This window comes from Phyllobates terribilis, unplaced genomic scaffold (genome assembly GCF_046119375.1).
Source record: "Phyllobates terribilis strain yellow unplaced genomic scaffold, ASM4611937v1 Scaffold_9__5_contigs__length_417890890, whole genome shotgun sequence".
Lineage (NCBI taxonomy): Eukaryota > Metazoa > Chordata > Amphibia > Anura > Dendrobatidae > Phyllobates > Phyllobates terribilis.
This window is the reverse complement of record NW_027362769.1, coordinates 52,657,263-52,729,351: the sequence shown is the minus strand read 5'-3', so window position 1 is coordinate 52,729,351 and position 72,089 is coordinate 52,657,263. Positions and strand designations below refer to the sequence as shown.

At 45.4% G+C, this 72,089-nt stretch overlaps 1 protein-coding gene across 2 annotated transcripts; it reads right to left on the bottom strand.

Annotated features, from left to right (window-relative positions):
* Positions 1-21,952: 21,952 nt before the first annotated feature.
* Positions 21,953-63,236, bottom strand: FAM117B (family with sequence similarity 117 member B). 2 transcript variants are annotated; one of them, XM_073646462.1, is made up of 9 exons: positions 62,426-63,236; positions 47,371-47,456; positions 45,001-45,093; positions 41,184-41,297; positions 37,483-37,629; positions 37,185-37,256; positions 32,771-32,981; positions 31,254-31,374; positions 21,953-24,353 (listed from the first exon to the last, which is right to left on the bottom strand). In XM_073646462.1, the coding sequence occupies exons 1-9, from the start codon at positions 62,982-62,984 to the stop codon at positions 24,035-24,037; spliced, it is 1,722 nt and encodes a 573-aa protein (XP_073502563.1). In that variant the 5' UTR covers positions 62,985-63,236; the 3' UTR covers positions 21,953-24,034. The 2 variants fall into 2 exon arrangements, with proteins under 2 accessions (XP_073502563.1, XP_073502565.1); XM_073646464.1 differs by lacking the exon at positions 37,185-37,256 and having other exon boundaries at positions 21,954-24,353.
* Positions 63,237-72,089: the final 8,853 nt, after the last annotated feature.

Genomic DNA, 72,089 nt, shown 5'->3' with positions numbered 1-72,089 from the left:
CAGATCCATTACTAGTGGGTAGGCGGAGCCCCACAGGATAGTTCACCTCAGATTAGAAAAAAGTGACGACCGGCCCCTCCAGCTTAGGCTCCTCCTACTCCCATGTCCTTCAGTCCGTACACAAGCTAAGGAAGAGCAGACAACACCAGCGGAACAACACAACCCCTTCCAAAAATTCAGAAATGCGAGAGAACAGGTTATGCATATAACAGAAAAAACACACAGTCCCAGGCACTACTCACTGGACCTGACAACTGCGATGAGCTGGCAATGCTGGAACAGAGCCCTAGCGCGCCGACCCCAGCCCAGATGACCGCCATCAGAGAGGAGTCGCGCCGCATCTGGAAAACAATAATACACTTCTGCCATGGGAGGGTGCTGTGTCTCCCTTCCTTCCTTCGCTGAAAAGGATTTTACAGGTAAGGTCTTACCAAAATCCGTCTTTCAGCAGCAGAAGGGAAGGAAGGGAGACACAGATCCATTACTAGTGGGACATCCCAAAGCAGTCCAGAACTCAAGGGTGGGAAACAGTGGCAGAATCGCCAACACCCCAACAACTTAGGCAAGCGCGCAACAAGCGCCGAAAACGAGATAAAGAGATAACCTAAACCGCCGCCTGCAGGACCCTGCGTCCCAAGGCCGCATCGGCGGAAGCACTCACGGCCACTTTATAAAATTTAGTAAAAGTGTGAACGGAGCGCCAGGTAGCCGCCCGGCAGAGCTGCGCTGCCGAGCCCCCTGACGAAAAGCCCACGACGAACCAACAGCTCTCGTGGAATGAGCTCGAACCTTAACCGGACAAGGCTCGCCCTTGAGCCGGTACGCCTCCAGGATAGCCGAACGTATCCACCGAGCTATAGTGTCCTTGGAAGTCCGCTGACCACGCCGACGACCAGCAGGAATCACAAAAAGAGAGTCCGACTTCCGAAACCCTGATGCGTGATTGTAAGATAGAACTTCAATGCCCGCACCAAATCCAACGAGTGCAAGGCCCGCTCCTTTGGACTCTTCGGTTTCGGACAGAGGGAGGGCAACACGATGTCCTGATTGACGTGGAAACGCGACACCACTTTAGGCAGAAAATCGCAACGGGTACGATGCACCAAGCGATCCGAGTGGAACTCCAGAAAAGGGGGCGAGCAAGACAGTGCCGCCAACTCAGAAACCCTTCTCAAAGAGGTGACCGCCACCAGGAAGGCCACCTTCCAAGAAAGCAAGTAAAGCGTAGCTGAATCCATAGGCTCAAACGGCCCATGCTGAAGAGCCTCAAAGACTAGATTGAGCCGCCAAGGAGCCACAAACGCCCTCCGAGGCGGAAACGGAAGTGCAACCCCGCGAAAAAACGAACGCACATCCCTGCGCGAGGCAATAGCCTTCCAAAAAAGCACGGATAGTGCAGATACCTGACCCCGCAAGGTACCAACCGCCAGACCCCTGGCCAAACCACATTGCAGAAAAGCCAAGAAGTTGGGAATGGAAAAAACCCTCGGGTTCCTTGACGATCCAGAACACCATGAATAGAAGGGCCTCCCAAGTTCTGTGATAAATTCTAGTCACAGCTGGACCTCTGGCCGCCCGCAAGGTGGCAATGACCTCGGCCGAAAACCCACGACGGGTCAAGATCTCGGTCTCAAGTGCCATGCCGTCAAACGAAGTGACTTCAGGTCCGGATGGTGAATGGGCCCTTGGGTTAACAGGTCCAGGCGAAGAGGCAGTGGAAAAGGAGGCACGGCCAGAAGAGACACCAGCGTTGAACACCACGCCCTCCGCGGCCAATCCGGCGCCACCAAAATCGCCGAAATTCGTTCGAGTTTGATCCGCCGGATCACAAGAGGAAGTAAGGATACCGGCGGAAACACGTAGATCAGCTCGAACTGGTCCCATGGGGCCACTAGAGCATCTACCGCCACAGCCTCCGGGTCCCTGTACCTGGACATGAACGTCGGAATCCTGGCGTTCAGCCTGGATACCATCAAGTCCACTTGGGGAGTCCCCCAACGGGAGCACAGCAGTGCAAAAACTTCCGGATGAAGACTCCATTCTCCGGGATCCACCTGCTCGCGACTGAGGAAGTCCGCCGTGATATTCAGCACTCCTGGGATGGGAATCGCGGAGATGGCTGGAACCCTGGACTCGGCCCATACCAGGATCCGAGAGACCTCCATCATGAGTCTGGAACTCCTCGTCCCGCCCTGATGGTTGATATACGCGACAGCTGTCGCATTGTCCGTCTGAATCCGGACCGGCAGACCGCTCAAAGGGACCGTCCAATGTCAGAGGCAGAGAAATATTGCTCTCAACTCCAGGATGTTGATCGGCAGAGACGACTCCCCTGACGACCATACCCCCTGAACCCAGAGATCGTTCCAAACCCCCCCCCAGCCAGTCAGGCTGGCATCGGTGGTAATGACCGACCACCGTGGGAGGAGGAAGGATTTCCCCAGGGATAAAGCCTCCGGACGTAACCACCATCCAGGAGACTCTCGCACCCTGCGGGAGATACTGACACAGCGATCCAGCGAAGCCGGCGATCGATCCCAACGAGTCAGAATAAGATCTTGGAGACCCCGGGAATGAAATTGTGCAAACGGTACCGCTTCCATTGCCGCCACCATCAGACCCAGAAGGCGCATACACTTCCGAAGGGACATCGCCATCGCCGACCTCATAGCCTGGACATGGTGACGAAGGTTCGCTTGTTTGTCCGGAGGCAGGGACACCACTGCCCGTACCGTGTCGAAATGCATCCCCAAGAACAGGATTGACTGCGACGGCTCCAATGACGACTTCTTCCAATTGACCAGCCACCCGAAGTCCTCCAGGTGCTGAAGGGAGAGATCGCGAGTAGAGATGAGCGTTGTTCTACTCGAACTGTTCGCCAATCTCAAATTCGAGCTGTTTTGGGCGGTGTTCGAGCCGGACGGCGAACACGAACAATTTGAGAAAAATTCGGCTGTTCGAGGTTATGTTTGATAACTGTTCGTGCACCAAAATCATAACTGGATTTTTTCTCAGTAATGATGAAAATTAATGTTAATACGCAGTTTGAGTGTACAGCGGGGTGGGGGGAGGGGCAGGGGATGGATCTCTGCAGGAACAATGAAGATCTCCATTTTTTTTTCTCTTTCCCGCATTTGCAGTGGGGAGGTGCAATCTGTCAGCCTATCAGCAGCGCACACACGGAGCGAAGTGCTTTTTTTCACACAAGCAAGGGCATGTGTCATTGGCAGTGTATGTCACATGTCCTTGCCCTATAAGACCAAGCCATTTTCCCCGTCGCCACCATTTTCTCACTGCTGCAGCTGCGTGTTAGACGGCACCGCTGTTGCTGTGTGCCCTATACCTTGTTAATTTCAAGCCAATTTTCGCACAAATATACAGATAGCTTGGGAGTAGGGAATAGTTGTGATTGCAGTCCTTTTAAGGACTAGGTTACAGCATTTCCTACGACTTTTATCAGGGAGGTCTGTGCTCTTAAATAGATAGGTTGTGGGAGTAAAGACTAATTGTAATTGGAGTCCTTTTCAGGACTAGGTTACATGAGTTCCTATCAGTTTTTGCCAGGCAGGTCTGTGCCAGTGCTGTGCAAGTTTTTTTCACAGCATTTGGCTGAATCTAGCAAAGCTAATCCTTTTTGGCCTATTGCAGAGTGTGTTAGTCAGTGGAGTAGCCTATCTGTGTTGCAAGATATAACACCTGTGTATAGAATACCAATTTTTTTACTGCACCTAGTGAAGTAAAATCTTTTGGGCATAGCATCATTCTATTAGTCCATCTATACTGACCTCCATCAGGTTGCAAACTGAATATAATTTTTTTCTGCATCTAGCTCTGAAAAAATATTTGGGCTTCTAGCAGTGTGTGGGACTTGGTCTATTAGTCCATCTATACTGACCTCCATCAGGTTGCAAATTAAAAATAATTTTTTTCTTCATTTAGCTCTGAAAAAATATTTGGGCTTCTAGCAGTGTGTGGGACTTGTTCTATTAGTCCTTCTATACTGACCTCCAGCAGGTTGCAAATTGAATATAATTTTTTTCTGCATCTAGCTCTGAAACAATAGTTGGGCTTCTAGCGGTGTGTGGGACTTGGTCTATTAGTCCATCTATACTGACCTCCATCAGGTTGCAAATTAAAAATAATTTTTTTCTGCATCTAGCTCTGAAAAAATATTTGGGCTTCTAGCAGTGTGTGGGACTTGGTCTATTAGTCCATCTATACTGACCTCCATCAGGTTGCAAATTAAAAATAATTTTTTTCTTCATTTAGCTCTGAAAAAATATTTGGGCTTCTAGCAGTGTGTGGGACTTGTTCTATTAGTCCTTCTATACTGACCTCCAGCAGGTTGCAAATTGAATATAATTTTTTTCTGCATCTAGCTCTGAAAAAATAGTTGGGCTTCTAGCGGTGTGTGGGACTTGGTCTATTAGTCCATCTATACTGACCTCCATCAGGTTGCAAATTAAAAATATTTTTTTTCTGCATCTAGCTCTGAAAAAATATTTGGGCTTCTAGCAGTGTGTGGGACTTGGTCTATTAGTCCATCTATACTGACCTCCATCAGGTTGCAAATTAAAAATAATTTTTTTCTGCATCTAGCTCTGAAAAAATATTTGGGCTTCTAGCGGTGTGTGGGACTTGGTCTATTAGTCCATCTATACTGACCTCCATCAGGTTGCAAATTAAAAATAATTTTTTTCTGCATCTAGCTCTGAAAAAATATTTGGGCTTCTAGCAGTGTGTGGGACTTGGTCTATTAGTCCATCTATACTGACCTCCATCAGGTTGCAAATTAAAAATAATTTTTTTCTGCATCTAGCTCTGAAAAAATATTTGGGCTTCTAGCAGTGTGTGGGACTTGGTCTATTAGTCCATCTATACTGACCTCCATCAGGTTGCAAATTAAAAATAATTTTTTTCTGCATCTAGCTCTGAAAAAATATTTGGGCTTCTAGCAGTGTGTGGGACTTGGTCTATTAGTCCATCTATACTGACCTCCATCAGGTTGCAAATTAAAAATAATTTTTATCTGCATCTACAGTACCTCTGAAAAAATATTTGGGCTTCTAGCTGTGTGTGGGACTATTTGTATTAGTCCATCTATACTGACCTCCATCAGGTTGCAAACTGAATATATTTTTTTCTGCATCTACCTCTGAAAAAATATTTGGCCTTCTAGTAGTGTGTGGGACTTGGTCTATTAGTCCATCTATACTGACCTCCATCAGGTTGCAAATTCAAAATAATTTTTTTCTGCATCTAACCCAGCCAATAGTTTTGGCCTAATACCACAGTTTGGCCACTCAGCTCTGCTCGGTTACCATCCATTGTTTTTTTGTGCAAACAACTCCAGAGTTGTGAATTAGTTAACCACCAAAATGAGTGGAAAAAGGCCTGCTGCTGGTGGCAAGGGGAATAGGCGTGTTGGGAAGGGGAAAAAAGGTTGTGTCCGTGGGGTAGGTGTTAAAGCAACAGTAACATCTGCAGAAGAAAGACCATCTTCCAGCCAAACTAAAATGTCTACTTCTTTTAGCGGACAATGTGATAAGATCCCTTTCTTACGGCCACGCCAATCGCTACAAATTCCAGATGAGGCACAAAAACAGCAGGTGCTTCAACGGATATCAAGTGCTCCTTTAAGTGGGCTCTCCTCCACATCAACTTCAACATCACAAATACTCCAGTCCTCAAAGGTGTCACCCAAATCGCACTTGCTTCCTCACAGCTCCCAAATCTCCAGCTGCCCGTCTGAGTATGAGGTAGAACAGATGGTTGAGTCTGCAGAGCTGTTTACTCATACTATAGCCTGGGAATCAGAGGTCGACTCCAGCGCTTGTGTGAATCCAGACGAGGAAATGATCTGCACTGATGCCCAGAATCTTTATGAGTCGGATCCAGGACCAGACGCAGAAGGTTCTGACCATAATGTAGACCCTCATTCCCAAACTGTAACTCCTGTTGGTGGAGACAATGAGGAAGACGATGATAAGACTCAAATACCTGATTGGAGCGACAACTTTAGTTTTTTGTCAGGGCAGGAACAGGTTGGCTCTGAGGACGACGGGTGTGATAACGCACAGGGTGATGATGATGAGGTCGGAGATCCCACTTACTGTCAACCCACAGTCAGCCAAGAGATGAGGTCAGCAGAGGAGGTGGAGGAAGATGCTAGTGACGACGAGGTCAGGTTGCGCCTTCCTGGACAGAGACGTAGTACTGGAAGCACGTCAACAACTGCATCCTCAAACACAACTCTGCCTCTCACCACAAGTCGTGGTGGCTCTTCAGGTCGCATGGGTGCTAAGCCTTGCATAGCCTGGGCATTTTTTCAGATCGATAAAGATGACCCAACTCGTGTTATCTGTAACATTTGTCAGCAAAAGCTAAGTAGAGGCCAAAAAATACATAGTTTGAGTACTTCATGCATGAACCGGCACATGGACATGAAGCATAAGTTGCAGTGGGAAGCTCAGTGTGCTACAATGCGGCCTAGCCGGCCGGGCCAATCACCGTCTGCCATATCTTGTGCATCCGCGGCCTCTTCATCCTCTGTGACTGGGGGGACAGCAGTCACACCTGTTTTGGGGCGCAGACCTGCCACCTCTTTACCCGCAACAGCCAGCGTGATTGGCAGGTCATCATTTTCTTTGGAGGTGGTAACACCAGCTGGTGTTGAGCGCTGTCCGACATCGATAGCACCACCTTTGGATCAAGGCAACCTAACATGTCCGCCTGCATCTTCCTCACAGACCGGCAGTTTGCCGGGGACACCCTTATCAACCCCGTCTAAGCACAATAGCCAGCCCTCGGTCCCTCAGATGTGGACAAGTAAAAGACCATTTCCTCCTAGCCATGAGAAAGCTAAGAGGTTGAATTTCACCATCTGCAAGCTCTTGGCTACAGAAATGCTGCCTTTCCGCCTGGTGGACACAGAGGATTTTCGAGACCTTATGTCCGTCGCAGTGCCCCAGTACCAGATGCCCAGTCGGCACTACTTCTCAAAGAAAGGTGTGCCTGCGCTCCACCAGCATGTCGCACACAACATCACCGCTTCTTTGAGAAACTGTGTGTGTGACAGGGTGCATTTCACCACAGACACTTGGACGAGTAGGCATGGACAGGGGCGTTACATGTCGCTGACTGGGCACTGGGTAACTATGGTGACAGCAGGACAAGGGGCTGCTGTCCAAGTCTTGCCGTCCCCACGAGTTGTGCGTCAATCCTCTTTATGTCAAAGTTCCTCCACTGCTTCTGCCTCCTCAACCTCCTCTCGGTCTTCCACCTGCACCCAAAGCCTGTCTGGTCATGCCACAAGCTTTCTAACTGCGCAGAAGGGATCCTGCACACCTCCTTACTATGCTGGCAGTAGGGCTCAACGTCATCAGGCGGTTTTTACATTGAAATGTCTGGGAAATGTGAGTCACACAGCTGAGGAGTTGTGGTCAGCTCTGGAGAACCAATTTCATGAATGGTTGTCTCCACTGGACCTGAAACCAGGGAAGGCCGTGTGCGACAATGCTGCAAACCTGGGTGCGGCCCTTCGCCGGGGCAATGTCACACACGTGCCTTGTATGGCTCACGTGTTGAACCTGGTTGTCCAGCAATTTTTAGCCCACTATCCCAGACTAGATGGCCTTCTGCAGAGGGCACGGTCGCTGTGTGCTCACTTCCGCCGTTCGCATCCCGCAGCTCAGCGACTTACATCTCTACAGAAGTCGTTGGGCCTGCCACTTCACCGGCTAAAATGCGATGTGCCTACCCGGTGGAATTCAACTCTGCACATGTTGCAGCGACTGTGGCAGCACCGACAAGCCCTGGTGCAATACGTTCTGACGTATAGCCTGGGCCAACGAGATTCAGAGGTGGGGCAAATCACGCTGGAGGAGTGGTCTCAGATCAGGGACCTATGCACCCTTCTGCACAGTTTTGAAATGGCGACGAAGATGTTTAGTGCTGACGATGCCATTATCAGCATGACTATTCCGGTGATTTACATGCTGGAGCACATGTTAAACAGAATTCGGAGTCAGGTGGTGGCACAAGAGGAGGTGGAGGAAGTAGAGGAGGAGGAGTTGTATGCGGAAGGGCTAACATCTGCAAGGTCCAGACGGTCGGCAGCACCAAGGCGGCAGGCATGTGAGGGTGGGGGAGATGATTTTACCAGGGCGCATGGTAGCAGCCAAACTAGTGAGGAAGGTGCAGGAGCCCAGGAAGAAGTGGAGGACGAACTGATGGAAGACTCATCAGATGAGGGAGACCTTGATCACATTTCTGTTGTGCGAGGTTGGGGGGAGAGGACAGAGGAAGGAAGCATGATTGCTACCTCGCCAACAACACAACAGGGACTTGGTGCTCCTGGATGCGCAACACACATGAGTGCCTTCTTGCTGCACTACCTGCAACATGACCCTCGAATTGTGAGAATTAGAAATAATCCTGACTACTGGGTTGCCACACTGTTAGATCCCCGGTACAAAAGTAAATTTGCAGAAATTATTCCTGCCATAGAAAGGGATGCACGCATGCAGGAGTATCAGCAGAGACTGTTGCAGAATCTTACATGTGCTTTTCCACAAAATACCAGTGGTGCACGTAGTGAATCTCACAGTTCCAACTTGCCAACCGTGGGACCGTCAAGTGTTCAGCACTCAAACCGTAACAGAACCACAGTATCTGCTGGTAACATCAATTTTGCGGAATCATTTCACCACTTTTTTAGCCCATCCTTTGCAAGGCCACAGGAGACAAGAAGTCTGACACATAGTCAACGCCTAGAGACGATGGTACAGGAGTATCTCCAAGTAAACATTGAAGCCACGACTGTGTCACTGGACCCTTGCTCTTTTTGGGCTTCCAATCTGGATAAATGGCCGGAGCTAGCCACTTACGCCTTGGAGATCTTGTCATGCCCCGCAGCCAGCGTTCTGTCTGAACGTGTGTTCAGCGCTGCTGGTGGTGTGCTGACAGATAAGCGCACGCGGCTCTCCACTGATAATGTAGACAGACTCACGTTCATAAAGATGAACAAATCATGGATCCGAAACGACTTTTCTACCCCTGTGTCATCCTGGGGAGAGTAAAAGCTTGATGATTGGTTAAAATCACCCTACCAACCGTTTTAAGCTTTCAAATTACTAATCATGTTTATCTGTATCTTGACTGGAAAATAATTTGGTCTTTGTAGCAGTGTGCAGCACTGATCCTATTAGGCCATCTATAATAAGCTTCACCAGATTTAAAATTAAAAATAATTTTTAGCTGCATCTAGCCCGGAAAATAATTTTGGGGCTCCGAGATGCGCAAGACACATAAGTGCCTTCTTGCTGCACTACCTGCAGCATGACCCTCATATTGTCAGAATTCGAAGTAATCATGACTACTGGGTTGCCACACTCTTAGATCCCCCAAACTTTTCGATCAACCTTTTCATTTTAATAAAGACCAAAAAAATGGTCATTTTTGAAATTATAAGCATTAGCAGGTTGTTAGAAACTGAAATCAAACAGTTTTCAACTCAAAACTTTATTCTAGGTGATGTTACATTTTCACATAGGACCCCTTGTTCGAAAGGAGCTTCTGAACTCTCTCGTCCATTGAATTTGTCAGGTTTTGGATGGTTTCTGCTTCAATTGTTTTGCATGAGGACAGAATACCCTCCCAGAGCTGTTGCTTAGATGTAAACTGCCTCCCGCCATCATAGACACTCCTTTTAATGATGCTCCAAAGGTTCTGAATGGGGTAGAGGTCAGGGGAGCATGGGGGTCACACCATAAGTTTGTCCCCTTTTATGCCCATATCAGCCAGAGATGCAGATGTTTTATGTGCAGCATGAGATGGTGCATTATCATGCAGAAAAATGATCTTGCTGTGAAATACACGGTTCTTCTTCTTGAACCATGGCAGGAAGTGCTGTTTGAGAAAATCCACATACATTATGGAGTTCATCTTTAGCGCCTTCAGGGATCCTAAAGGGGCCGACAATCTCTCTCCCCATGATTCCAGCCCAAAACATTACTCCACCTCCTCCTTGTTGGCGCTGTAGCCGTGTTTGCGTGGGGTGTCCATCAACCAGCCATCCTCCACTCCATTCATCTGGACCATCGAGCGCTGCACGGCACTCATCCGTGAACAAAACAGTTTTGAAATCAGTCTTCATGTAATGTTTGGCCCACTGGAGCCGTTTCTGCTTGTGTGAAGTGGATAGAGGAGGTCGACAGGATGGCATATGCACAGCTGCAAACCTCTGAAGGACCCTGCATCTTGTTGTTCGGGGGACGTTGGAGGCACAAGCAGCTTCAAAAACTTGTCTGCTGCTATGACAAGGCTTTTTTGCCGCTGCTGTTTCAACCTGACGTAATTGCCTGTAGGAAAGAGTCCTCAATTTGCCCTTATCAGCACGCACACGTGTGTACTGTGAATCAGCTACATACTTCTTGATTGCCAAGACATTTCATCCTGATCATCGCACAATGTTGATTGTAGTCATGCCTTGACCTAAACACTCCACAATTTGTTGCTTCTCAGCAGCCGACACATCCTTTTTCTTTCCCATTTTGGCAGAAAATGTAGGCTGCTTAATAATGTGAGAGAGCCTTCTTAAGTAGTCTTGCCTTTCATTGGACACACCTGCCAAACTAATTAGCACAGGTGTCTGCAATTGCTTACAGTGATATAAAGAGCCCTGACACACAGCACCATCAATGAGTTTAACTGACAAACAAACAAATTCTTCCCTTATCACTCCTAAACACTTTTTGCATAATAATTTGGAACGCGGTGTACATGTGCTTTTCCACAAAACACCAGTGGTTCACGTAGTGAATCTTACAGTTCTAACTTGCCAACCGTGGTCTGTATGGAATTGTTCAATAAAGGGCCCAAAATTAAGATAACATAGATGGGAGAGGTCTCTATGAATAGGAATTCCTAAGTATTTGATACCCTGTGAGGGCCAGGCAAAGGGAAAGTTGGACTGGATGGAATCCTATATGGATTTAGGGAGGGAGACATCGAGGGCCTCAGACTTCGCTGCATTGATTTTAAAATTTTACCATGTAACAAAGTGATCTATTTCAGCCATAACAGCAGGGATGGATATATGTGATTGAGTGATATATACTAGGACATCATCAGCAAATAGAGAGCACTTGTACTCGGTGCCTCCCACCTCAATCCACCTAATATTGGGGTTATGGCGAATTGATGAGAGCAGGTGCTCCGTCACTAGGATGTATAAGAGAGGGGACAGAGGACATCCCTGCCTTGTCCCATTGGTGATTGTGAAAGGTGATGAAAATGTTCTGACGCACCCCCTGGGCCTTGGGACACCCGGAGCCGGACCCTTTTTGGTGGATGCTGGTGGTTGTAGTCTTCGTGGCGGCGATCCGGTTCCGTGGCTCAGGGCGGTCAAACCAGTGGCGGAACTATTTATGTGGTTTTGATGTTTAAATGTCCGACTACGCCACCCGTGGATTGCGGTCAGAGTGAACCGCCGCTACAGGGCAGACCGCTAAGGCTGGTGTTGTGGGTGCAGCAGAGCGTAGCATAACTCCCCACGGGAGGAGTATAGCCTCAGGGCAGTGTATGCGGAGGATGGGGGTGATGGTGCAGGGCAGCAGCAGTAACGACACGGAGTCAGTGATGCAGTTCAGGGCCTTTACTCACAGTTCTTATTATCCAGACCACGTCTGCAGGTAACGGCTGCCCACGTCGTACTGTGCTCACCAGGTGAGGGGCTCAGACAACTCCCAGATAACTTTGGAGCGCTTCACAGGACCCCCTTTGTGTGTCCTTTGTCTGGCCTTTCTTACCAACACTTCTGTCCGGCTGCCTCGGGCCTCCTCTTGGTAAACTTGGCGCCAGTTTCCCTGACCCTATGTGGTGCCTTCCTAGCGGGTGGAGCAAGGGGCTGCGCCACATAAAATGTCAGAGCCTCCGGTTTCTAGCTGAGGGTCGTTTCCTGCCTCCACTAGTTCGGGGACCGGTCTCCCCCTTTGGCCTGACCCCTCCACGCAGGTGGATTCGGGCGTGCGGTGGCGACTCGCCCGTCCGCACCCCTGGGATCCCTTCATTCCTCGTTCCTGGAGCCTTCTCCGCTCCTCTTCCTTCCTTCTCCCTCTTGCAGGCCTGGGCCTCTGTTACTAGGCCCGCCTCCGGAGCAGAGCTCATGCAGAGCCCCTGCTCCCTGCCACTTCTGCTCAGACTTCTCTGCACTGAACTAAGATGGTGCCCACCTTTTATACTCCCTTCTCAATGCACCCAGGAACTGCTTCCTCCCTGCTCCTGCACTGCAGGGTTCCCCTTCCTCAGTGTTCCCTCCCCCCACTCCAGCCAGGGACAGGGACTGTCGTGCCCATCTCAGGGGCATATTGGTCGCCCTGCCCCACGGCAATGTGGTGTAATGCATGCAGGTGTCGGGTCCTGATCCACACTCCATCCTTATCTGAGAGTGAGATATCACACCTCTGGGTGAGGTGCAATACGTCTGTAGCAACCGAGCCCTCGGTGCTACAGTTCCATTTATCTTCAGCCTAGGTGACGTATTGTGATACAGGGCCGTGATTTTGGCTATAAAAGGGTCCCCTAGACCCCTACCCCAAGCTTTTTAAGAGAATCATATATGGCGTGCCAGGAGACTCTATGGAATGCTTTCTCAGCATCCAACGAGAGTATCTACTTACAAATTTTTAACTGCATCTAGCCCAGGAAATACTTTGTGCCTAGTAGCAGTGTCTGCTAGTCAGCGGATTATCCCGGCTGTTAAGCAAGCTACACCACCTGTAGTTTGGACACTTAATTTTTTCAAAGGAAATGCTTCGGGACCACGGGATACTTAGTGAAGAGCATCAGGAGGCACCCCAAGGCATAGGGGCTGGGACTGGCACTAGGATGCCTTGCGGTGGACAGCTGAGCTCGATCCTTATAAAAGCTTTTTAACTGCAGCAGCTTTAGTGGACGCTACTGGAGCTGGAATTACGCGGCTGCTGGCATGAGACTTGCCCTCCAATAGATCCTTGTAAATGGATTTAAAGTGTATTCATTCAAATTAGAGGGACAATTTAAATTAAAAAGCTTAGAGCTGCCTCCACCACAGGGGGGCTCTCTCGACCCACCAGTGGACAGGCACCAGTATTGGGAGAGGGGGGCTGGCCGTCAGGGTTCACCGCGGCTCTGGCACAAACCCGGCGACACGGAGGTGGCACGGGCAGGAGCGGACTGGCCGTCTCGGCTTCTCACTTTTTGGATTTTAGAAGGGCATGACATGCCTATATCTGTGTCTCCCCCTCCTTTTACTCCTCCACCTCTTTTCTTTTCGCATGACTATATGTACTTGTCACTTTTCCATGTGTTAGTTGTGTCTTCTGAGCAGTTTGTCAGCTTTTGGACACCTTTGAAGGTGTTTTCTATGTGTTTCTATGTGTTTTTGTTTGCCTGCCATTGGTTTTAACGGTGTTCGAAGGTGTTCGACGAACAGTTCGACGAACAGTTCGACGAACACACGGGTGTTCGACGAACCGAACCGAACTCGAACACTACGGGGGTGGCTCAACACTAATCGCGAGCTGTCACCGCCTCCTCCGCTGTGGGCGACACAATTAACAGGTCGTCCAGGTAGGGGAGAATCGTAACTCCTTGCCTTCGAAGGAGCGCCATGAGCGGCGCCAGAATCTTTGTAAAAACCCTGGGCGCCGAGGCCAACCCGAATGGCAGGGCCACAAACTGGTAATGGGCCTGACCTATGGCGAAATGCAGGAAGCGCTGGTGAGCCCTGCCGATAGGGACATGCAAATAGGCATCGCGGATGTCGATCGACACCAAGAAATCGTACTGCGACAGGGCCGCCACGACAGAGCGAAGAGACTCCATACGGAATTTCCGGGTCCGGACATGAAAATTCAATTCTTTGAGGTCCAGAATGGGGCGAAACTTGTCCTCCTTTTTGGGGACCACAAAAAGGTTGGAGTAAAACCCCCTTCCCCGGTCCTCCAGCGGAACCGGAACCACCACACCCTGCTGCAGAAGAAAGTCGACCTCCCGCAGCAGTGCGGCAGCCAGATTGGGCTCGGACGGGATACGTGACTGACGAAACCTGTCCAGGGGTCGAGAATGAAACTCTATGAAATAGCCTGCCGACATAACCCGCGTCACCCAGGCGTCCGATACGTGGGACGCCCAAATCGACCCGAATTGTAGCAGACGACCTCCCACCCGAGAGCCCTCGAGTGGGTTCCTGGCGTCAGTCCGCCTTAGCGGGCTTTTTGTCAACCTCCCGTTTGTCCTGACGGAAATGTTGTTTCTAGGGTGTACGGGATTTCTGGGTGGTCTTCTTTCCGGAAGACGAGGGACGACCCGTTCTCCAAGAGGGCTGACCGAACCGTCCCCTGGGCAGAAAGGACCGACGACCACTACCGGCACTTGACTTGCCAGACGTAGAAGCCGCTGCTTTCCGCTGCGGCAAAGCCGTATCCTTGGCCTTGGCCTTAGCAATCAGCTCCGTGAGGTCCGAACCAAAAGCTGACCGCCCTTGTACGCCAGACTCAGCAAACCTTGTTTGGATACTGCGTCTCCAGTCCACTGTTTAAGCCACAGTGCTCTCCTGTGACGGCCGAGGATTGAGCCTTGGACAGAACCGAAGTAGTATCCAGCACTGCGTCCTTGCCATATCGGGCCGCCTCTTCCAACAGCTGGAAGAGCCTTTCCACCTCAGACAGCGGAGTCCCATCTTGCCACGCCGTCCGCAGCTGATCCAACCACCGCAGAGAAGCCTCACCAGCCCACATGGCCCCCAAGGCCGCTCGGAATCCATGACCCGCGGCCTCGTAGATGGACTTCGCCGCTAACTCCGTCCTTCTGTCCAGCGGTTCCTGTAGACTCGCCTTCCCTTTAACAGGAAGCAAAGAAGATTTGCTCAGCTGAGACAATGGCACATCCACTTCAGGAGAGTGGACCCAATTAGATATAGTCTCCGTGGAGCAGGGATACAGGGCATCAAAAAACCGCATCCCCTGGAAGCGTTTATCCGGACACAGGCGCTCCTTCTCCACCGCCTCGTTAAGTTCATCGTGCGCCGGCAGCGTCGAACGAGCCCGACGCGATTCCTGATACAGCCGGGCCGACTTGCCAGGGCGCCTCGTCACCTCTTCAGACAGCTGTAATGCTTCACGCATAGCCACAATAAAAGCGTCCACGCGGCCTGAAAGCGAAGCAGAGCGACCCTGCCGATCCTCTTCATCAGAATCGGAGATCTCACCAGCAGAGTCTGTCGGTGATTCCGAAGCCTCCGACGCACTGCGCGGAGGAGACAGCGCCACTACAGGCCTGTGGCGCTTCTTGCCTCGTGACGTCGGTTGGGACTTAGCTGATACCCAATGACCCAGGAGGTCAGACAGACTGTCAATGGAGCATGTGAGCGCCTCCACTTTAATATCACTGAGACCCCCGACCAGTGTCGAACCTGACGCCGTCGAAGACCCCGGCGTATCAGATACGCTTGACCGATCCTGAAGCGGACCGGGAGAGAGGTCCGCGCCCCCTGGTCCCTGATCCGACATGCCCCCACACAGTTGCGAGCGCCGCGTATAAGGCGGTAATAACCCCTTACAATGGGTACAGTAACCGAGGATGTGTGATTCCGCTACCACAGCCTGTTCCTACACAAAAAATCACCAAGCACTGAAGGGTTAAAGCTCCTCAGAGGGAGAAGAGCTACCCCAGCTGCCTGCAGAGCAAAAGTTAACCTAACAGACTAGGGTAATGCACCCTCTGATCCCAGAAGCATGCACATCCAGAAAGGGTTAACTGCCCTGATGAGGCCAGACCCCGTTCAGAAGGGGTTAATGCTGCTGACCACGCAATACACCTTTGCCTTAAAAGGACAGAGGTGTGCGAGTCCCAGAGCCTCCTCAGCTGAGATGTAGCAGCGCCGGATATAGCACACCCTGTCTGCCTTAACAGGCCAGCAGTAAGGTGCTCTGCGCTGCAATAGTGAGAAAAAGGAATCTTCTGCCTTAAAAGGCAGAAGTGACTCACCAACTGGCCGCGGTGACTGCTCTTCCCGGTGTCTGGTGGTGTAGAGAGCGGGGAGCAGGGAGCAGGAGGCGCTGCACGAGGTAATGGACGCCGGCAGAAGGACCCGGAAGAAGAAGGGGCTGGGTCAGCTCCAGCGCACGCTTTCCAGGTGCTTCCTGCCTGAGGCTAAGATGACAGGCAGCAGAGAGGCGCGAAGCCACGCCCCCCACCGCATACTAATGGAGCCCGCGGCTCCTCCGTCCCTGCTCCCCTGCTAGCAGAGTTACACAAACGCCGTATGCAGCGGTGATATCCTTCCTGCAAGGACAAAACAGCAGTCACCACTTGTAACAGTAACAGGGGCTGCCGCCGCAGCCGCTGAAGCACTCAGACCTTGAGAGCACTTACCCAGCTGAGCAACACAGGGACCCCCAGGGATGTGTGGCGCCGTGGCCTTTTGCTCCCCCCCACGGCGGAGCGCGCAGGGACCCCACAGAAGGAGTGTGCGTCTCCGCCAGGGAGCGCCCTGTATCCCCCGGGGCCGGCAGGCTTCTGCGGGGTCCTCCTTAGGGGGTATGCAGATCTGCCAGGGGAGGGTCAGGGGTCACAGCAGCGCCGAGACCTCTAGACCACGGGGGGTCCAGGTCCGGAAATGATAAAATAATTTTTTTTTCTGAGGAGCTGCAAAGGCAGCGTCTATCCTCTGCAACCTCAAATTTTAGACTGAAGGACATGGGAGTAGGAGGAGCCTAAGCTGGAGGGGCCGGTCATCACTTTTTTCTAATCTGAGGTGAACTATCCTGTGGGGCTCCGCCTACCCACTAGTAATGGATCTGTGTCTCCCTTTCTTCCCTTCTGCTGCTGAAATCCCAGAAGGATCCAGTCACTATGAGGCAGCAGAATTACTCTGGTCACCGTCTGGCCTCTGTTCAGTGGTGCCTTTTTCAGAGGTGCACAAAAGGGCACTTTTATGCACGCCTAATAAAAAGACAGACACCGCTGGATAATAGGCCAGATGGCGTCCACGATGCCTCATTACAGGGAATCTTCCACAGGGTTTTATGTCTGAATCACGTATTTCACAGATTTGCACGGAAACTCCAGTGTAAGTGCTCAGCGCAGGATATATGTGCGCCGAGCCTTACTGCGATGTTTGGGAGGCAGAATGAACAAATCAACAGCAGGTAAAGAATCGTTTTTATTTATTTTTTTAAGCCGTTCCTCGTGCGGTATAAGTGATTAGACTAATTTATTCTTCGGGTTGGTGCGATTATAGCGATACCAGATTTATATCGGGTTTTTATATTTAACTGCTGTCACACACTAAAACACGCTTTTTATTGGCATCACAGTATTTTGAGAGCTATAATTTTCCTGCCGACAGTCATGTGAGGGCTTGTTTTTTGAGGGACGAGTTGATGTTTTATTGGTACCATTTTCGGGCACCTGACATTTTTTGATTGCTTTCTATTCCAATTTTTGGGGAGGTAGAATAAAAAATAACAAAACAAAACAAAAAAAAAAAACAGCAATTCAGGAATTATTTTTTTTTATGCCGGTGTGTGTGGTAAAATTGATGAGGAAGCTTTATTCTTCGGGTCAGTATGATTACAGCGATACCCCTCATATAGTTTTTTTTTTATGTTTTGACACTTTTACACAATTTTTTAGAAGAAAATAATTATTTTCGCATCACTTTATTCTGAGAGCTATAACTTTATTTTTTGACTGATGGAGCTGTATGAAAGCTTGTTGGTTGCGGGACAAATGACATTTTCAGTGATACCATTTTTATTTATATTTGTCTTTTTGATTGCGTTTTATTCCACTTTTTTTCCAGAGGTATGATAAAAAAAAAAAGTAGCAAAACTATGCTTTGCTTTTTTTTTTTTTTTTTACAGAGTTCACTGAAAGGGTTAGCTAGTCTTATAGATTGGATTGTTCCAGATGCAGTGATTCCAAATGTTTATTTTTTTTTTTCAGAAAAATGTGTATTTATTAGTGTAATATTTAAGATTTCTTTACAATTTTTTTCTTACTTTTTTATTTAATCCCTCTATGGGGCTTTCACTTTTTTTCACAGGCATAAATAGCATTGCAGTGCATTATACCTAAAGTGAAAGCTTCTTAGATCATGCTTTGAGCATGGTCTCAGAAGCTTTCAGTAGCTTGCTGACCCAGCAGTCGTCATGACGACCCCAGGTCACCGTGTCAACGATCGGGCCCAGCAATGATTTCGCTGGGGCACCGATCTGAAGGCAGAGGGGAACTCTCGTTCCTCTTTCTGCCTCCTGAATGCTGCGATCGCAGCATTTAAGGGGTTAATAGCCAGAGGCGGTGCCGGCACCATCCCTGGTTGTTAGTGCAGGACCTCAATCACTTGCAGCGCAGAGTGACTGATCGATCAGAGATTTGAGTGCAGGAACCGATGGCATGGGTCCCTGCACCTGATCCTGTGCCGCTCAGCTGTCGCTGAACTGTCATTGCGTGTTTACATGCAGGGACAGTTTAAAGTCAAGATGGACATAGTCGGTCATGGTGTGGGAACTGACACCCAGCCATGAAGGGCTATGTCAGTCATTGGAAGCAATGGGGTTAATGGGCCGGTGGCAGACAAAACCCAGCTGCCGACCAAGCACGGCGGTCCCAGGGAATATACCCGGGGGCCGGATAAAAGGTCATTGAGGGCCATAAACAGCCTGTGGGTCCCCACCCTTACCTTAAGGGGTTAAAGAAATTGTCTCCTAAAAGACATTTATTGCATATCCACAGGACATGACCCCTTCACAGTCCCCCAAACAAAGTATTATGCTCCCCCTTTCCCCACACACACACACACATACTTATGTCCCCACATTCCCATCACATTATTATAACCCCTAAAAAAAATATGATGTGCACACAGCTCCTCACACAGTAAGATGTCACCTCACAGTATTATGTCCCCACAGCCCCTCAAACAGTATGATGGCCCCCACCCAAGTACTGACTGATAAAAAAAAAAAAAAAAAAACTACTCACCTTACCCAGTTCCCTCTGATGCTCTGCTCTGTACACCAGATTGCACCTGCTGTAAAACTCTGCACAGCAGGCGCAATCTCGTGACATCATAGCACCCGGTCAGCAGACTCATTCACACAGACTTAATGATGGAAAAGGGAGCCTGGCAGAATTCTGTGGATGCAGATACAAGTACAATTAAGACGGAGTGTGTGTGAGTGTGAGTGTGTGAGTGTGAGTGTGAGTGTGAGTGTGAGTGTGAGTGTGAGTGTGAGTGTGTGTGTGTGTGTGTGTGTGTGTGTGTGTGTGTGTGTGTGTGTGTGTGTGTGTGTTATACTGCCCTTTGGTTGTCCTAGTCCGCAAGCCAGAGAAAAACTATCAAATGGACAGACACGGCCTGCAAGCCACACTTCGCCAGGTCTACCTTACATAGTAACATAGTTTGTAAAGCCGAATAAAGACTTGCATCCATCAAGTTCGACCTGTTAGTTCTGTAATTGCTAAAGTTGATCCAGAGGAGGGCAAAAACCCCAAATGATTTGGCCAATCTTCACCTGAGGAAAAATTCCCTCCCGACTCTGAAACCAGCAGTCAGAATAAATCCCTGTATCAACCTACTATTTTATTTTATTTTTAAGTATACGCTGAAATCTGCCTGGTATCTAGAAATGCATCCAGTCCCCGCTTGAACTGGTGTAGTGAATCCAACATTACCATCTCCTCACTCAGTGAATTCCATATTCTCACTGCTCTTACCGTAAAGAACCCCTTCCTATGCTGGTGCTGAAACCTTTTCTCTTCCAGTCTTAGTGAATGCCCTCTTGTTACTGTAATATCCCTCCTTTTGAACAAATCTCGGGCAAGATCTCTATACTGTCCCCTAACATATTTGTACACATTTATTATGTCCCCCCTCAACCTTCTCTTTTCCAGGCTGAATAGTCCTAGTTTTGCCAACCTCTCTGGGTATTGCAGTCCCTCCATCCCCTTTATTAATTTTGTTGCCCTCCTTTGTACCTTTTCAAGCTCATTTATATCCTTTCTATATATTGGGGCCCATAACTGAGCACACTATTCCAAGTGTGGTCTGACCAGTGCTTTGTACAGTGGAAGAACAATGTTCTCATCCTTTGCAGCTATACCTCTTCTGATACATCCCATTACCCTGTTTGCCCTTACAGCAGCGGCCTGACTTTGGGCACTCCAATTTAGTTTGCTATCAATCAAGATGCCCAAGTCCTTCTCCATCTCTGAATTCCCCAATGATTTCCCATTCAGTGAGTACTGGTGACTTCCATTTTTCCTTCCCATATGTATGACCTTACATTTCTCCTCGTTAAACCTCATTTGCCATTTAATGCTCCACCTACCCAGCTTATCCAAATCCCTCTGTAGGTCTGCACTGTCCTCTTTTGTATTAATTGTTTTACATAACTTTGTGTCATCTGCAAATATTGATATTTTACTATTTATCCCGTTGACTATGTCGTTAATAAAGATATTAAATAACATTGGGCCTAGTACAGACCCCTGTGGTACCCCACTAGTGACGCTTACCCAATCTGAGTATATTCCATTTATAACCACCCTCTGCCTTCTATCCTTTAGCCAGTAAATTAGCTACCCACTTGCAGACATTTTCCCCCAGCCCCATCATTCTCATTTTGTATACCAACCTATTATGTGGCACGCTATCGAACGCTTTTGAGAAGTTGAGATACACGACATCCACTGGTTCCCCCTGATCTACTCGAGAGCTAACCTCCTCGTAGAAGTCAATCAGGTTTGTTTGGCAGGAGCGATTCCTCATGAATCCATGTTGGCTCGGGACTAAAAGATTATTAGCATCAAGATGCTCCGTAATTGCCTCTTTAATGAAGCTTTCAAAAATTTTGCCCACAACGGACGTCAGACTCACCGGCCGATAGTTTCCAGCGTCACTTTTTGCATATTGGCACTACATTCGCCTGTCGCCAATCAAGTGGTACAGACCCAGTCTCAACAGAGTCCTTAAATATAAGATATAACGGTCTGTCTATCACATTACTTAGTTCCCTTAGTACCCGTGGGTGTATGCCATCAGGTCCTGGTGATTTGTTTATTTTAATGTTACTGAGGCGTTTCTGTACCCCAGCTTGGGTTAGATTTGTCATACTTAGTGGAGGATTAAGCTTGTCACTTCTCATTTCTCCTGTTAGTTCTATTTCCTTTGTGAAAGTTGTCGAAAAAAAATTATTTAATGGATTAGCTTTATCCTCATCTTTCTCTATGATTTTGCCTTCCTCACTTTTTATCGGTCCAATATTATCAGATTTAATCCTTTTACCATTTATATACGTAAAGAACAGTTTGGGATTTGATCTACTTTCCCTAGCAATACGTCTCTCTGTTTCCTCCTTCGCTATTTTTATTTGTTTTTTACAGGTTCTCGTTTTTTCCTTGTAACACATTAGTGCCTCCTTACTGTTTTCCTGTTTTAATCTCTTGAATGCCTCTTTTTTGCTATTTAACGCCCCTTTTACGTTCTTGTTCAACCATATTGGTTTCCTTTTATTTCTGGCCCTTTTATTCCCATACGGTATATACCTCTCGCACTGAGTATTCAGAATTCTTTTGAAGGTTTCCCATTTACTATTCGTATTCCTTTGATTAAGAACTTTGTCCCAGTCAATAAGTTGAAGGTTTTCTATCAGCTGATCAAACTTCGCCCTCCTAAAGTTTAATGTTTTTGTTGTTCCCTTATTGATAACCCTACTGAAGGGCATTTTGAAGTCGATAATATTATGATCGCTATTACCTAGGTGCCCCCCTATCTGTACCTCAGTTATTCTATCAGGCCTATTAGTCAATATTAAGTCCAACACGGCCTTCCCTCTCGTTGGTTCCTGCAAAGAACAAATACAGAACAAAGACATACGGTACACTTTCAAGTAGAGTTTTATTAACTTAACAACTCCAATAGTCACATTTCACCATGTTTGATACATAGTGACTTACACACAAACTGCTTATTCCACTCTTGGGCTACAGTGTAAAGATTTTTTTTTTTCTTTAAACTGATGCTTTAAAGGCTGGTGCAGTTCATTCACTCTTGAAACAAGAGTTATTGCTATAAAATAAATGTAAAAGGGATTTGTTTAAAACAAAAATCACAAGATATAATAATGCATACAAGTTTCCTGATACCCCTCTTATTCGAGGGAAGTTCGAACCAAAAGTCGTTGCCATATTTGTGTAAACAGCATTCGCCTGACATAGGCCTGACAAGCAGGCCGATCCTTATCCTGCAAGGTAGGCACAGGAGTAAAGTTTTAACAACTTTATGACAATCTTTGGGATTGATCAACAGATATCAGCCAAACAATTGCAAACACTGGCAGCAGATTCTACATGTACAGGTCATCTGAAAGCCTTGGCCTTGTACTGGATTCTAAGACTGTATACATCATGGTGGCCTCCGGCGTTCTTAACAGAAGGCAATGTTAACTTGTGTTGAATGTGACAAAAAAAAAAAAAAAACAACAAAACAGCAAGCAGATACTTGTCCTCTAAATCATAGCATGTCTTACTACTGATGGTTTCTCCCCCAAGGTTTGAAAACTGTCTATAGAGAACTTGTCAGCAGTTTTATGCTTCCCAAACTGGCAGCAAGAAATCCAGACCGGCTCTCTCATCACAAGGTCTTAGAAAAATACATAGCTTGAAAAACAAGCCCAGCAAGAGTAGAAGTCTCCACCAAATGTCTCATCTGGCTGAATCAATGTGCCCAGACTGTCCTTTTATTTCCAAGCTTTTCTGGATTTTATGCTGCCCATTTTCTTAAAGAGGGTACAGATAATGTAGCATAACCTTATCAAATGACAAGGTTTTCCACATTTGATAGCCGAGCTGCTTGGAAATGTGAACGTACCTAAAGAAAGGGAGTGAAAAGACTGGTAATACAGGGAAGCCCCCTATGTCATCCATAGCATATATAACACTGGTGGCAGGTCCCTCTACAGCAAAGAATGAGCTTAATACTAGTGAACATGTGCTCAGATAGCTGAAAAGGTCAATGTGAAGAGGTTCTCAGGCAGCGGTGTAAGAGGGAATGCCAGGATACATAGTACAAGCTTCGCTGAGGTGTCTGTATTACAACCAGTGCTTTTCTGGCATAGAAAATGACCTGTAAACTATTCATCATCATATCTGAATAAAAGGCGTCTTTATATGGTTAAAAAAAATAAAAATATCAGTGTATGAATCTAGGTTTCCAACCATAATACACCGATAATGCAGCAGCCACATACAATGCCATATACCACAAATATTAAGTATTGTCGTCTTTGTCTTTTATATACAAGTTACCATTCCTAACCAAGGACACGGAGCCCACTGAACTATTTTACCATGTTTGGTCCCCACAGCTGGAAAACAGCTGAAATTCATAGGAAATACTACAACCACTGAAAACACATTTCCTCACGTTCTTAACATTCAGAATTTTGCCCATGCATGATAGAAAAAAAATTGATTATTCAACTCCACCTTCATGTATTCACCATGATTACACTAGGATACATTCCTCTTCCCTTACCATGTGGGATAATTACAGCCAACCCGTCATTTCAGCCATACACGTCACAAAGTGCAGCTCTGCAACAACTGGATAGCTGAAGTCTGTCCATCCCTGGACCTTCAGCTGTGTCGGCATTATCACAAGGGTTAAATAAAGTCCAATAATTGATTTATAACAGCAAATTGGCCATATCGTGGGAATACAGGTACAGTATTCCTAATTAGTTACCCATTTGCAACTGCAGCAGCAATTACTTAGAGATACAGAAGAAAAAGTATAGTAATGAGCTAAAACTGAAAGCCCTCCAGATCAGACAAGGAGCAGATCAATTACCAATATCAATACCAACAATGGTAAGGCATGCTGTCCATCTTACAGCAGAATAATAATATGGCCAGCTTACGACAATACTGCATCTAGAGTCTCTATAATAAGTGCAGATCTCCAGGAGAGCGTTCACACCGGCTCCTAGTCCTCCTCTTCATCAATCTGGCCGGTAGGGTGCAGCAGAGACATGGGAGAGGCAAGAGTATTAGTACCACGAGAATTACGTTCTTGTTCTATATTTGAGGATATAGAGGCCATGCTAAAATTCTGAACTAATGCAGGAGGGATACCAGAAGGAACAGTCAGGCTGTGGCTGGAGCCTTTAAAAGCAATTTCCTGATGTGGCAGAAGAGGCTTGAGGATGCTGACAAGGCAGAAGGCAGATCCACTCTTTGGGATAAAGTTCACTTTGTTCTTGTCGGGGCAATAGAAAGGAGGGATTTCATGTAATGGCTTTGGCCTACAAGAAATATGTGCAGATGTTAAATTCAATCTGAATATAATGCATACAGCATGCACCCCGTTTTATTTTTTTCAACACGTTATAAATCTGGAAACATTTTTTTTTACCATTCCAAATTAAGCGAATTTATTGAACAGGACTAATCAATGGGAAAGGAGTTTCAGATATTACTTTGGCCCAGTTCCTACACAGACAACTGCTATTTAAAACTCATCCACTTAAAAGCCTAAAGCTGCTCATACAAAGTCAATAGTGTAATGAACACGAGCAGCTAGCTGGACGTGGAGATCCCCAGCTACTGTGCGGTCGCTTTTGTCAGACATTACTGTTTGATAAATATAAATGTGCATTTTTTGAAATTAAGTTATTATATGTAATGCCAGTGAATTCTTTGCAATATCCCAAAGCTTTACATGTTGAAGATACTATAAGTAAACATTCGGCAGCAGTGATTGTAGGTCGTCTAGTCCATTACAGGGATTGTCTGATCCCATTCCAAGGATACAGCTGAGAGGGAGCCTCCCCTCCTGGATGTGCACATGTCCTGATGAGGCATATGGACAGGGGCTGTGTCTTAATGGACCATAATGAAACAAAATATTATATACATACATACATACATACATACTGCTCAAAAAACACTTAAACAACACAATGTAACTCCAAGTCAATAACACTTCTGTGAAATCAACCTCTTCAGCTATGAAGCAACACAGATTGTAAATCAATTTCTCCTTCACAAAACAGGTAGAAATGATAGGCAATTAGCAAGACACCCTCTATACAGGAGCGGTTCTGCAGGTGGTCACCACAGAATTTCTCTGTTCTCATCCCTTTTGGCAGTTTTGGCTATTTTTGCATTTTGTCATTGTTCTCACCCTTAGAAGTACAGTAGCAGGAGGCGGTGTCTACAGCCCACAAAAGTTGCTCAGGTAGTGCAGCTCATCCAGGATGGCACATCAATGCGAGCAGTGGCAAGAAGGGTAGCTGTGTCTGTGAGCAGTGTCCGGAGCATGGAGCAGATACCAGGAGACAGGCCAGTACACCAGGAGACGTGGAGGGGGCCGCAGGAGGGCAACAACCAAGCAGCAGGACCGCTACCTCCACCTTTGTGCAAGGAGGATCAGGAGGAACAGTGCCAGAGCCCTGGAAAATGACCTCCAGGAGGCCACTAACATCCATGTGTCTGCTCAAACTGTCAGAAACAGACTCCATGAGGGTGGTATGAGGGCCCGACGTCCACAAGTGGGTGTTGTGATTACAGCCCAATACTGTGCAGGGCGATTGGCATTCGCCTGAGAACACAAAGATTGGCAGATTCAACATTGTCGCCCTGTGCTCTTCACGGATGAAAGCAGGTTCACACGGAGCACATGTGACAGACATGACAGTCTGAAGATGCTGTGGAGAGCGATCTGCTGCTTGCAACATCCTCCGGAATGGCCGGTTTGGCAGTGGGTCAGTATTGGTGTGGGGAGACATTTCTTTGGAGGGCCGCACAGCCCTCCATGTGCTAGGCAGAGGTACCCTTGACTGCCATTAGGTACTGGGATGAGATCCTCAGACCCATTGTAAGACCATATGCAGGTGCAGTGGGCCCTGGGTTCCTCCTGATACATGACAATGGTAGGCCTCATGTGGCTGGAGTGTGTCAGCAGTTCCGGCATGATGAAGGCATTGATGCTTTGTACTGGCCCGCCCGTTCCCCAGACCTGAATCCGATTGAGCACATCTGGGACTTCATGTCTTGCTCCATCCACCAATGTCACGTTGCACCACAGACTGTCCAGGAGTTGGCGGATGCTTTAGTCCAGGTCTGGGAGTTGATCCCTCAGGAGAACATCTGCCAGCTCATCAGGAGCATGCCCAGGCGTTGTAGGGAGGTCATACAGGCACGTGGAGGCCACACACAATACTGAGCATCATTTCCTTGTCTTGAGGCATTCCCACTGAAGTTGGATCAGCCTGTAATTTGATTTTACACTTTGATTTTGAGTATCATTCCAAATCCAGACCTCCATGGGATATTAATTTTGATTTACATTGAACATTTTTAAGTTGTATTGTTCCACTATGTAATGAATAAAGATTTGCAACTGGAATATTTCATTCAGTGATATCTAGGATGTGATATTTTACTCATACATACATACCAAATAATCCCATATGTACAGGTGCTTCTCACCAAATTAGAATATCAAAACATTTATTTCAGTTCTTCAATACAAAAAGTGAAACTCATTATATAGAGTCATTACAAACAGGGTGATCTATTTCAAGTGTTTATTTCTGTTATTGTTGATGATTATGGCTTACAGCCAATGAAAACACAAAAGTCATTATCTCAGTAAATTAGAATACTTTATAACAGATTGAAAATGATTTTAAAATACAAAATGTTCTCCTACTGAAATGTATGTTCAGTAAATGCAGTCAATACTTGATCGGGCTCCTTTTGCATCAATTACTGCATCAGTGTGGTGTGGCATGGAGGCGATCAGCCTGTGGCACTGCTGAGGTGTTATGGAAGCCCAGGTTGCTTTGATAGTCTTCAGCTTGTTGGGTCTGGTGTCTCTCATCTTCCTCTTGACAATACCCCATAGATTCTCTATGGAGTTAAGGTCAGGCGAGTTTGCTGGCCAATCAAGCACAGTGATACTGTTGTTTTTAAACCAGGTATTGGTACTTTTGGCAGTGTGGGCAGGTGCCAAGTCCTGCTGGAGAATGAAATTTCCATCTCCAAAAAGCTTGTCGACAGAGGGAAGCATAAAGTTCTCTAAAATTTCCTGGTAGACAGCTGCGCTGACTTTGGTTTTGATAAAACACAGTGAACCTACACCAGCAGATGACATGGCTCCCCAAACCATCACTGATTGAGGAAACTTCACACTGGACCTCAAGCAGCTTGGATTGTGGTCTCTCCACTCCAGACTTCCTCTTCCTCCAGACTCTGGGACCTGGATTTCCAAAAGAAATGCAAAATTTACTTCCATCTGAAAATAACACCTTGGACCACTGAGCGACAGTCCAGGTCTTTTTCTCCTTGGCCCAGGTAAGACGCTTCTGGCGTTGTCTATAGGCCAAGAGTGGCTTGACACAAGGAATGTGACACTTGTAGCCCATGTCCTGGATTCGTCTGTGTGTGGTGGCTCTTGAAGCAATGACTCCAGCAGCAGTCCACTTCTTGTGAATCTCCCCCCAAACTTTTAAATGGCGTTTTCTTAATCCTTTCAAGGCTGCAGTTATCCCGGTTGCTCATGCACCTTTTTCAACTACACTTTTTCCTTCCACTCAACTTTCCATTAATATGCTTAGATACAGCACTCTGAACAGCGAGCTTCTTTAGCAAAGACCTTTCGTGGCTTATCCTCCTTGTGGAGTGTGTCAATGATTGCCTTCTGGACATCTGTCAAGTCAGCAGTCTTCCCCATGATTGTGGAGCCTACTGAAACAGACTAAGGGACCTTTTTAAATGCTTAGGAAGCCTTTGCAGGTGTTTTTTGTTAATTATTCTACTTTACTGAGATAATGACTTTTGTGTTGTCATTGGCTGTAAGCCATAATCATCAACATTAACAGAAATAAACACTTGAAATAGATCACTCTGTAATGACTCAATATAATATGAGTTTCACTTTTTGTATTGAATAACTGAAATAAATAAACTTTTTGATATTCTAATTCAGTGAGATGCACCAGTATGTATAATATATATATTTATATATTATATATATGCTTTTTACCTACTTTGTTACATTACAACCTGTGTTTAAATATTTTTTGGAAATTGACTTGCGTGTGATGCATCAGTACTAAATAGTGTAAGTTGGTGAAGTGAGAAAAATCTAGGCATAAATTAAATTTATGAGATCAAATAACAAACAATTGGCATGTGCATATGTATTCACCCCTTTTGCACTGAAGCCCCTAAAAGTTTCTGGTGCAAGCAATTACCTTCATAAGTCACATGCTTAGTGAAAGGAAGTCCACCACTGTGCAATCTAAGTGTCACATGCTCTGTCAGTATATACACATTTCTGAAAGACCACAGAGGCTGCAACACCATTAAGCAAGAGGTTCCACTAACCAAACACCATGAAGACCAAAGCGATCTCCAAACAAGTCAGGGACAAAGTTGTTGAGAAGTACAAGTCAGGGTTGGGTTATAAAATAAAATCCAATCTCTGATGATCCCCCGAAAATCCATTATCATGAAATTGAAAGAACATGGTAACACAACAAACCTGCCAAGAGAGGGCCGCCCACCAAAACTCTCAGCCCGGGCAAGGAGGACATTAATCAGAGAGGCAGCACAGAGACCAAAGGTAACCCTGAAGGAGCTGCAGAGTTGCTATGCAGAGACTGGTGGTGGAGACATCATGCTGTGGGGATGTTTTTTTGTCAGCAAGAACAGGGAAAATGGTCTGAGTCAAGGGAAAGATGGATGGTGCGATATACAGTGATATTCTTGAACAAAACCTGTTTCAGTCTGTAAGTGATCTGAGATTGGGATGGAGGTTCAACAAGACAATAACTCAGAGCATACTGCTAATGCCATACTCGCGTGCTTTAAGAGGAAACGTAAATGTTCTGGAGTGGCCTAGTCAAAGCCCAGACCTTAATCCAGTTGACAATCTGTGGTCAGACTTGAAGATTGCTGTTCACCAGAGGAAACCATCTAACTTGAAGGAAGTGGAACAGTTTTGCCTTGAGAAATGGGCAAAAATCCCAATTGGCAATATGTGGAAGGCTCAAGAGACTTATCTAAAGCGACTTGCAACTGTAATTGCTGCAGAAGAAGGGTCTACAAAGTACTAATTTAGGGGAGTGAATAGTTATGCACACTGAAGTTCAGTGGCAGACATATTCCCTATATGAACTGATGCAAACCCCTCAAGCCAACGCAAAATTAATAATTATATATACACATATATATACATACACACACACAGTGCAGACCAAAAGTTTGGACACACCTTCTCATTTAAAGATTTTTCTGTATTTTCATGACTATGAAAATTGTACATTTACACTGAAGGCATCAAAACTATGAATTAACACATGTGGAATTATATACTTAACAAAAAAGTGTGAAACAACTGAAAATATGTCTTATATTCTAGGTTCTTCAAAGTAGCCACCTTTTGCTTTGATGACTGCTTTGCACACTCTTGGCATTCTCTTGATGAGCTTCAAGAGGTAGTCCTCAAGAGAATGCCAAGAGTGTGCAAAGCAGTCATCAAAGCAAAAGGTGGCTACTTTGAAGAACCTAGAACATAAGACATATTTTCAGTTGTTTCACACTTTTTCATAGTCCTGAAAATACAGAAACATCTTTAAATGAGAAGGTGTGTCCAAACTTTTGGTCTGTAGCGTGTGATATATATATATATATATATATATATATATATATATATATATATATTTTCTCATTTTTCGGACTATAAGACGCACTTTTTTTCCTCCAAAATTTTGGAGGAAAGTGGGGGGTGCGTCTTATAGTCCGAATACTATCTCCCTGTATATACTGTGGCTCTGCGTGGTATGAGGTCTGGGGGAGCAGCAGCGGTTGATCAGCAGGGCACAGGAGGGAATCTTGATTTTCCTTAATAGCCGGCACACTGTACCGCAGCGCGGCTCCTGCTGCGCTCTGCGGTCTGTGTGCCCGCTATTAAAGCTTATGAATATTCACTACAACCCACTCCCATGGGTTGTAGTTAATATCCATGGTCTTTAATAGCGGGCACAAAGACCGCAGAGAGGCAGCAGGAGCCGTGCTGCGGTACAGTGTGCGCGCTCTCACACTGTGTGAGGAAGCATGACAGGGACGCCATGCACGCCCTGCCATGCATGGCTCACGCAGTGAGAGTGTCAGCAGCAGAGCGGGACAGCGCTGGAGGAGAGAGGAGGCGAGTATGATTGTTTATTTTTTTTGTGGGCAGCAGGATTGGGGCTCAAGGGGTGCCAAGCATACCAGGATGGGGGCTCAAGGGGTGCCATGCATCCCAGGATGGGAGCTCAAGGGGTGCCATGCATCCCAGGATGGGAGCTCAAGGGGTGCCATGCATCCCAGGATGGGAGATCAAGGGGTGCCATGCATCCCAGGATGGGTGATCAAGGGGTGCCATGCATCCCAGGATGGGTGATCAAGGGGTGCCATGCATCCCAGGATGGGTGATCAAGGGGTGCCATGCATCCCAGGATGGGTGATCAAGGGGTGCCATGCATCCCAGGATGGGTGATCAAGGGGTGCCATACATGCCAGGATGGGGATCAGGGGGGTGCCATACATACCAGGATGGGTGATCAAGGGGTGCCATGCATACCTGGATGGAGGCTCAAGGGGTGCCATGCATACCTGGATGGGGGCTCAAGGGGTGCCATGCATACCAGAATGGGCGATAAAGGGGTGCCATGAATACCAGGATGGGGGATCAAGGGGTGCCATGCATTCCAGGATGGGGATGAGGGCCGCGTATACCAAGATGGGATGGGGGCCACGTATACCAGGAAGGCGGGGCCATACATACCAGGATGGAGGATATTAACAGAATTGGGGGACATTACCCCAATACCAGTGTCAGCAGCAGACTCCCTCCCCTATAAAAGGGCATCATGACCACATTTTTTTGCTTAAATATTTTTTTTCCTATTTTCCTCCTCTAAAACCTAGGTGCGTCTTATGGTCCGGTGCGTCTTATAGTCCAAAAAATACGGTATATATATATTCTGGAGTGCAGGGCTGAGCCCAATCACGGAGGCATCTCCATTCTCCCACTTTATACTTACTATGCGATAATCCCCCTTCTTTCCCTATATGTCCTGCAAGCCAAATACAGCATATGGAAAGATGTAGGAATGGGACAGCACATTTAGAATAGAGATTATTACACTTACGCGCTTTCCTCAAATACTTTAACTCTTTCGCAACCTTCAGGTGGTTCCCGCTTGAACATATAGCTATTGTTCGGTTTTGGAGATGTAGCATACTTGGGAAACGGAGAGTGATTTCCATTTTCTGTGGGAATAAATCATTGCCATTAGCAACTGGATCACCTCGAAAAGAGAACAACCTGAACATACCAAACGCACCGTTAGAAGTCAAGATTATAGCAGAATTATAACTACCCCCTTTTCTGCAAGCTGTCTACAAGACTCCAAGTAGCATGCAGGGAATACTGCAGACTGACAGTGCGGGCGAGTGTCACCTGTTTACCATTATCCTTCTAGTATTCTGCACTCAGGTTCGATGGGCACGGCTCCTACGGATTTATGTTACTCCACCAAACAACTGATATAAAACGTAAATTAATATATACATTTATTGGTAGACTAAGCATAAAAAAATTGCAAGTTTCACTTCTGTCATTCATACGAACAATTTTGTCATAAAAGCAGGATTTCCTGTTTATGTCAGTAGTTTGGTGGCGTAACAAATCTATAGGAGCCATGCCCATCAAACACGAGTGCAGAATACTAAAAGGATAAGGGTATGTGCACATGGTGAGTATTTTGTGTGCAGAAATTTCTGCACCATTTCTGCATCTCTAGGCAGGAACACGCTGCCTCAGAAACGTTGCGTTTTTTTTCAATGCATTCAAATGGGTGAAAAATGCAGTCAAAAATGCACAGAGAATTGACATGCTGCAGACTATTTTCTGAACCAAATCTGCAACTCAACGTGTGCATGACACTTCAGGTTTCTCATTCACTTTGCTGGCATCAGGTTTTGTGAACAATTCGGCGCGGAAAAAACAAACAAAAATGCAACGTGTGCACATGGCCTTGTAGTAAAGAGGTGACACTTGCCATACTAACAGCCTGCAGTATATCTTCTATGCTACTACTATAGAAGTCTTATAGAAAAGGGGGTAGTTGGCTACATTTAGGCATGGAGCTTGATTAGCTTGGTTGCCTATATATCTCAGATGTAGCTACATAATTCGTAAGATAAACCTAAATTGAAAAAAAGTCATATTTTGACTATGACCATTGCAGAGGTCCAGGCTTCACCAAGTTCAGAGTGACCTTGCTCCATGAGAACAGGTTTAAGAAATCCTGCTCTAATTAATAAAGCAGACCAAATACAGTCTTAAAGGGGTTTTCCCTCTTTCAGGAAATCCACCCACAGGCTCAGAACTCAGAAAGAGGTAGAGACACAGTGCTGGACCCATCAACACTTGTGCCTGAAATAAGAAAATCCCCTTAAAAAGATGTGTAATCTGAATATTCTGGAGCAACTTTTCCTTGAGTTCCGCTTTGTGCCGTTTCCTCGTGATGCCTCCTAGAAAGTCACAGATTCACAACTTGGCATTACTAGTTGGGGATGCATCCCTACATACTTTCCTTTCCATTGACAGTAAATCTCCTGTTACTTTATGTGACAATAACAAATTAGCAGCTCTATGCATTACCCTTGTCTCTGGTGTCGGTGCGGGTGTCCTCTACTGTACATGGGCTCTCCTCGCTGCAGTCATTGGAAATGGTAATGAATGAAGCAGGAGATATGGACTGGGAGCGGCTGCTGTTGTTGCTTCCACGGTCATTTCCACCGGGTGTCTGAGTATCTACACTTCTTAGAGAAAGAGGTGGGGGAGCACGGTGTCCATCTGGAATATCTTGTGGCTATAAAATATAAAAAAACATATACAAAACAAAAAGGGGGAAAAAAGGAAATACATTACGCGGATAATTTTCTTTGCTAGATAAAAAGAAAGAAAATTGTTCACACTAAACGTGACAGACTGTTACACTCCATACATTAAAAGGGGATATCCAGCCTTTAGAAATAATATTTTAATCAGTGACCAATATGTCTCCCACTTACTAATATGGCTTGTGGCAGGAAGATACTTGGCATTGCTTTTCTGTAATCCCGTCACATGTGCGCACTCGCTGTACTTCTCCCGGATTAATGCCACATAGTATTCTGATCGTGCCCAGTTTCCCAGCACTCACAGCGCCGCGAAAAGGAAACTTCAGCAATCACGTGAGAAATAGCTATGCTGTACTGACCTCCATACCACACCAGGAGCCATCACTGAACGGTGAGCGGTCGCACAGGAGAAAGGCAGGTGACAAGGAGAAGGGCGGGCGGGTCATAATCAGAACAAGGGAAGCATGGCTAATGTAGTGTGACCGTGCCCCGCCATTGTGCTTCAAGTAAACAATGGCGCCAAAAGGAAGCACATGTGAGTATGTACCCCTTGCCATAGGTTATTCTATTTGGTAAAGGTGGATAACCCCTTTAAATGGTGAGGTTCTCATTAATATTGCCTGCAGGAGTTACAAAGAGAAGCTTTACATAGAAAAACCATCTTAATGCTCCTAAAATCTGCTGGCATAATGTAAAAAGTGAGATAACTTACAGAAACCTGAGCTGCAGAATCGTTTAATCCTATTATCACTCAGTTTGGGATCATTTGACTAGTTGTAAAAGGCCACAAGCTATCAGAAGTGCTATATAAACTACATGATAAACTGCACACTGCTTCTTTAAAATCTTCCATCTTTTCAGTCTTATTACAAGACATTACAGGCCCAGAGCATAAAGCTGCTCCATGATGACACTTCTTGCTAAGCGCCTTGTTTGGCATCACCATAGAAACATTATGTGAACTAAAATCCCCATGTGCATGTATACATATATCTGCAAGTATACAGGCACGTAACTTCTGATAGAGTAGTGACATACAAGAAACATGGCGGCCATTACACATGGCTTCCACTTTCTTCATGTACATTTACATCTGGTACTATACAAGGTATGTGTCTTTAGTGCAGGGTTCAGCTATTGCATACTGACAAGTAGATTGCTTATTTCACAGACTACGGGTTGGTCTATTGGCTTTTCTCAAATTTTTACTTACTGCCAACATAATGTTCATCTGACAAGTCAGTCACTACTGACTTCCAGAAGAAAGTGTCCAGCTCTGACACAGGGGTGCACCAGATCTGAATGATCCTTTGTACAGCCCATAGTTTTAAAACTGACTGGCAATAGGTGTGCTGTCATTTTGGAAATCAGTGACCCAGTATTCAGACTCAACTTCATTTTAAGTCAATTCTGGGTTAATTTTCTCTAAGGCTATGTTCACACATCTTGGTTTTTTCAACGTTTTTAAGCAAATTTTCAGCAGCGTTTTACAGTTCCAACAAAATCTATGAGATTCCAGAAATCTCATGCACACACATTGTTTTTTTTTTTTTTTTCAGGATTTTGGGCTTTGCATGTTTTTTGCAAAATAGAGCATGTCACTTCTTTCAGCGTTTTTTTCACCCATTGTAATGGGTAGTGGAAAAAAAGCTGAAAATACGCACCAAAAACGTAGGTGTCAGGCTTTTCCGCGTTTCTTGTGCCAAAACCAGAATGAAGTTTTTTGTTTTTTTTCACTGAACTTTATGTACATGCATAAAGAGACAAAAAGGACAGCGAAAAAAAACGCAGCAAGAAAAATCCTGAACAAACCTCCTGGCAAGAGATCAGGTTTTGCTGCAGAAAAAAAACGCAGCAAAAACGCAATGTGTGAACATAGCCTAAGTGCAGCATGTGCCGCCAAACCTATGCTACGACACTAAAATCTGGCTGTGGAGTAACCAATTAGCAAAACATCAAGTCTACGTAGAACATGATCCTGAGAGGACTACAGATAATGCAAGTTTATGTTAAAAGAGACAAGGATAAAATGCATGGGGTGAAGCAGCCGCTGGAGAGAAGAAAACTAATTAGTGGCAACTGGAAAGTTTAACACAAAAACGGTCATATGATTTTTTTTTAGACAAAATGGCCAATTATAGTGAGTCCGAAGTTAGAGCAGTAGCCATATGGGTTGTCAGCCCAGGATTTGACCATTGTAGCACCAGTTTCTTAGAATTAGAGGTGACAAATTGTCACTTGTGCCTTTGCTACTGAATCAAAAAACTACAATATCTCTGTAGGTAAAACCAGCATCTCTGGCTATGGCTTGAATTTCTGACTTCCCACTTTGGCCAATTTACATTTTGGAATAAATGGACAATTTTTTTTTCTAAACTGATGCAACAGGAAAGTGGAGAAGACGCCCATAGCCAGTAAATGGAAACAGAGCCACCTGGCTGTCTTCAACTTTTCCTTTCCATCATTTGTTTTTAGCTTTCCTAAAATGTCACATCAGTCATTTTCACAACATGGACATCTATCTGCTTAGTGTGCCGTCTGGAACCACACTGATCTTAAATTACTACTGACCACTACTGACTCCCACATAAATATGGGTGAATTTCTTAAAATTGGGAGAGGGAGATAAGTTGATAGGAAACAACCACCAGGGAAAAAAATGTGCATGCAGAAATCAAAATCCATATATCATGGATATATCAATATCTATGGCTTCCCATATACACTTGATTTGGCTGACATGTCCTCCTGCGCTAAGAACAAGCAGATATCCATATTGAGAAAAGTCTGCAAGATCCTCAAACTATAAAATTATACTCCTGTCATGGCCTATAGCAGGTCGTTACAGAGATTAGAAAGACAGACTTTCCTTAGTTAGTGCTGCATGCAGTAAGATAGAACTGTTATTTCCTAGTGAGCTCTAGTGCTGCCCTTCATCTAGCTAAGGCACAACTATTGCAGAAATTAGGGACTATAGGAAGCCATCAATGAGACGAAGGAAAAAAAAAAAAAAGGCCAATCATTCAAAAACTCCCTCCACCACAATGGCCAATCACTGAACAATTTTGTTTCACAATCATGTGGCTACTGGCCTGCCGCAGGCCGCTTCAGCTGCCATGTTTGGAACCACCCTAGGTAGTCATCTACTTTAGCATTGTTGCACAGCAAATCAACTACTAATTTCTTGCTGCAAAAACACTGGTATTTTTAAAGTTTGTTACCCAATTCTGAAAGCATGTTGCCATACTTTTAGGCTAGAAGTACGGCAATTTATGTGTACGTGACATAACATCGCATTGTCCTGCTGCCGCCAGGAAACGAGGCTCTGCAGCAAACCAGTGGGAATGGGTTGCGGCATTGTTCAGACTGCAATCCCACTGACTATCATTACTTGCGATGTTGCTGTGTGACATTGTGATCGCCTATCGCATGACCCCAAGTTGCTGTGTCGCCCTCGCTTTATGTGGTTATTCCCATTTGCTATTCTCAGCAAGAGCAGGTACAGAAGTACACACTTGTGCAAAAGAAAAGCATTTTGCCTTAGTGGTTCCATACACATTAGATGAACGTTTACCAGACCCCACTAATCAACCAATGTATATGGATTTGTCAGATTCTCCCCCGCAGCCCTGATATCAGGGGAATGATGAGTAAGGCATGTAAAATTTCAACTTGCCCACTTTTTGCTCCCAATTGTGAAGACATGAATGCCCAGCATAAATGGGGAGAGGACAAAATAGCTGGGTAAGGTGTACGGTCACCTTTACACACCCACTATATTACAGTTGACGAGGGCAAATCAAATTGGTGGCCTTATTACTAAGTGTAACTTAATATGGCTGCTATTAATGGATGTGCCAGCAAACCGGCCAAGGATGTGCTGCTAAACATTTACCGAAATGGTCGTGATAGAGGCTGCAATTTTTTATATTAAATGGGCTTATTAGCACTAACCTTGGCAGCTACTATACAATATAGGTTATCTAATGGTTACACAGCAGACACGATGCATCCTGGGAGATCATCACATCCAATAGCTTAGAATAATGTAAAGTACATGACAACATATATCAGGTTAATGGCACTCAGCGCTCCAACCAAAGAAAACAAAAACAATAGAATAGCGAGTATACACAAAAAGGAAAATAATACCACACACAGCGACAACTTACCTCAGGGTGCAGATGCTGGAAACTCATTGTAATGTTCCCATTGACATCAGGAAGGCCTGAACAGTCTCCATGCTGGGAAACCACAAGGATATATGCTTCAAGATGAATATTGGAGCAACCCACCCTCCTTAATAAACCCATAATATGGAGGGTGAAAACTTAAAAAAATAAAAATGCTTCTTGATTCCATGTGCAGCGAAGAAAAGTGAAAAGAGCCTTCTCAATGGTAAGTTGTAAATTACCATCAAGAACCAGTAACTGGGGTATGGCTCCATAGTGGAAAGGAATATGCACTTACCATGAGTTGCTCTTCCTTCTCTCCTGTTTCCTTAATGATGATTTCAATTTCTTGATTCAGCCCTTCCACGCTGTTCCGAAATCGAGAGCCTGATGATTTGGTGATGGGTATGGTCATCGGCGTAAGTACATTCTTAGACATGGAAGTCTGCAGAGAAGAAGTATACACAAAACACCAATGATGACTTACCAGACTGCTCAAAGGGACGCGGGCAAAAGCTTGCCATAAGATCAGCAATAAAGTGCTGGTGAGGATTGTCAGGCTTACAAAACACAACATTAAAAGGGGTTGTCCTGGAAGTATGCAGGAACTCTGTGTGACTTGTGAATCCTCCCAACATGCACTGCACATGCTGTCAGGATTCTCTGGTGCCAGTGGAAAGACCAGGCAGTCACATGACTGCAAACAAGCATACAATATGCATACTCCCGGACACATTCTGACTAGACATGTGCTGAACAAGGCCATGCACGTCAAGTCAAAATGTGGCCAGGAGTATGCATATCACATACTTGTGGTCATATGACTGCCCGCTGCCAGCACCAGAGAATCCTCACAGCACGCACTGGGCACGCTGTGAGGATTCACAAGTCTGCAGTCACATAAAGTAACTGCAGACTTTCATGCCACACCTGGAAAACCCCTTTAATATTCACTCATTAGTTTAGGTATGGCTCAATACCAGACTCTGGTTAATAGCGTTCTGACAATGTGCAGCATCTACACTGAGAGCCCCGCTGCAGTGAGGAAATTAACTTTAGTCTTCCCAGCAGTGTTCAGTCACTACTCAGTGTAGAGGGCAGGGGCTGTTTCGCACCCCCGACACTGACTGAGAGCTGGTGCTAATGCTGAGCTGCTGTCAGTGCCTGGGGCATGGTTAAAGCCACTGCTCTCTATACACTAAGCGGTGACTGAACCCGTGCCGACGCCACCATGACTGAACGTTTAACACTGCCGGGGAGGATAAAAGTCCATTTCCTCCCTGCAGCAGGGATCTCAGTGCTGGCACCGGGCAGGTTCAGAATATTAACCTGCAGATTAGCCCCATATCTGCAAGTTAATAGCGTTTTTTAACGGGACAGGTTCCCTTTAAAACGAGACAAAACCAATTTTTTGTGGGTTTTTTCTTTTAATAGTTGCTATTTCGGCATTCACTTTGCAGTAAAAAACAATTTCATCCTCCTTGGATTTTGTTTCCCTGTTTTTAAGTACATTATTAAACCGAATGATGTCATTCAAACCCACAAGACGTCTCGCAAAAAAAAACAAAACCCAACAGTCCCTCATATGGCAAAACAAAAAATAAATAAAAAAACAGCTGCATCTCCAAGGTGTTACAGGAACCCCTGAGCTTCTGGCAATTTAAAAAAAAAAAAAAAAAGCCCTTTCTGAACTAAAAATGTGAAAGCGATTCAGTTTATAAAAATTCTGTTTTACCTTATACAGTTCCATTTTGTACAGAAAATCTTCACATTCACCTATATAACAAGTATTCCTCCCAGGATATACGTTTGGCCTTCTGCATATAACTAGCCAAAATAAAGGGCCAGAGAAGCAGATTGGGCTTTATACAAGTGGCAGCTGGTAACCTGCATTTAGGGCTTATGTGTGTGGTAAATCTGTGGCACTCAGCAGGGGGTAAGCGCTCTCAGAATACAAAGCAAAAGGGACAAGCATCTCTAGGGGCCCACTGCCTCCGCTTGGGGAACAAACACACAGAGGTTACAATATCTGCATATGGCACAGCACACTGACAAAAGCCTCCACAAAACAGAATCGGAGTTTTGGTAAAAAGGCAGAACTGTAAACGTTGTACATTGTCTACTGGGCAGGAGTGTCCATACATTAGCTGCGACTTTCACACTGAGGAAAAAAGTACATCTGGTACTAAACAGTGAGACAAAACTCAATATTGTTCTGCATCTATGGGCGCAAACTACAACTGAGCACAGCACATCACTGATAAGCTTGTAAATTATTCACTTTCATGGGGAGAAATAATAAATAATCATTTTTATTTCTATTGCCCAAACATATTCTGCAGCACTTTACAATACAGAAAAATTATGAGAAATCAAATAGCAAATTAAAGGCATCCAAGCAGGTTTGCTGGAATAAAGGCAATTGTGAAAAACGCAAAACTAATGTGGTCCCAAAATTAAAATATTGGAGATTGCCCAATTTCGGCAGATGCCCAAAGGCCTCAGCAGAAATCCCATCCCAGCCAATTTAGCATGGTCATGTATGTGGTGCCTTAGCCTAAGCTGCCCACTCTCTGTATTGTTCCAATGGGACCATTATGTGACCACTGCAGGCAATCCTTTGTGCATTGGTCAATGATAATTTAGTGATTGACTGCAGTGGCTACATGCCTGTCCAGACTAACAGGAAGTAGAGACACTAGCACAGTACTCCGGCAGCATTGAAAGAGGGGAGGTGTGGGATCAGTAAAGAGTGTATATTGTATCCGCCAATTGAAAACTACATGAAAAAGCCTTTTTTCGAGATGTAGGCTGATGGATAGGTCTGGTAGCATGCTTCTTCATGAGCGACCGTTTTGTGGACATAATAGCTATGAAGTCTGTTAGGCTACGTTCCCACGTTCAGGACCTGCGGCGGCCCTGAAGCTGCAGAACTTCCGTACCACGTCCGCACTATTTTATGTAAATTGGTGGACTTTTTTTTTTTTTTTTTTTTTTTTTTTTTACACATGCCGATTTTCCTCATCTAAGCAAGTGTATGGGGAAAATCTGAATGCGTACCCGCAAGAGAAATGGACATGCGCCGCATGTCAGTTTCCGCAGGTGATCCACATTTGAACAGAGACGCATAGTGGGCATGGGATTTCTAGAAAACCCATCCACTATGCTGTAACATCTGTCTGCTGGGGTTTTGATGCTGCATAAATAAGCAGCGTCAAAACAGCAAGCAAATCCTGAACGTGGGAACACACCCTAAGGAAATCGGAGCTATGAAGGAGGAGAACTTGTAGCACCAAAAGCCAAAAACTCATGCCCAACACATTTGATAAAACAGAGTTTTAGGCCCCAATTCATCAAATCTGGCGTAAAACACTTTGAAAAGTCACAACATTTTTGAGGCAGTGCAAACATTTTCAGACTTGGCGTTTTCACATTATATACAATGTGGACAATTTCTTTAAGCAATACAAGTCTATTGTCAGCTAATTTACATTCCCCTGGGTAAATTAAAGTAACCGTTATTACAGTGGGCCATAGACACTGGATAGCCTCAGTCAGCATTACCAGTCATGCTGCTAATATCATAGATGTTTGGCTCAGGTGTGATGTAGTCGGCTACTCATGGGCAAACGGTTGCGCAGCCCATGTACTGACCTATGGTGCTTCTAGTCTTCGGAGGAGAATCTACAAACATAAGACTTCATAATAGTATGTGTGGGTAGGTGGAAAACCTCTGAAAAACTTGTTAACCACCAACAAAGTCATCGACACACTGTACATGGCAAAGATCACAAAAAGATATTCAAGTTTTCCATTGAGACAGATTTTGTTGTAAGTCATCTATTACAGAAAAAAAAAAATCTAGTAAAGGAGCTGCAATTAGAAAATTTAACATGACCGGCAAATCTGTCCTGATTTTCTATACCGCTTGTTACATTAATCGATAGCTGGTTGCCTTGGTACTAGAGGTACTCCTTGCTGGGCAGTGCCAGCTCTTACCTGGCATTGGTTAATTGCAGTGTGGTTGCCATGGAACGGAGACTGCCTGTCCTTGTCACGATGGTGTCTGCTGCTGTGTTTACTCCTTTGAAGCTGCTGACGTAATTTTGCAATCTGAAGAGAAATCAAGATAGCAGATGTGTAGTCATTACAAAGTGGATTTACACAAACCATGAAGACATGGAACGTTTTCACCTTAAAATGTTAGGCTCTGTTTGCCCTTATATTCAGTGGCTTTGTCAGGGCTTATGTCCAGACTACGTCTTGCTCCCCACCTCTACTAAGTGCATACAGCCAAAAATGATGCATGACAGAGAACACTGACTCTGCATTATAGTCAATGGTCCCATAAGTGCATACACCCGAATCCCATTTTGCGTGGTTTTGGAGGTATGCCCCAACGGAGTAACTGAACATAGGGGCAAACATGAAGAGGATCAATCGTGATATGAACCCGACATTGCATGTCATTAAAGGATGATTGTATATACAAACCGATGCACAACTAAATAAGCCACCTGCCAATATAGAAGACTACATACATTTTTAGCATATCCATAAAATCTTAAATTGGCATACTAATATGCTAAAAATTGGATCAATTGAAAAAAGTTCATAGAAAACAGCAGCAAAAGAATATAGTACAATAGTAGGCTGAACTTCAAATTACAGATTGATATAGCTGCCAAGTATAGGACTCTTATGGACAGAGCATAATAATGAATATAGAAAGGGAGGGGGAAAGAATGATCCATAAAGTTCAAGATATAAGGAAAAAGTATCAAATTTATTAATAGAAATAATCACAGCAGACTGGGGAACGCAATACATGTGCAAAGTGTGCATGGAAAGCACAGGAATGGATCAGTGTCACAACAAAATGACTGACACACCTAATAATTAATACAGAGTCAGTGACAGTAATAAGCCATAACACATTAGCTCACACATGTAATAAATAATATAGTGTGACCACTAGGTCAGTAACAATAGTAAGCCATAGATATCAATGTCAATAGACATGATTGTGCCTCATCAGTGTAAAAAGTGCATTACCGTGTATGGATGCTCCTGAGACTTGGAAGTCCGCCCCGACGCGTGTTTCGGAATGCCTTGGTCAGGCGTTTCATGCACACTTTGCACATGTATCACGTTCCCCAGTCTGCTGGGATTATTTTTATTAATAAATTTGATACTTTTTGTTATATCTTTGACTTTATTGATCATTTTTTCCCCCTACCTCTCTAAAAATTGGATCAGAAAGGCTGAACCCTACTGACGCAAACCTTACTTAATGGCTACTGTCCAGGCTTCTATCTGACATGGAGAGATGCATCTGTCTGCTGAGCACTTGGATTGCAGAAGCAACAGTCCCACCGTCCATTGAGTACTATGCGCTGGTCCTATTCCAATGGGACCCATGTGCGACACTGAAGCTTGTCAGACAGTTGCCTCAGCAGCCCGGCTGTCAAGAGCGCTTCCATCTCTACACTGCTGATCTGAGTATGGCCGCTCCTCTCTAATCCTAATTGACTCAATAGGACACCACAATAGTACACTACTATCTAATGTATGTGCACAGCTTATGTACCTCACAAAAGGGGCTATTTGTACTAATGTTTTACTGCAAATCATATTAGTCCATCAATCTACCTGCGCTCCTTAGACAAATACAATGTCTAATTGCCACTAATGCTACATTGAACTTTAGTTGAAATATATTGCACGTCTCAATCCGCACGGATTAATCTAGACCACCTGCTAAATGAAAAAAGTATACAGCCCCATAGTCACTACACAAAACAACTGATGCAGTTCATGTCAAACCTAAAATCAGACAAGGTACGCACGGCCCATCTAACTGAGCAGATGCAAGCATACAGCGTTTTAGGTTACCCACCGACTCATTGGCAACCACGTATACAGTTGTGCTCTTTGTGGGATCTCCTGGCATTGAAAGGAGTAAACAACTGAACTTTCTAACAGACTGAAAGAAAAGGTATGCCAAAGTGCACTCTTGACGTACATCTAAGGAAACATTTGACATATACATCAGGGGCATTTCCTGGCTTCTATAATTAAAGGGGTTTTCCCAAGAACAAAGTACATTTTAATCACTAGATCCTGGAATAAAAATACGTTCCACAATTGGTCTTTAAAAAAAAAAAAAAAAAATTCCTGTGCTGAGATAATCTTATAAATGTTCCCGTGTAATGGCTGTGTCTGACCATACAGGGACATACATGGTCTGATCATACCACATCTCCTGGGCAGGGGAGGAAGCAAAAGAGTATACAGACAGGACAGCAGGGGATCACAGCTGATTAATTCTGTAAGGTAACATTTCACTGCTTGAACAGAAATGTTTTTTTCCCACAGAATGCAGCAGCTGTGATCCCATGCTGTCCTGTCTGTATCCTCTTTTTTTGCATCCTCCCGTACCCAGGAGATGTGGTATGATCAGACCATGTTCCTGTACGGTCGGACACAACCATTACACAGTACACAGCAGGGGCACATTTATAAGATTATCTCAGCACAGGAACATTTTTTAATACATCCACTTGTGAAACTTATTTTTATTCCAAGATCTATGGATTACAATGTACTTTGTGGGGGTAACCCCTTAAATATGGAGAGTGTTTACTGGCCTATATATAGTGTTAGTTACTTATGTGTCACATCTCTGGAGTCACAATCCATTTTGTGGATACACTATATGGGCAAGTTTGGCTTCAGAAAAAGGTTAATTCTTAGGCTAAGTGCCCACGTAGCGTTCTTCAAGTGTATATGCTGCGGAATTTCCGCAGCATAAACGCTTGTTAAACGCTAGGTAAACCGCCCCCCATGGTCCCCAAGGGGATTCCGCAAGTTCTATGCCCATGCTGCGGATTTTTCCGCAGCGTTTATGCTGCGCTCAAAAATCCGCAGCATGTCCATTACTTTTGTGGAAACGCGGCGTAATCGCCGCCATTGACTTGCATTGAGAAGCACATAATCCGTGTCAGTACATTTGTACTCACGGATTATATGCGTTTCAATGTGCGGATGGTACCCAGTTCTGGAGGAGAGGAGACTCTCATCCAGACCTGGGTACCATTGTACCTGTAAAAAAAAGAATAAAATAAAAAATAAAGTTTATATTCACCTTCTGACGCCCCCTGGTCTCCTCCTCTATGCTTGCGGGCAGGACTGAAGGACCTGCGGTGATGTCACAGTCATGTGACCGCAGGCCCTTCAGTGCAGTGTCCCGCGATCAGCTGGCAGACAGGAGCTGGCGCAGCTACACACGCTGGGCCATCAGAGGGTAAGTATAGGTTTATTTTTTTTATTTTTAAACATTCTTACGGTCACACTATATAAATCCATGCTGTTTGCATGGATTTATATAGTGTGACCAAGTTGTCAAGCACTTTCCAAGTGATGCTAAAATCGCCTGGAAAGAGCTTGTCAATCCGCATGCAGAAACGCATGTGAAGAAAGCTTCAAATCCGCATGTATTTGGCAGGAAAAACGCATGCACAATCTGCATGCGTTTTTTCTGCCAGGGAGATGCAGAAATGCTGCAGAAATTTTCTGCTTCATTTCTGCATCGTGGGCACATAGCCTTATTGTAGGAGGTTCGATATTCTCTGTAATTCTGAATAATTTCTGCAAATCTACCAGATGCAAAATCCAAACTGAGCATCCAAGAGAAAGTCTATGACATGACAATGGCCAGCATTCACTGCCTGTCTTTGAAGACTAGGTGACCACAAGAACGGAAACACAAAGGCAGACTGGCGGCCCATTAATCTGCACACAGCAGCTGTCTAACCTCTTTCAGCTGCTCATTGCTGCCCCAGGACGCAGATCGCTTGTGAGAGCTTTTCTTCTTTTCAGCGTACTCCTCAGCCCAAGCACTCTCAGTCTGCATAATAGATGAAGAAAAACAAGTTGACCTTTTTCCATTACAGCTGGATGCATTGTTTAATTATTACAGGACTAGTTATTGGAACGTACGATGATTTTCATTACTCACGTTTATTCTCTCTTAGCAGATAAGAAAGGTACCCATGCTTTGTAAAACAGATGGCTACCAAATTGCTTTGCAATCATTAAAAGCTGCATTTAAGCAGTATAATATGAGACTACTATTCCCAAGCTTTAAAGGAAACCGATCACATGAAAAAAAAGCTATTAACCTGCAGGTTAATGGCGTTTTGAACCTGCCTGGCACATGCACTTACAGTCCTGCTGCTGGGAGGAAACTAACTTTATTCTACCCAGCAGCGTTCAAGTTTCAGTCATGGGGGTGGTACTGGCGCGGGTTCAGTCACCACTCTGTGTACAGAAAGCAGTGGCCCACAGCACTGACTGACAGAGGGCCCTAATGCTGAGCTGCTGTTAGTCAGTGCAGGCGGCGTGGTTACTGCCGCCGCTCTCCATACACAGAGCGGTGACTGAACCTGTGCCAATGCCACCCCTATGACTAAAATCCAAACGCTGTTGGGAGGAATAAAGTTCATTTCTTCCTGACAGCGGGGCTCTCCGTGCTAGAGCCGGGCAGGTTCAAAATGCTATTAACATGCAGATTCCCTTTAAGCCCAATTCTATATCTTCCCCTTCGGTCACCATAGCCTTGAATTTTAGGAAGTTGTTTGAACAATCAACCTGTATACAGGCTTATTATCGTAAAATTATGGATTGTTCTGATAATCGAGTAGTAAAGTTGCAGCCAGGGCTTCCAAGAAGTGTATAATCTATTCTTTAGGCCGGTCAGGTTATCAGATACTCCTGATTACTGAAAAGACTATGTACCTCAACAGTTACCAATTTCATGTTAAAGAGGGTAGCCACTACTTAGAAAACCACTTCTATATCCCCCCAAGTAAAATAAAGGTCTATACTCTCCTCCGGACGCAGGGTCTCCTGTGAGGTTACGCCACGTGAGCCCTAAAGTTAATCACAGGCCGCTTAACTCTCACTTCTGTCAGACATAACTGTCATTCAGAGGAAGTCAGAGCCGCAGAAGTTCTCACTTCCTCCAGGGGTCTTTTCTGTCCAAAGTAACAAAGCGAAGAGGCCGCTGACTAGCTACAGGGCTCTCATGGCAAATAAACGTCACGTGAACCCCGGGAGACCAGTCACAAATGTGAGGAGAGTATAGGCTTTTTTTTTTTCTTTACACAGGGGAATATAAAAATTGAGAAAAGGTTGTCCGAGTAGTGGACAACCCCTTTTGCGCAACAGTTCTTAAAAGGGTATTCTGTGTCTATATGCTTCTGCATCCGGAGGTAAGCAGGGTCAGTGACTGCACATCTACAAACATCTTTCAAGTTGTCTGACTGGTGTACCATATCTTCTACTCATGTACAGGGCTGTTGCGCCTTTATCAGGAGAACCATGGCTGGTCCGGGCATCTTGGTCTGTGATTGCTGGACATGTGAAACCAAAAGTTGTCCAGGCTTAGAGTTCAAGTCTCCAGTGACTATGCGACTGCAGACTTGTGAAACCACACCGCGTTCAGTGTGTGCGCTCTATGGATTTTCCGGTGTCAGCGCTGGGAGCAGGCGGGCGGGTGACTGAATGTATGCGTTTTGCATACATGTGGCCACTTGCCAAGTAGACGTGAGCGGCTTTGCTCAATACAAGTGAATTGAGCGAGACCGGACACTTATGGTTGGAATGCGGCCTGGAAGAATGCAAATCTCATATTTGCCGGCACATGACCAGCCACTCCCGATGCTGGAGAATCCTGACAGTATGCTGTGAGGATTCACAAAGTCTGCAGTCACAGAATGACAGCAGACTTGCGCCCCAAGTCTGGACAACACCTTTAATTTTACAACCAACTACAAGATAGCTGTACAAGTGATCATGTTTACAAAAGATTTCTGCCATTTCAGCAATCGTCATCACACAAGTTTAAGAAATGAGAATGGGATAAAAAGCTGCAATGCAACGGCCCAGTTACCAAAACTTGATGGACAAGGGGCATTACCAAAATTCAAACTCCACAGGATAGAGGGCAACTTATTGTTTTCTCAGAAATGGGGCAAATTCTCCATATCGAGAGCCCTGTTCTTGGGATCTTTGGGGAGGTCCCCAGCAGTTGGCTCCCGTTTCCCCGTACTAATTGAGGCTGCAGTAAATAATACATGGATCACAATAAAACACAAAACCATGATAATAAACAGTGAGTTACCTGTGTAGACTGATCTTTCATGCAAGGAGCCACCTGTCCATGATCTCGGGGCCATTGTCCAGAGAGATAAGGTGCTGCAAGGGTATCTAGGAAAGATGTAAGTCTTATTAAACTGGATTGGATATATATATATATATATATATATATATACATATACATATACACACACAGTACAGACCAAAAGTTTGGACACACCTTCTCATTTAAAGATTTTATCTGTATTTTCATGACTATGAAAATTGTACATTCACACTGAAGGCATCAAAACTATGAATTAACACATGTGGAATTATATACTTAACAAAAAAGTGTGAAACAACTGAAAATATGTCTTATATTCTAGGTTCTTCAAAGTAGCCACCTTTTGCTTTGATGACTGCTTTGCACACTCTTGGCATTCTCTTGGTGAGCTTCAAGAGGTAGTCACAGGAAATGGTCTTCCAACAATCTTGAAGGAGTTCCCAGAGATGCTTAGCACTTGTTGGCCCTTTTGCTTTCACTCTGCGGTCCAGCTCACCCCAAACCATCTCGATTGGGTTCAGGTCTGGTGACTGTGGAGGCCAGGTCATCTGGCGTAGCACCCCAATCACTCTCCATCTTGGTCAAATAGCCCTTACACAGCCTGGAAGTGTGTTTGGGGTCATTGTCCTGTTGAAAAATAAATGATGGTCCAACTAAACGCAAACCGGATGGAATAGCATGCCGCTGCAAGATGCGGTAGCCATGCTGGTTCAGCATGCCTTCAATTTTGAATAAATCAACAGTGTCACCAGCAAAGCACCCCCACACCATCACACCTCCTCCTCCATGCTTCACGGTGGGAACCAGGCATGTAGAGTCCATCTGTTCACCTTTTCTGCGTCGCACAAAGACACGGTGGTTGGAACCAAAGATCTCAAATTTGGACTCATCAGACCAAAGCACAGATTTCCACTGGTCTAATGTCCATTCCTTGTGTTCTCTAGCCCAAACAAGTCTCTTCTGCTTGTTGTCTGTCCTTAGCAGTGGTTTCCTAGCAGCTATTTTACCATGAAGGCCTGCTGCACAAAGTCTCCTCTTAACAGTTGTTGTAGAGATGAGTCTGCTGCTAGAACTCTGTGTGGCATTGACCTGGTCTCTAATCTGAGCTGCTGTTAACCTGCGATTTCTGAGGCTGGTGACTCGGATAAACTTATCCTCAGAAGCAGAGGTGACTCTTGGTCTTCCTTTCCTGGGGCGGTCCTCATGTAAGCCAGTTTCTTTGTAGTGCTTGATGGTTTTTGCAACTTCACTTGGGGACACATTCAAAGTTTTCCCAATTTTTCGGACTGACTGACCTTCATTTCTTAAAGTAATGATGGCCACTCGTTTTTCTTTACTTAGAATTTGTATTATGGCAAGAAAAAAGCAGCTATCAGTCTATTCAGTAGGACTATCAGCTGTGTATCCACCTGACTTCTGCACAACACAACTGATGGTCCCAACCCCATTTATAAGGCAAGAAATCCCACTTATTAAACCTGACAGGGCACACCTGTGAAGTGAAAACCATTTCCGGTGATTACCTCTTGAAGCTCATCAAGAGAATGCCAAGAGTGTGCAAAGCAGTCATCAAAGCAAAAGGTGGCTACTTTGAAGAACCTAGAATATAAGCCATATTTTCAGTTGTTTCACACTTTTTTGTTAAGTATATAAATCCACATGTGTTAATTCATAGTTTTGATGCCTTCAGTGTGAATGTACAATTTTCATAGTCATGAAAATGCAGAAAAATCATTAAATGAGGTGTGTCCAAACTTTTGGTCTGTACTAATTATATATATATATATATATATATCTATATCTATATCTATATATCATTGAACAGGCAATAATCCAAAAACCATCACAGGAAAAAACTGTCATACTTACAATGGTCACAATATTAATGCACTACAGAATGCAGCAAGCTGTCATGACAAAACGCAAAAGGCAGTACAAGTGCAAAATACTGATGAAAAAAAACACACACACACCTATCATCCATGGGGAGAGGGGATTATAGACGCACAAGGATAAGGCTAGTATAGTTCGTCAATCACACATATGTGTAGTACACCAGCCGCCATGATGGACGATAGGCTAGTGAGTGGTTGTTCCTCAGTATTATGCACTTGTGCTGCCTCAGTCTTATCTTTGGGGCTTGCCACATCCTGCAGAGCATCAGGTTTGTGACCAAGAATTTATTGGTTGTTAGGTGGTATTTTATCCCCCAATTAAAATAAGTATTTACACATAGCCTAAAAGTTTTGTTAAAAAACTGAATTATTTTTGTCAGGTTTTTCAAGTCACGGTAAAATTGCTGTGGTTTTGCAGCAATTTCTGAAAAGTCAAAAAATTGCAGCAGAAAAAAAATGCATTGAGTGAACCGTAAATATCCATTCGCTTCATACAAAAATCTTAGTCTAAAAGATGGATTCAAAATGCAAGCCTCTTTGTTGGTGGATACATGATTTTACATGGCTCAGGACTTTCCACCACAGTATTCATCCTTTTAGAACAGGCTCAAAGGATTTTTTTTAGCCTTGGCTTGATGTTCTGTTCCTACATGTTGCAAAATCATAGAAACATCATGACTGCAAGGTATAAATAGAACGTGATTACACCCTTTGGGAATGTCAAGTAAAGAAATTCCCTATATTACATAAATGTCTATGTAAAGACTCAGTACAGCTCTGTACAATGCTTGAGTTGTACACTGGACTACAGGGCCCATAGGACTATAGTAGGGACTACCTGTGCTAGTGCTGCAGTGAATGAGGAGGTGGCCTTGCAGTTACTGCTATGGAAGTTTAGCAAGAGTGAATAGAGAGTGCCATCCATCTGCTGCTATCTATTCATTATTGGGGAGATCTAGCAATTCAAAAGCACCGCAATTCTGGCGTTATCCGAGCCTAAGAACATTCATGACTTACAACAGATGTTTAGGAGTTTGACACACTTTTTTACAACTTCTCCGGTCAGGGGGCATGAAATTACTGAAATGGGATGTAGTTGATCAGATAAGGCTTGCAACATTGTGCGTCAAAAAAATTGACTAACATTTTAGCATAAATTTATGTCACGTTAGCCAACTAAGGCTACGTTCACACGTTGCGTTTTTGCTGTGTTTTTTTCCGCTGGCATAACCTGCGGCAGTAAGGAAGCTTCAGAAAAGCTGGTTTTGCTGAGTTTTTGCTGTGTTTTTATTGTCTCTTGTGCATACTGATAAAGTTTTTTTTTTTTTTTTTTTATAGTTCATGGTGTGATATCAGCAAGCATTGTGAAGCAATATACAGCAACTAACACATACCCACAGTTTATAAACAGACAAAATTCTAAGTGTAAGAGATCCTGTAACATATATTCAGTTTGACTACCATCAGCATTGTAGACACATACCGTAAGTCTGCAGGCAATGCCAATGTACTAGCAGACAACTATTAATAACTACACTATTCCAACATGTCAGCTCCTTGGCTGCAACACATGTTTGGATGTAAAGGTTTAGGCCTTGAAAAGCCAACAAAGATGCCTCCTTATCTGCAGACCGTATGTACCATATAAACACACAGTGCATGATCCAAATTGGATCACACAGTTTTACAGGCCATGGTGCAGAACTGTAAGTCAGATTTATAGAATTGGCTTGCTCATAGCAACCAGCCACAGTGCACAATATGCCGACGGCTGAGTAAATACACCTCTGGTGTGTGGCGTAACAGGAACTGTTGTATCCTACTCACTCCTACAGTCCTACTCACTTTGGGCGGCTCATTGTAAACAACGGGTTTGCAAAAAAGTAGACCATTACACAAAAGTTAAAAATTAACCAATACACAAATGTGTAGCTGTCGTTCTATAGTAGAACATTTTATTTATTTTACTCGCTGACAAGAGCACCATTAATTTCACAGCCCATTACAGACATCCTCCAACATAATTCTATATGGTTCATATTTAAAATGTAACTACAAATCAGTGGGAGGAAAACCTAACGACAATGGAAGCCTGAACCAGACTAGTTTAAACAATCTTTATTGATACATGCTAAACAAACACCACCCCTTTGAAGAAGCTAATGCGAAACTCATGTTGGGGCACAATCTGCCTTACTCAGTGTCCTGGTAACTCATTGATTTCTTGTGGGTATCTTCATATTCTGAGTTTACTTTGTGAGGGCCGGGATCCCGAACAGGGTGTATATTTTATTGTTTGTTTCCCTTTTCTGATTGATTTGCTGCTCTGGGAACTAGAATGTATGTGTTGGCCACTCGGCTTTAAAGACACTATACATGGATGCGCAGTACCTAAATACAGATCATCCCACAATCAATTTTATCCAGAACATCATGTTGGAGTTATGATCATCATTCTTGTGTTAAATTGTCTGTTATATTTATTTTGTGTGTACTTTTATCATATGCATAGCATGGATAAAGATTATTGTTAAACTAGTCAGGCTTAGGCTTTCATTGATAGCTTTTTATTTGCTATAGTTTGGAAGCACCGTTTAGGCTTCTGTGATTGGCCTTACATAGGTGTCATCTTTATGGAAAGGTTTAAATAACCATATTTTGTTGCATGGGCCTCAATTTCTTGCCTGATTGTTTGTTTCATAATCCAAACAAAATTATACCCATGGTTTTGCTGAGATTTGAGACGTAATACAGAGCAAAAAATTACAGCCCCAGAGTAGCTTCCTCAAGGTCAAATCTAGATGTGATAAAACTGCAAAAATTTTACAGAGCAAGTGGACTGGGCTTTCAAAATCCAACCAAGATGTAACAGAAAATGGCCAGACTGAAAGCAAAGCATACTGTGACTCGCTGTATTAACCAGATTTCAAAGAGGATTAATGAAAATTATCCACATTTGGATCCAAGCAAGAGTATATCCATATGGAAAAGAAATGTGTCACTTTTTCTGTAAGATTTCAGAAGGAAAATTTGCAGTGAAATATAGTAGCAGCAAAGATTAAATCTCATCTACATGCAGAGGTTTTGTGTCAATTTGCTGCAGAAGATGCAAGCATTTTGGGTAAAGAAAACCTGCAATCCCATCCCTATGAATTTTATCCACATCAAAATCCACAGTTGCAAAAGACTGTCTAAAAAAGCAAAAACAAACCCCAAAAAAACAAACAAAAACACACAAAATATACTCACAGTCCGGTCTCAGCCTTCTGCTGCTCCTGTGGCGGTATTTCCGGCTTCCTCCTGCTGGTCTTAGTTTACTAGCCCCTTCCAATGACAAAGTGAGCCAACAAATGACCACTGAAAACTGTCATGTGCCCCAGCGGCCAGTCACATAAGGCTATGTGCCCACGATGCAGAAATGAAGCAGAAAATTTCTGCAGCATTTCTGCATCTCCCTGGCAGAAAAAACGCATGCAGATTATGCATGCGTTTTTCCTGCAGAATACATGCGGATTCACATGCGTACCCACATGCGTTAACGCATGTGTTTCCGCATGCGGACTGACAAGCACTTTCCAGGCGATAGCATCACTTGGAAAGTCCTTGACAACTAGGCATGGATTTATATAGTGTGACCGTAAAAATAAAAAAATAAAAGCTATACTTACCTCCGATCCCCCGCCGAGTGTGCTGTCGCGCTCGTCCTGGCTTCTTCTGGGTTGCCGGCATCTCGCGAGACAGCCTGCGGTCACATGATAGCGACGTCACCTCAGGTCCTGGAAGGTAAGCGCTGCAGGGGCTGCCGGACAGGTGAATATAAACTTTATTTATTATTTTATTCTTTTTTTTCACAGGTACAATGGTACCCAGGTCTGGATGAGAGTCTTCTCTCCTCCAGAACTGGGTACCATCCGCACATTGAACCGCATATAATCCGCTTGTACAAATGTACAGACACGGATTCTATGCGTCTCAATGCAAGTCAATGGCGGCGCTTCCGCAAAATTAATGAACATGCTGCGGATTTATTTGCGCTGCAGAAACGCTGCGGAAAAATCCGCAGCATGTGCATTGACATTGCGGAATGTCATTGGGGACCATGGGGTGCGGATTACCATGCGTTTTTGATGCGTTTCCGCTGCGGAAACTCCGCAGCAGAAACGCATGAAAAACGCATCGTGGGCACGCAGTATAAATCATCCCTGGAGCAGGAAGTACAGTGGTGCCTCAGCACAGGAAAAAAGATTTTAGATTTTTCTTTCCTGGTTAGCAATTGCATTTGATCACCAGTGTTATCATTTTCCAGTGGAAAAGTACTGACGCTACATAGAATAAAATACTGCTTGCACAGGGACATTTAATCTCTTGCAGCTGAATTTTCACTGCTGACTCATCTTGATGTTAAAAACCAGATTAAGATTACACCTTGTACCTACTCTAACTGTAAAATACATCATCATAAAAAGTTAAGAAATGGGTTTTCCCATTTATCCCCTGAAAAGTTTTTTGCTCTATTCCTGGAGTCCCTTTGTCCCGGAGATATGACTGGTTTGTCCTTCCGAAATGGATGAAAGGGTGTTTTGAACTTTAGGATGTTTGCTAGTGGGAACTTCTTTTTTGAGACCGATGCTTTATCCAAAATCTCATCTAAGGTTGGGCCAAAAGAGAAATTCACCTTTGCATGGGATGCCACAAAGTTTGGATTTAGAATGAAAGTCGCCCCCCCGTCCAGTTCTTTAGCAAAAAAGTCCTCTTGGCTGATTTTGAAAAAGAGCATGTGCGTGCAGTAAGTCTGACCGCATCAGCAGATACATCTGCCAAGAAATCGGCAGCCTTCAGAATAGTTGGGAAGCTTGCTAGTAGTAGGTCTCTTGGACGCTTGTTTCCAATGTGGTAGTCAAGTGACCTTGCTGTGCCTGTGGCCGCTATATTGGGCTTGAAGGCTGCCGCCCCCTATTGCCAAGCTTTTTTCAAAAAGCTTTCCGCTTTCCTGTCTAATGGGTCTTCCAAGAGACCTACATCATCAGAGTGGAGAGCAGTCTTACGGGACACTTTAGAAACCGCGACGTCTATTTTTGGCATATTGTACCAGACACTGTCACCAGCATATCTATATCTTCAGCGGGAAAGCCTTAGTTACTTACCGGTAACGGGATTTTTCGGAGCCCATGACAGCACCACGAGAGAGAGGATCCGCCCATCATGGACAGGAAACCTACAGGTTAAAAAGGGCGGGACCTCTCTCCCGCCTCAGTTTAGTTAACAGAGCATGAGAGGACCGCCAAGGTTAATAACAACACAAATTCATTTTAAGCCAATTACTTTAAGTAACTTCCCCCGAAGGTGCAAAAAAGAAGAAAACAACTCTACGGGAGTGCAATAACAACACCAGTGTAGGGAGGGAATATAAGGGTGCTGTCATGTGCTCCGAAAAATCCCGTTACCGGTAAGTAACTAAGGCTTTATTCGTACTCCCATGACAGCACCACAAGAGAATTACAGAGACGAAAGGAGATTAGGGAGGGACCACAGCTTGAAGCACCCTTCTCCCAAAGGTGAGGTCAGAAGAGTCACCCAAGTCCAATCTAAAATGCCTATAGAAGGTGGAAGGAGAAGACCAGGTGGCAGCCTTACATATGTCCTCGATGGAAACCCCCGTCTTCTCGGCCCAGGAAGTCGCTACCACTCTGGTGGAGTGTGCTCTCAACCCTTCCGGTACTTCCCTATCCCCCCGAGTAAGCGAGGGAGATGGCCTCTCTAATCCACCTTGCGATTGTGGATTTTGAAGCTTTACAACCTTTTCTGGACAACTGATGGCATATAAATAGGGAACTATCTTTCCTAAATTTGTGTGAAACCTCAATATTTAAGCACGCACCTCCTAACATCTGATGTATGTAGTTTCTCCTCTTTCTGATTCTTAGGGGGGAAACAAAAGGTTGGAAGATTTACCTCTTGAGTTCTATGAAACAGCGAGACTACTTTTGGGAGAAAAGCTGGATCAGGCTTTAACACAATTCTATCATCCATAATTTGGGTAAATGGAGGGGATATAGAAAAAGCCTGTATGTCACTTACTCTTCTGGCCGAAGTCAGGGCCACTAACAAGGCTGTTTTAAGAAATATAATTTTATGAGTAGCTGAATCTAGAGGTTCGAAAGGGGGGGTTAGTTAAGGCATTTAAGACTAGGTTTAGATCCGAGGGAGAGGGTTTGGATTTAATGATAGGTCTACATCTGAAAGAGGCCTTTATAAACTGTGCTACCCAATAATTTGCTGCTATATCAGATGCAAATAAGGCCCCTAAAGCCGACACCTGTACCTTCAAGGTACTAGTGGTTAGACCCTGTTCTAACCCACGTTGTAGGAACTCTAGTATCTTCCCAATAGGGATCCCATCCTCCAGCTTGAATTCTGTAAAAGATAGGAATTTTCTCCAAGTTCTAGCATAGATGCGGGTAGTAACGGGCTTTCTGCTACTTAAGAGAGTGTTTACCAAATTTGAGGAAAACCCTTTGCTGGCTAACAGTGCCCTCTCAAATTCCATGCCGTCAAATGGAGATTTGGGGCTGGAGGATGGGAAACTGGGCCCTGAGTAAGAAGGTCCGGGATTTCCGGAAGGATCCAGGGGTCTGATATTGACATCCTGCGGAGACAAGAGAACCATGGCCTCTTGGGCCAAAAGGGGCATATGAGGATCACTCTGGCTTAGTCTGTCCTGATCTTTCTTAGGACTGACTGAAGTAGGACCATAGGAGGGAAGGCGTATGCCAAAGGAAACTCCCAGGGTATCATGAGGGCATCCACCGCCAGGGGCTTTTCTCTGGGGTCTAGAGAACAAAATGCTGTCACTTTCCGGTTGGACTTCGCTGCAAACAAGTCCACTGCTGGAAGACCCCACATTGCCACGATCCTGGAGAATATTCGAGGGTTCAAGAACCATTCTCTTTCCTTTAAGGAATTGCGGCTGAGAAAATCTGCCCTGATGTTCTCTTTTCCCCTTAGATGGACCGCAGAAAGGGAGAGAAAATGATCTTCTGCTTTTTGAAGAAGTCTGTCTGCCACTCTCATTAAGTCCTTTGAACGGGTCCCCCCTTGATGGTTTATATCTACCCGGGCTGGGCAGAACACCTGCGGGATGCTCATCCGTTCCGGGACGCCCATGCTGTTCCGGCGTCCCCACCCGCACTTCCTGGCCGCGCGCGAACTGTGTCCACTTCCGGTGGAGGCCCGTCATAGGCAAGCCCCAACATGGCCGCGCCTGTACGTTCCCCGCGGTCGCGATCTCTTGTAGGAAGCGGGGGGGGGGGGGGGTGTCTTACCCGCATGCGGCCTCCATCCGCACATACAGCGGACCATCCAGCTCCAGTGAGGGGATGTCACGCTGGCCGCAACGCGCACGGAGGTGCCCCAATGAGCCCTGCCGTGGCGCCTCCAGGAAGAAGAGGACCGACCAGGGGAGGCATCTCATCGCTTCAGGTACCCTGTCTATCCCTCTGGGCAAGAGACCGCTCCAATATTCCTCCTGCAGGAACCTGATAGGTCTCCCATCATGGACAGGAAACCTAAACTGAGGCGGGAGAGAGGTGCCGCCCTTTTTAACCTGTAGGTTTCCTGTCCATGATGGGCTAATCCTCCCTCTCTCGTGGTGCTGTCATGGGAGTACAAATAAAACATGCTGACCTCCGCAATCATCATCATCAGAGGATGAGGAGGAGGAATCTGAATATAACCTTCTTGGCTCTCTGTTTTCTACCTCATCTTCTGAGCTGGAGTTTAATGTGACGTCTTTCCTCCTTGATAAGGTCCTGGGGCCTTCTTTCCCTCTGAACTCTCTCAATGATTTTTTAATTCTAGTCTTGATTACGGACTTCATGTTTTCCATCAGGGAGGGGGATTCTTCAGCTAGGGGGTTTTCTCAATACATGAATAACAATCTTTAGCTGTATGCAGACAATAATTTACACTTGCATAATGCACATCCTTTATGCTTTGTTTTGACCTGCACTTTTCTCTTTCCTATATTACATTTAAGTAGATGCAGGTACAGGTTACATATACCAGGGTTTTCTGGACACACCCAACCTGAAGTAGGAAACTAACAAAGCATGTGGTGTTGCGTATTCTGTAGGCTCTCCTGGCTGGTCGCTATCATCCATCCTGGATTGTCCCTCCGGCTGGGATGATCCTGCTGTGAGGAGTCGTTTTTATATTGACTCAGGGGGAGCTCAACCCCTCACAGGAAATTATGTCAGGGAGACCTAGAAGTAATCTCAGCATTTCCGATCTGGGTCATGCCATGCCATGCTTCCACCTCCGGAGCTGCGCCCGCCATGGATATACGGAGGAGACACTGCGCTATACCAGGCTGTGCTCCCCAACATCACTTCAGAAATGGCCCACAGAGTGCACAACCTAGCCCCCCACCCCCCCAAACCCGGGAAATCACTGCGCCATGCTCCCCCTGCCGGAAGTGATGTCCGTCGCCACTTGGTGGAGCTACTGCGCCTTGTCTGGCCATGCTCCCAAATCCTTCTGCAGTCCAGAATCCCAGGTTCTTTCCACTAGACACAGGTTCGATGATGCTGGGAGCAGCCGCCACCAGGTAAGACTTCTCCCCGGCAGCGTCGAGGAGCCGTAGGTCTCCCTCAAAGACAGGAAACCACTGAAGCATATAGAGAGGCTCCGCATTCTAAAGCTTTATGTCTCCTGACCTTCAGGGCTGTGGAGTCGGAGTCTGTGCTCATTTTGGTGGAGTCGGAGTCTGTATAAAATGGACCGACTCCTAAAATATATAATAAATTGGGTGCAGTAGATCAATGCAGTTTGTGGGGAATATTTTTTTCAAAGGAATTTGGGAAAGTTATGAAATGTCCTATAAATGGCTGCTCTATTCCTGATCTAAGGCTACATTCACACACAGCGTTTATGCTGCGTTTTTTGAGGATACGTTTTTCAGCTGCAAAAGCAGATCAGCTTTTTAAAAAAACACATCACCTGAAAGGTTTTTGAGCTCATAGATAATGTTTTCAATAGCAAAAGCAGATTAGAAAAACGCCGAACAAACTGACATACTCATTCTTTGTGAGGATCCGTTTTTGAGCCCAAAAACAGATCCTCACAAAACGATGTGTCTGAATGTCATATCTTGAAACCCACTGACTTTTCTGGGATGCCCAGAGACACTGCATTTTACTGCAAAAAACGGATCCACAAAAAACGCTGTGTGTGAATCATGGCCGAAGCCAGCGAGGGGCAGCTACCCCCCCCCCCCAGAAGCAGGGGCACGCACCTATCAAAACTCACTTGTATGCTGCAGTGCTCCCATCCTGCACTGGCTCCAGACTGCAGGGGGCAATCTCCCCTCCTCTGTCATGTCTTTTGCAGTCTTCACCAGAGAGAGGAGGGGGAGGGGTGCCTGCCCTGCACAGGATCCGATTCCTGGGCCCCGAGCTGGAGAAAGTGAAAGTACTACTGCTCATCTCTGTCACAGGAAGGTAACTAATGCTAATATTGTAGGTGATTATTATGTGCTCTCTGTACAATGTGTGTGAACTATATGTGCAATGTACTATTTGCTGTCTGTAGCTGTCAGCTATCCATCATTATATTCTATCTAAATATCTTGATTATTGTATCATAAAAATGATTAAATGTCTGATGTTCACATTGTACTACAATAAATTTTTCACTTAAATATAAGCAATATATGTGGGAGTCGGAGTCGTGGAGTCGGTGTAAGGGAAATTGAGGAGTCGGAGTCGCAGGTTTGGCTTACCGACTCCACAGCCCTGCTGACCTTGGGGGTGAATCCTCTCTCTCCATGGTGCTGTTCTGGAGAAGGGAAAAAACATCATATATTCACCTCCCACACCGGGTCTCCTAGGGTCCACGTGACATTGTTATGCCATGTGAGCTCTGCAGTCAAACAACGGCAACTATTGGGCTGCTGCATCCTCACTTCTTCTGACACTGGTCAAAGAAATAGAACAGCAGGGTTCACGTGGAATAATGTCACGCAAGCCCCTGGAGATTTGGCGTCAATATCGCAACATTGCCGATATGCAACACTTCTTTTAAAAAGGGGTTGCCTAGAAAATGGAAAACCCCTTTAAACTTGCACTACATCAAGAAATTTATTGCATGCTATACCCTTCTCTGCCACCTTTGGGTACTAATAATTATACAGATCTTGTGTTACATAGCTACCATAAGAAAAATGTTTATTTGGGAGAAATTGTGCACACCATTTTCCAATTAGGCAAAAAAGAAAACATGAGCAATGGGCACTTGGGCCTGTGCAAGTATATGGCCAATATTTTGAAGAATTCATTCTTATTTGCAGGTAGCAAGCAATTTTATAAGGTTTGTAAATACTCAAATTAGGCTTTCTTGGAACGAACAGATATGAGCACTGTCTCCAGTGATTTTTTTTTTTAAATTCATTCTTTCACTAGTACCAGGGCTGTGGAGTCTGAGTCATGGAGTCGGAGCTCATTTTGTTGGAGTCGGAATAAAATGGACCGACTCCTAAAATATATAATAAATTGGGTGCAGTAGATCAATGCAGTTTGTGGGGAATATTTTTTCATAGGAATTTGGGAAGTCTCACGTATTGTTGCTACTTTTTTTTTTTTTAATAAATTACTAATGGCTGCATGATTTTACAGGTAAAACATCAGCAAATAAAGTGTGGCCAATAATCAATGATACTACCTTCATTTTCATGAAAATTGTCCCAAAAAAACCACAAGTGTGGAATGTGTGAATAGAGTCTTAAGCCCCCGTCGCACTAAGCGAGATCGCTGCTGAGTCACAAGTTTTGTGACGCAACAGTGACCTCAGCAGCGATCTCGTTACGTTTGACAAGTAGCATGGACCAGGCCCCTGCTGTGAGATCGCTGGTCGTGTCGAAATGGCCTGGACCATTTTTTGATCGTTGAGGTCCTGCTGGGTAGCATGCCTCGGTGTGTTTGACACCTTACCAAAGACCTCATTGGCGACTCAGAACTGAGACACATAGGCGTGCATTTGCGTTGCATCGTTATACAGGTCGCTGTATCGTTGGGAAGATCTGACTGTTTGACATCTCACCAGCGACCACATAGCGAAGCAGCAATGATCCCTGCCAGGTCGTATCGTTGTCGGGATCGGTGTAGCGTCGCTAAGTGTGACGGTACCTTTAGAAAAGGTGTTGTCCAGCCACAACAGCAATTTTTATTCAGACACTTCCCTGGTAGAAATGGATAAGGCCAGGTCTACACTGCGACACTTAAAAAATTACAATAATAAAATACAATGCAGCGATGTGTCCTGATGTGAACATGCTTAAAAGCAGCTACAAAAGTTAGTGGGAACTGAAGGGCGTTATTGGAAGGGTTAAATGACTTTGGGCCACTGATCTCACACTGCACACACACAGATCTGGGTGCCCCACATCAAATTCAGGTCCCTCTAGCCTGGCCCAAATGGGTTATGGGCATCAGAACTGGCATCAAAGCGGGCAGTCAATTTTAATTATTTAAATATGTAACTGGTGTTTTTCAGGGGTTAAATGACTTTGGGGCATTGCTCTCACACCACCAATACATACATAGTGATGACTCGCATCAAATTCAGATCACTCTATTCTAGCCCAAATATGTGTTCTGGGCATCAGAACACAGGGCTGTGGAGTTGAAGCCCATTTTGGTGGAGTCTGCATAAAATGGACCGACTCCTAAAATTGGGTACAGTAATTCAATGCAGTTTGTGCAGAATATTTTTTCATAAGAATTTGGGAAAGTTATGAAATGTCCTATAAATGTCAGTCCTATTCCTGATCTAAGGGTCTAGACATTTAGCTGAGATGAATCTGTGCTACAGTAAGTTTATCACTTAAACATGTCCCATGTATGAGGAGTCGTGGAGTCGGAGTCATGGAAATTGAGGCGTCGGAGGTTTGGCTTACCGACTCCACAGCACTGTCAGAACAGGCATCAAAGTGGGCAAATAGCCACTTTTCACAGATTTGAATTGGTATTTTTCAAGGGTTAAATGACGTTGGGCCACTGATTTCACACCACCAATACATACATAGTGATGGTTCGCATCAAATTCAGATCACTCTAGCCTGGCCCAAATGGATTCTGGGCATCAAAGTGGGTAAATAGCCACTTTTCACAGATTTGAAAACCCTGGAAAAACACCAGTTACTTAGCCAATTTTCACAGAATTGAATATTGGCTATTTGCCCATTTTGATGCCCAGAACCCATTTGGGCCAGGCTGGAGTGATCTGAATTTGATGCGAGCCATCACTATGTATGGAATGGTGGTGTGAGATCAGTGGCCCAATGTCATTTAACAACTGAAAAATACCAGTTACATATTAAAATCATCAAAATCTACTGTCTGCCCGCATTGATGCCAGTTCTGAGGCTCATAACATGTTTGGGCCAGGCTAGTGGGAGCAGAGTTTGATATGGGGCACCCTGATCTGTGTGACTGCAGTGAGATCAGTGGCCCAAAGTCATCTAAGGCTATGTTCACATACGTTGTGCCTTTTTCTGCTGCAAATCTGCTAACTTTTGTCTGGCAGATAAACAGCTGTGTAAAAAATGTGCGTATTTGCGTCCACCCATTACTTCCTATGGGTGGAAAAAAACGCAGCAAAATTTCCCATGGGAAGTAATGAATGGTCAAAAATACGAAGCAAAAAACACAACAAATACGCACATTTTTTACGCAGCCGTTTTCCTGCCAAAGAAAAGTTAGCAGATTTGCAGCAGAAAAAAAAAACACGTGTGTGAACATAGCCTAACTCTTTCAATAAAGCCTTTCAGTGCCCATTTTTGTGCCAGTTTTACAACTTTTGTAGCTGCTTTTAAGCATATTCACATCAGGACACCTCGCTGCATTGTATTTTATTACTGTAATTTTTTTTTTGTTAAACCTGTAAAAAAACAGAAAAAAAGAAAATTGCCAAATAAGAAACCTACCTACTCCAGCATCGTACACACATCGCATTTTCTAGTCATATCAGATCATTTCTACAAAACCAACACAATCTAAATACCATAGAGAATAAGGAGGCGCTGATGAGAGAGGACCCCACTACATGCAGTCAGGGCACTGGGGGTCAGGGCATGGGGGGCTTACCTTTCGGGGACACACTCTCGGGGGAGCTCCTCTGCTGCCAGCCAGACCTGCTGACGTTAGACAAGGACACCGGAGACGGGGAGGAGGAGGAGGACGGCGCCCCCGGGGTGCTGGGGTCCGCTGCAGGGCTGGAGACCCCCGGGGAGGGTGAGGTGGGGGAGCCCAGAGTGGGCTGCTGGTGGTGATGATGGTGGTGGTGATGTGAATGATGGTGGTGATGATGGTGGTGGTGATGGTGGTGTCCCCTGGTGGGAGACGCCCCGGTCTGAGTAGACACGGTGGGGCTGTTCCGGGAGCTGGTGACGGCCGGGGGAGACTCCACGCCGTTGCCGTTGCCCCCGCTCCCCCGGCCGGGGCTGCTGCTGCGCGGAGAATGGCGGAGGGCGGATCCGTTGTTGTTATTATTCACCCGTGTGGGGCTGCCGTGCTGCTTCAGCTGGAAGGGCACCGTGGCTCTCATGGGCTGCAGCCGACTGCCCGGTGCCCCGCCGGTGCTGCCGTTGGAGGGGGTCACCGGAGGTGTTGGGGAGCCATTTCTCCTCACCCGCTGCTGGGACATCTCCCACTCGTCCTATGGTCTCTCTGGTATAGAAATGGCGGCAGCTATGGCACCCAAACCACGGCCGAAAATAGTCTACAGCCCGGCAGCCGTCACTACCGGTAATCACGTGGTGTGGGTGTACGGGACCCCGCGGTGTCGGTGCTACGGAGGCTGCACCTGTGGAGCCCGCGGCTGCCGTGTCTGGAGACAACACAACACCCTGTGCGCCTGCGCCCCGCCTACCGACACTGCCGTCTTCCTGATTGGCTTATCTCCCGCCAATAGGCTTGCATCGTTCTGCGGAGCAACAGTAGCTGACTGGCTGCTGAGCGCCGCTTACACGCCGGGGAGCCAGTGAGGTAGCGGTTCCCAGGCCTCAGGGAATGAGTGTGAGGCAGAGGCGGGGAGCAGGCGGGACACTGCGCCGCACTCTGTGGTGGGCAGCGCGGCGGCGGCCAGTCACCTGCCAGAGGTTGTCATTGCGGCGGGCGCAGGGGGCTGGACCGGGCGCAGCAGCTCCTCTGTCGTCATGGCTGTAGTAACAGGAGAATGCCGCTGGCATCGGCTTGTGAGGGGGAGGTGGGCCGTCTACTACCACGTCTGCCTATGAATGGCTCTCCTGTGTTATGTCAGGAGAGAAAACACAAAGCCAGGGCAGGGAAGCAGAGCGATGGCGGTTACCTCACCTTACCTCATCTGCTCACAACCAGCAATAACATCCACTGAGGAAGCCATCCTGCCACACTCATGGCGCTCAGCTAGTCCTGATCCAGAGTGGATCTCCCCACAGCTTAGGCCGAGCTCACGGTGGACATTCACGCTCTGCATACAGACAGGGCCTTGGGGTGTGTGCTCAGGGTCAGGGGCCACTGTGGGTTTGATGCTGCGTGTTATGCAGCGGCCAGCTGTTACAGCACAGTGGATGGATTTATACAAATCCCATGTCCACTGTGCGTCTCCGTGCACCTGCGGATCACCCACGGACATGTGGCACGTCTTTCCAGACCGCAGCATGTCAATTTCTCTTGCGGGACCGTATGTGGACTTTCCCCATAGACTAACATCTATGAGGGAAGTCCGCATGAAAAAACAAAATAATTCACCGCCACTCATTTGCATAATGAGGGCAGAAGCCGCGCAGCTGTTCTGTAGCATCAGGGCCGCAGGCGGCTCCTGACCGTGGGTACATACCTGATGTGGTGTTCATAATGCCCCAGGCACTTTAAATGCTGTCACCCCTATTAGTAAGACCACAGTACTGGCGTCATCAGTGCTTTTTCGGTATGGCAAAAGAAATTACAAAGCTTCTATACTTTGCAAGGTTAAACCCGTCCATCACATGGATATGACACACAGATGCCATCCGTCTGCTGTACGTGTTTTTGACGGATCCATAGACTTGTACTTGCCCTTGTCATCCATGCTATTAGTAAAAACATGGACATGTGCACAGGGCTTTGGAGTCGGAGCCCATTTTGGTGGAGTCGGAGTCGGTATAAAATGGACCGACTCCTAAAATATATAATAAATTGGGTACAGTAGTTCAATGCAGTTTATGGGAATATTTTTTCATAAGAATTTGGGAAAGTTATGAAATGTCCTATAAATGTCTGTCCTATTCCTGATCTAAGGGTCTAGACTTTTAGCTGAGATGAATCTGTTCTACAGCAAATTTATCACTTAAACATGAGCCATGTATGAGGGAGTCTGTGTCACGGAAATTGAGGAGTCGAAGGTTTGGCTTACCGACTCCACAGCCCTGCATGCAGATTACAATGGGTACATGTGGATTCCATGAAAAAAACAGATGCCACACGTACTGCAAACACGGACATGTGAAGGAGGCCTAAGTGAGATTAAAAGTGCACATAACCTAGATAGTAGGTTAGGCCCTGTACACCTGAGACTAAGGTCTTCTGAACCTGCCAACATCACAAGTTCGGTCAACAATCTGTTGTGCATGGAGAACCCAGACAGATGATTGTTGGGGGAGATAAGCATCTGACTTGTCCAATTTCACACTGCCTATCTTTTTGTTTTTTTGAGAGACAAGCCACAGCCAAAGATTATTATTTATTATTATAGCGGCATTTATTCCATGGCGCTTTACATGTAATAGGGATATACATAGCAAAAACATTTACATAATCTTAACAAAACGAGTCAGCGACTGGTACAGGAGGAGCGAGGACCCTGCCCGCGAGGGCTCACAGTCTACAAGGGATGGGTGAGGATACAGTAGATGGGGGTAGAGGTGGTCATGCAGTAATGTGGTGGAGCGGTGGTTACTGCAGGTTGTAGACTTGTCGGAAGAAGTAGGTCTTCAGGTTTCTTTTGAAGGCTTCCATGGTAGGCGAGAGTCTGATGTGTTGGGGTAGAGAGTTCCAGAGTAGGGGGGATGCACGGGAGAAATCTTGTATGCGATTGTGGGAAGAGGAGATAAGAGGGGAGCAGAGAAGGAGATCGGAGGTTGCGTGCAGGTAATTACTGGGAGACAAAGTCACAGATGTATGGAGGAGACAGCTTGTGGATGCCTTTGTATGCCATGGTTAGGGTTTTGAACTGGAGTCTCTGGGCAATGGGGAGCCAGTGAAGGGATTGACAGAGGGGAGAGGCTGGGGAATAGCGGGGGACAGGTGGATTAGTCAAGCAGCAGAGTTTAGGATAGATTGGAGGGGCGCAAGAGTGTTGGAAGGGAGGCCACAGAGCAGGAGGTTGCAGTATTCAAGGCGGGAGATGATGAGGGCATGCACTAGTGTTTTTGCAGAGTCTTTGCTGAGGAATGCACGGATCCGGGAGATGTTTTTGAGTTGGAGTCGGCATAAAGTGGAAAGGGCTTGGATATGTGGTTTGAAGGAGAGATCAGAGTCCAGGGTTACCCAAAGGCAGCGAGCTTGTGGGACTGGGGAGAGTGAACAGCCATTGACGTTGATGGATAGGTCAGATGGGGGATATGAATGAGAGGGTGGAAAGATGATGAACTCTGTTTTATCCATGTTGAGTTTTAGAAATCTGGCAGAGAAGAAGGATGAGATGGCAGACAGACATTGTGGGATTTTGGTTAGTAGGGAGGAGATATCGGGTCCAGAGGGGTAGATCTGTATGTCATCAGCATAGAGGTGATACTGAAAGCCGTGAGGCTCTATGAGCTGTCCCAGGCCAAAGGTGTAGATGGAGAAGAGCAGAGGTCCTAGAACTGAACCTTGGGGGACACCGACAGGGCAAGATGAGGAGGTGGTGCGTGAGTGGGAGACGCTGAATGTCCTGTCTGTTAAGTATGAGGAGATCCAAGATAGGGCCAAGTCCGTGATGCCAAGAGATGAGAGAATCTGTAGTAAGAGGGAATGGTCCACTGTGTCGAAGGCAGATGACAGGTCCGGAAGGAGGAGGATGGAGTAGTGTCGCTTGGATTTGGCGGTTAGTAGGTCGTTGGTGATTTTGGTCAGGGCAGTTTCAGTCGAGTGATGCGGTCGGAAGCCAGATTGTAGGCGGTCGAAGAGGGAACAGGAGGAGAGGTGGGAGGACAGTTCAAGGTGGACATGTTGTTCTAGTAGTTTTGAGGCAAAGGGGAGAAGTGATATGGGGCGGTAGCTAGTCAGAGAGGATGGGTCAAGGGAGGGCTTTTTGAGGATGGGTGTGATTGCGCCATGTTTGAAACATGAGGGGAAGACACCGGTTAGTGACAGGTTGAAGAGGTGGGTTAGGGTTGGGATGAAGACTGTGGTAAGGTTAGGGATGAGGTGGGATGGGATTGGGTCAAGTTCGCAGGTGGTGAGGTGTGATTTGGAGAGTAAAGAGGAGACGACCTTCTGTAATGGTGGAAAAGTGGGGTTTGGAGGAGGAAGGTTGAGTAGATATGAGGAGGGGTTGTGCGGAATTTAGGCAAAAGCTTTGTCTGATGGTGTCAATCTTCTGCTTGAAGAATGAGGCAAAGTCTTCGGCTGAGATGAGAGAAGAGGGAGGAGGTGCTGGGGGACGAAGGAGAGAGTTGAAAGTGTTAAATAGCTGTTTAGGGTTGTGAGACAGGGAGGATATGAGAGATGAGAAGTAGGTTTGTTTTGCTGTAGTGAGTGCGGACTTGAAAATAGTGAGGGATTGTTTGAATGCGATGAAGTGCTCGATGGAATGAGACCTTTTCCATTTCCGCTCCGCAACCCTGGAGGCCCATCGCAGTTCTTTAGTAAGTTTGGTGTGCCAGGGTTGCCTGTTGATTGTGCGAGATTTGGTATGTGTGAGAGGGTTGATCGATTCGAGAGCTGCAGCTATTGTGGTGTTATATGAAGCGGTTGCAACATCTGCATTGTGTAAGGAATTTATGTCTGTAAGAGGGAGGAGGGATTCAGAGAGTGAGTGTAGGTCAAGGTGTTTGAGGTTTCTGCGAGCGTGTGTAAGTTTGTGGAGTGGGGATTGTGCACCTGGAGAGGAGAGGGTAGAGAATGTGAGGAGGTTATGGTCAGAGAGAGGGAGAGGTGTTAGGGAAAGAGGCGGGTGAAGAGTCCAGTGTGTGGCCATCTTTATGAGTAGCTGCAGAAGACCATTGAGCAAAGCCAAAGGAGGAAGTGAGGGATAGGAACTTTGAGACAGACGAGTGGGAAGTGTCAATGGGGATGTTGAAGTCGCCCATTATGATAGTGGGGATGTCAGCGGAAAGAAAGTGAAGCAGCCAGGTGGTGAAGTGGTCTAAGAAAGCGGTGGCTAGCCCTGGGGGTCTGTAAATGACGGCCAGTTGGAGGTGAGAGGGGGAATTGATGCGCACACAGTGCACCTCAAAAGAGGAGAGTGAAACGGAGGGTGGCAGTGATATTTGGGTGAAAGCACAGGTATCTGACAGGAGAAAACCTACACCTCCGCCATGTTTGCCGTTGGGGCTTGGGGTGTGGGAAAGGTGGAATCCGCCATATGAAAGTGCAGCTGGGGAGGCTGTGTCAGAGGGGGTGAGCCAGGTTTCGGTGATGGCGAGGAAGGAAAGTTTGTTAAAAGGTCGTGGATGTAGGAAAGTTTGTTGCAGACGGAGCGGGCGTTCAATAAAGCTCCTGTTAGTGCAACTGAGTAAGTGGGGATTAGTTGGATGGGTATGAGGTTAGAAGGGTTGCGACAGTTTGTGGAAGGTCGTGGATAGGAGGTAGAAGTAACTGTGGGGATATGGCGAGGAGGACCAGGATTTGGAGAGATATCTCCAGCAGTGAGGAGGAGCAGAGAAAGTGTTAGCAGGTGAGAGCAAGAGAGAGCATAAGGTGGCTGTCTGTGTTTGGAGATCCAGGATTGAATGTTGAAGAATAATTCGGAGGAGGAGGTGAGATGAATGGGGAGGATGGAGGGAGAGATGAAGAGTTTCTTACTAGGTGTAGGGATTTGAGGGGTTACTAGAAAGTGGAGGACTAGAAGAAAAAGTGAGAGCTAACCAAAACATAGTTAAAAGAGAGTAAGTGGTCAAAGTGTTGGTTACCTGACTCCTGCCCTGACTAACTGCCTCTGAAATAACTGCCACTTATCTCCGAAGCCACTTTGCACAAGAAGACGCATGTACAACCCAGCACGCGTGCACCCCTAGATGTCTTGACAGTGGTTTTCTTGTAGAAAACACAGGCGCACTTGGGAGGGTGAGTGTTCCTGTGTATGGGAGAATCGGGCGAGATAGCTGCTGGACAATTGATCGGCTGAACCATTCTTTGGCTGACAGCCATCTAATGTATATTGTGGCCTTAACATGCAAATTGCCTCTTCAGAGAGGAAGAGTAGTTGAACTCTAGTGCTACCTATTAGAAGTAGCTATCCTAAATGTCTATATCGATCCTTTAACGAGCCTTGCCACTTGTGTAAGGGGGTGTGCTGTGCAAGATGAGATTACCCAGCATTGTGCAGCATTTGTGACTGGAGACTACCACCTACTGTTCAGACGGAATCCAGCAGAACTAAAGGATGGGCTAAGTGTTTCCTGGAAGGATGGGTCTAAAAAGAGCACCGGGTCAGGTGACATCTGTGACGAAGCTACCCGAAATAAAAGGCCGGAGCTGCAAGGCAGGAAGTTAGTTGGCGCCAATTAGTGACACCTGCAGGACGTGTGCTGAGAGGGACGCCGCGGCCGAGTCACTGGGACGTGCTTGGAGGTCTGGCCCAGCAGGGCGCTGTGAGTCAGTGAGCGGGATCCAGACGTTGCCAATCAAGACCGTGAGCCCGATTACACTGGTCAAGACCTAAAGCCTAGCCCTACACCAGTTAAGACCTGTGAACTAGACTACGCCGGTCAAGACCCTAGGCCCAGTGATCATTCGTTCTGGTCTGATAGATGACCGTTGCAGGTCAAGCAACGAAGACTTGGTGTGGACCCCAATCTGGAAGTGGACGTCCACTGCGGTGATCTGGAGGCGCGAGTGAACCAGGCCGTTATGTCCAGCGTTGACTTATGGTACAGGTTTGGTATGGGGCTGTGCAGCACATGGGACGGGAGCCAGCCAATGTGAAGAGGGTCCATAGAGCATTACTTAACTTTCTTAGAGGGACTTGTGGCCTAGCGGGAAATACCGGTGACTCCCATTAGCGCCTGTAATGTAAGTGAACCGTGTTGGAGAACCATTTTAATGCCGTTCTTATTACTGTGAACGTCGCACCTACTAGAAATTAGCTAGATAGTATAGAGGATTCCTGCTGTAAGTGTTATATAGTGTGTTTATTATCATCTTTGCTAATATTGTGTACTTTAATATTCTGTATTTGAACAATTTACTTCTTACAAAACTAGCCCCCCTTATATGTGTTATAAAAAATAAATAAGTTAGTTACTTCTGCCTTGTCATTGTCTGCGTGTTGCATCCTAATAACCTGCTCACACAGGACTTGGGATAAAAGCCAAACCAGAATCTCAATTTGCAGATACGTGTTTCAAGGTGTTGCCCGTGCTCAGTGCAAAGTATGAGATCTGGGGGCCTGAGTCAAACATTTGTTCAGCTGTTGTATGTGGCCTTGTTCAGATGGATGTATTTTAAGTCTTTGTGTTGTCCATGTGTGCAACAGACGGTACACTGACCCTATAATGATCCATTGTCCGGTTTGACCAAGTGAAAATTACTACATCTATAGTGGCAAACAAAAGTTTTGCTTTTTTTTTTTAAAGTGTGGTTAGTTCTGTCTGGTTGTTGTGATGCCATTTTCCTGGTGATGACTTGAGAGTGCATAAAGTCATCATTCAAGACCTAACAAAAATGCTTTTGAATATAGGTATGGTCATTTAATTAAAGAAAACTGACTGCCAAAAGTTTTCCATATACTATTTATTTATCCCAACACAGAGAGTAATCCATTGTTTAAAATGCCATAGCTTATTATTTTGTAGCATAACCTCTTGCTTTAATTACTGCACAACACCGACAGGGCATTGAAGCCACTAGGGTATTCAAGACATCTTGAGGGATCTTGCTCCATTCCATTTGCAAATCTGTAAACAATTCATCTTTATTGCTATGGGTACGAGCCCCAACTCCTCGCCCTAACTCATCCCAAAGGTGCTCTATAGGGTTTAAATCAGGTGATTGGCTTGGTCATTGCAACAGGCAAACATTTTTTTTAGCTAACCAATTTTTGACTAAATTGGATGTGTGCTTAGGATCATTGTCTACTTTGGTTTTACCATTTGGCATTACAATCTCCAGTGTATCCTTGTATATGGTAGCTTTCATATTTCCATCAATTCCATGCAGAGGACCAATGGCAGATGCAGAAAAGCATCCCCAAACCATTACATTGCCACCACTATGTTTCACTGTAAGTGTTTGGCACCTTACATCATTATGTTTTCAAATTGGGCGGTATATATAGTGCTTGCCATCACTACTAAACAGATTGAACTTGGAGTCATCCGACCACAACACCTTTGACCAATCTGTCTTTTTCCATTGGCTGTGTTTTTTGGTAAACTCAAGTCAGGCCCTCTGGTTCTTTACAGAGTTGAAAGGCTTCTTGACTGGAACTCGTGCATTCAACCCTACTTCTCTTAGCCGTTGCACCACAGTTTGGCGACTCGCTTTGAACCCATATTCTTTGTTCATTTCATGTGAAATCTGTACAGCAGTTTAACCCCTTTACCACGAAGGTGGTTTGCACGTTAATCACCAGGCCAATTTTTACAATTCTGACCACTGTCACTTTATGAGGTAATAACTCTGGGAGGCTTCAGCGGATCCCACTGATTCTGAAACTGTTTTTTCGTGACATATTGTACTTCATGATAGTGGTAAAATTTCTTCTATATGACTTGCGTTTATTTGTGAAAAAATTGGAAATTTGGTGAAATGTATTAAAATTTTGCAATTTTCAAAATTTGAATTTCATGTCCTTAAATCAGAGAGATATATCACACAAAATATTTAATAAATAAAATTTCCCACATGTCTAATTTACATCAGCACAATTTTAAACTAAAAAAATGTTTGTTAGGAAGTTATAAGGGTTAAAAGTTGAGCAGTGATTTCTCATTTTTCCAACAAAATTTACAAAACCAATTTTTTACGGACCACATCACATTTGAAGTGACTTTGAGGGGCCTTTATGACAGAAAATACCCAAAAGTGACACCATTCTAAAAACTGCTCCCCCTCAAGGTGCTCAAAACCACATTCAAGAAGTTTATTAACCCTTCAGGTGCTTCACAGGAATTTTTGAAATGTGGAAGAAATAAATTAACATTTAACATTTTTTCACAAAAATGTTACTTTAGACCCAATTTTTTCTATTTCCGCAAGGGTAACAGGAAAAAAGGCCAATACCTTATATGTGGGGGAAAACCACTGTTTGGGCACATGGCAGGGTTCGGAAGGGGAAGAGCACCATTTGACTTTTTGAATGTAAAATTTGCTTGAATAATTAGCAGTCGCCATGTTGCGTTTGGAGAGCCCCTGATGTGCCTAAACAGTGCAAACCCCCCACAAGTGACACCATTTTTGAAACTAGACCCCTCAGGGAACTTATCTAGATGTGTGGTGATCACCTTGAACCCCCAGGTGCTTCACAGAAGTTTATAATGTAGAGCTGTGAAAATAAAAAAAATCAAACTTTTTCCACAAAAATTATCTTTTAGCCCCAATTTTTTTGTTTTCACACGGGTAAGAGGAGAAAATGGACCCCAAAAAC

Excerpts from the sequence above, each read along its gene's own strand:
- FAM117B (XM_073646462.1), bottom strand. The coding sequence starts at position 62,984 with ATGTCCCAGCAGCGGGTGAGGAGAAATGGCTCCCCAACACCTCCGGTG. Across the intron at positions 45,094-47,370 it reads TGAAAGATCAGTCTACACAG|ACTGAGAGTGCTTGGGCTGA; the intron begins GTAACTCACTGT and ends TCTATTATGCAG. Across the intron at positions 24,354-31,253 it reads AAAGTATTTGAGGAAAGCGC|GCCAAAGCCATTACATGAAA; the intron begins GTAAGTGTAATA and ends TATTTCTTGTAG.